This window comes from Heteronotia binoei, chromosome 2, assembly GCF_032191835.1.
Source record: "Heteronotia binoei isolate CCM8104 ecotype False Entrance Well chromosome 2, APGP_CSIRO_Hbin_v1, whole genome shotgun sequence".
Lineage (NCBI taxonomy): Eukaryota > Metazoa > Chordata > Lepidosauria > Squamata > Gekkonidae > Heteronotia > Heteronotia binoei.
Window position 1 is genome coordinate 198,813,386 of NC_083224.1, and position 72,089 is coordinate 198,885,474.

A 72,089-nucleotide genomic window follows, 5' to 3' on the forward strand; every position below is an offset into this window, starting at 1 on the left:
TGGAGGGAACATCTGTCATTGCCTCAGAAGGGGCTTGGGGAAGTGACAACAGAAAGAAGAAGATATTGGATTTATATCCCGCCCTCCACTCCGAAGAGTCTCAGAGCAGTCTCAGCCCCCACAGACACCCTGTGAGGCAGGTGGGCTGAGAGAGCTCTCCCAGAAGCTGCCCTTTCAAGGAAAGAGGCTCAGAGTGGCCTACAATCTCCTTTCCCTTCCTTCCCCACAACAGACACCCTGTGAGGTGGGTGGGGCTGAGAGAGCTCTCCCAGAAGCTGCCCTTTCAAGGACAACCTCCACCAGAGCTATAGCTGACCCAAGGCCATTCCAGCAGCTGCAAGGGGAGGAGTGGGGGAATCAAACCTGGTTCTCCCAGATAAGAGGCCGCACACTTAACCACTACACCAAACTGGCTCTCCAGGGGGAGAGAAACAGGGGGAAACCACCAAGAAAATAGTTAGGCTTTACCTGGTGAAGGAAAAGAACTCAGACATCTATAGTATAGGATCTGGAGCCAATAAAGAGACAGGGACAGAGGAGGTCTCTTGTGTTATCTGAGGGAATATCAGCTTGGGTTTTTTGGCCACCTTGTGACACAGAGTGTTGGACTGGATGGGCCATTGGCCTGATCTAACATGGCTTCTCTTATGTTTTTATGTGACTCAGAGTGTTGGACTGGATGGGCCAGTGGCCTGATCCAACAGGGCTTCTCTTATGTTCTTATGTGACACAGAGTGTTGGACTGGATGGGCCACTGGCCTGATCCAACATGGCTGCTCTGATGTTCTTATGTGACACAGAGTGTTGGACTGGATGGGCCACTGGCCTGATCCAACAGGGCTTCTCTGATGTTCTTATGTGACACAGAGTGTTGGACTGGATGGGCCACTGGCCTGATCCAACATGGCTGCTCTGATGTTCTTATGTGACACAGAGTGTTGGACTGGATGGTCCATTGGCCTGATCCAACATGGCTTCTCTTATGTTCTCATGCCTTGGACAGCCTGAGACACTGAAGGAGGAACCATCTTTTTTTAAATAATACTTTATTAATTTTTAGAAAGTCAGCAGTTACAAAGGAAAATGAGAAAATAATAAATAAAGGGATAACCAACATAAACAATATCGACATTAGCAAATGCAAAGACACCAGGTTGGTAAGTGCACAATACAAATCAGAAAATGGAGTTTATTCACGAAGTATTATACTAAAGTAAGTTAATTTCTTTAAAAAAAAAAGACAGGGTCTTCTGGGTATTGGTATTGAACGAAAGGAAAATTGATTCTTTGTGAATAAATTCCAAGAAGGGTTTCCGTACAGTATACAAGGTTCATAGGAGGAATTATACATACAGTATATGTGATCAATAAGTTTTCCTTGACAAAAAAGTCCCAAATTATCTTAAACCATTTCCAAACTGCAAGAGGCCCTTCATTTTTCCAGGTACATGCTATGGTAACTTTTGCAGCTGAAACCAGTAAAAAGATTAAATATTTCCTGCAGGAAGATATAGTGGCACCAGGCGAGTAACGCAACAATATGGTTTCCGATGCTAGTGGAACCATGTAACCTGACATTTTATGAACATACCATACAGCCTTTACCCCAAAATTGTAAATAACAGGACAACCCCACCAACAGTGGAAGAACATAAGAACATAAGAGAAGCCATGTTGAATCAGGCCAATGGCCCATCCAGTCCAACGCTCTGTGTCACACAGTGGCCAATATATACTGTGGCTAATAGCCACTGATGGACCTCTGCCCCATATTTTTATCCAATTCCCTCTTGAAGCTGGCTATGCTTGTAGCCGCCGCCACCTCCTGTGGCAGTGAATTCCACATGTTAATCACCCTTTGGGTGAAGAAGGACTTCCTTCTATCCGTTTTAACCCGACTGCTCAGCAATTTCATTGACTGCCCACGAGTTCTTGTATTGTGAGAAAGGGAGAAAAGTACTTCTTTCTCTACCTTCTCCATCCCATGCATAATCTTGTAAACCTCTATCATGTCATCCTACAGTCGACGTTTCTCCAAGCTAAAGAGCCCCAAGCGTTTTAACCTTTCTTCATAGGGAGAGTGTTCCAAACCTTTAATCATTCTAGTTACTCTTTTCTGCACTTTTTCCAATGCTATAATATCCTTTTTGAGGTGCGGTGAATTGTACACAGTATTCCAAATGAGACCGCACCATCGATTGATACAGGGGCATTATGATACTGGCTGATTTGTTTTCAATTCCCTTCCTAATAATTCCCAGCATGGTGTTGGCCTTTTTTATTGCAATCGCACACTGTCTTGACATTTTCAGTGGGTTATCTACCACGACCCCAAGATCTCTCTCTTGGTCAGTCTCTGCCAGTTCACACCCCATCAAGTTGTATTTGTAGCTGGGATTCTTGGCCCCAATGTGCATTACTTTGCACTTGGCCACATTGAACCTCATCTGCCACGTTGACACCCATTCACCCAGCTTTAACAGATCCCTTTGGAGTGCCTCACAATCTTCTTTTTGGTCTGGGCCCCTACCTTGTGGAATGAGCTTCCATTGGAGATCTTGTCGGAGCGGGAGTAGCAGAGTGAGGGAGATGACTTGCCCGACACAGGGCTTCAGGAAAGAAAATCAGGCTTACACGTGCAACTAGTGCCAAAAGGTGTATTAACATATATACACAACAAGTGCTCTCTTGTGCAGTCTATACAATATCACCTCCACGGACAAAGTGCTTCGCCTAACCACCATCTCACAGGGAGAGACCTGTGTGATGCACACACAGATCATATATAGTCCAAGCAGCCAATCCTGGCCGTGCTGACTCAGCAGATTGCATCACTTGGCTTCTGCCGGCTCAAGCCGGTCTGCTGATCAGGTCACTGTGACCTAGCCTGGCAGCTAGATCACCAGCTGTCATACTGTAGCTGTCGGACTGGGTTTATGTAGATTCTTGCTCCAACACACCTCCTAATCTATTTAAACCCAGTGCACCAAAACACTTTACACAGTTTACATACATGTCCACCAGCAACATTACAGTTCATATTTACGTAGCTCGGAACCCTTTCCGGAATTCGTTCAGGAACTCATCATGATTGTAAAACACATCATCGTGTTCCTGTTCAGCCAGCTCTTTCAGACGCTTGGCTTCAGCCTCCTTCTCCCTTGCCTCGCACTCTGCCACCCAGGCTTTCCATTTCTTAGCCTTTTCTTTTAACATTTCCTCAAATCCGGGTGGGTCTGGATTGACAGTCAGAGTGACATAGGGACACTTGTACCTAGCGGGACGTTGGCCTTTGGTGGACCTGGCAGACACCCGTGGCCCTGTGCTTGGACCAGCTTTGTCTTCTTCGGGTTGCTCTGTTCCCACCTCCTGGGCTGGTTGCTCTGCCCCTGTAATTGGGTGTTGAACCTCCTGACTCTCACACTTTACCTCCAGTTCCTGCATTTGAGGCTCTGCCTCCTGACTCTGCTCGTCGGGCTCTGTGCCAGCATTCGGCTCACCTTCTCCAGCCCCACTGGGTGCCACCTCCTGGGCTGGAGTTCTGGGCTGCGCTCCAACATCGTTATCGCTACTTGGCAGCAGGACAAATTGTTTCTGCAAGGAGTGCAACCTTGGCCAGCTGCTTTCTTCATTGAACTGGGCACTCTTACTAAGTGTTATCTTGCTTTTGCTATTGCAGAAACGATAACACCTGGCCCTTGGCTTGTAGCCCAGAAAAATTAGGCTCTCTGCCCGGACATCCCCCTCCCCGCTACTCGTGGAGTGGATGCCAACCCGAGCCCGTGACCCAAAGACTTTTAAAGAACTCAAATCTGGGGTCTTGTTCAACAGTAACCTGTAAGGCACATTTTTCACAGTATTACACCAAACCCTATTTTGCAAAAAAAACAGCTGCATGTATGGTTTCTGCCCAATAGGACATTGGCAGTTGTGCATCCTCTAACATGCAATACATCACATTCTGCAATACAGCCCCATGCCCATTTTCTCGGGGCGTTGCCGGGTTCGTCAGACGGTGGGCAATGCCCTTGTTCTCCAGCCAACGTTTCATCTGGTTAGATAAGAATTCCCCCCCTCTGTCGGTTTGTACAGCTAGGAGATTAACCCCTAATTGTCTCTCCACTGCTTTGACCCACTTGGTGAATGTCTTATACACCTCAGACTTATGCACCATGGTGAAAACCCACGCGTACCTCGTGTGGTCGTCGGTGGCCACCAAGCAGTATCTCCTCCCCGACAGACTCTTTGGCAATGGGCCAATAACGTCTAAATGGACTAGTTCCAGGGCTCGTGTGCTTTCCCTTGAGCTTTCTTTAGCAACAGCACACGCCTTGCTTTTGGTCTTCTTGCAGACCTGGCAATCCAAGTAACATTTGCAAGGATTTACTTTCAAACTAGGCACAAGCTCCAGGGTTTTCTTTAACGCCCTAAATCCGCAGTGCCCAAGTCTCCTATGGAGCAAATGTATACAATTATTGTGCACAGGCTCATTCGACACCTGAGCCACCTGGGCACAATCACTCTGGACCACATACAGTTTACCTTCCCTCTTTCCTGTCACAAGCAACTTTCCCCCACCTCCCAGGATTTTGCAGCAGGTTTTCTCAAATCTCACCTGGTATCCCTGGTCAAACAGTGTGCTAACACTCAACAGGTTAGACTGCAGTGAGGGTACATACAACACATTTTGCAACATACATTTCAGTGCAGGAAATTCCACATTGCCTGAGCAAACAGAATTGGCAGTGGTCCCATCAGCCAATCTCACATACTTATGCTCAGGACTGTCAATGTTTTTCAACAACTCCTTCTCGCAGCAGAGATGGCTCGTTGCCCCGGAGTCTAAAATCCAAGCAGACCCTGTGCTCTCTACTGCAGACGTGACCAGCCGGGTTGCTTCCTCACACGGGCTGGCGGTCCTCCGCTCTCGCCGCACACGCCCCCGCCTCTTCTCCCTCTCAGGGCAAGCTCGGAGCAGGTGCTGCGACGACCCGCATCCATAGCAGCGACGGACTGCAAACGCAGTCGGCTCCACTTCCTCCACCTTCGGACGCCTGCCAGCAGCAAAAGCTGGCTCATTCTTGGCTGTCTTCCCGGACACACCGATAACAGCACGCTGCCCGGCCGACACCCCCGGACAGCTCACGGCCGCAATTCTCTCTTGGAAGTCAAGCAGGTGGGCACAGACGTATTCCATGGTCAGGGTCGCTACGTCCACCGTCTCCAGAGAAGTTATCAGGGGAGTGTACTCAGGTGGCAACGACGACAGCAAAACGTACACTCTGTCGTCTGGAGCTACAGTCTTGCCTCTTCCCTCCAGCTCAACGAAACAGTCCGTTAGCCGTTTGATGTGATCTTTCACACACCCTCCAGCCGGCATAACGGTGCGGAACATCCTCCTTGTCAAGGCCATGAGGGAACCAGCAGTGGTGCTAACATGCACCGCACTCAACGCGTCCCAGGCAGCCTTGGGAGTGTCCTTCCCTCGCACATAAACCAGCTGGTCATCTCCTATAGATAGCACTATGTTGGCCAGTGCCTTATCCGACAACACAGTCTCGGCAGGAGATAAGTCAGCAGGGGGGTTACTCACGAACAGCCATTGCCCTTCACGCTTGAGGTAGTGTTGCATTCTCAGGCTCCACACCGCGTAGTTGGCTGAGGTGAGCTTCTCAACGGCTACTCCAAGCTGTTGCTGAGCCATCGTGCCGACTCCTCCTCACGGCCGGCTGCCGACGTCCCTCTGGCTCTCAAACAGAGAACGGTGGTGCTTCTGTGTCCTTCACCGGCGTTCCTCGCCTCCGGCTCTTTCCAAACTCACAGTCAGCTCAACTCTCAACTCTCTCCTCCGCGCAGCGGAAGCGTGCTGGGCCCATAACCCTGTCGGAGCGGGAGTAGCAGAGTGAGGGAGATGACTTGCCCGACACAGGGCTTCAGGAAAGAAAATCAGGCTTACACGTGCAACTAGTGCCAAAAGGTGTATTAACATATATACACAACAAGTGCTCTCTTGTGCAGTCTATACAATATCACCTCCACGGACAAAGTGCTTCGCCTAACCACCATCTCACAGGGAGAGACCTGTGTGATGCACACACAGATCATATATAGTCCAAGCAGCCAATCCTGGCCGTGCTGACTCAGCAGATTGCATCACTTGGCTTCTGCCGGCTCAAGCCGGTCTGCTGATCAGGTCACTGTGACCTAGCCTGGCAGCTAGATCACCAGCTGTCATACTGTAGCTGTCGGACTGGGTTTATGTAGATTCTTGCTCCAACAGATCTGGGCCCTGCGGGACTTACCTAAGTTTCCCAGGGCCTGTAAGATGAAGCTCTTCTGCCAGGCTTTTAATCTACCGGGCGTCCTCTGAAACCTTCTCCCAGCACTTCATTATCCATGAGCTTGAGTTGGGTCAAGGATCTGAGTTACAACCTTAAGTGGTGTCAATGACCTGAAGCTGTGCTATGTGGTGTTAACTAGCTGAAGTCGTACCAACTGCTGAACTGTGGCCTCTGGCTGTATTATTGTTGGATTTATGACCCTCTATTTATGGATTATGTTTATGAGATATTTTAAATTTGCTGTGTTTAATTGGATATGTTTTATTTATTGTAATGGCAATGTTTTAATGTTGTAAGCCGCCCTAAGCCCGTCTTGCTTAGTATAAATCGCAAATCAAATTAAATTAAAAATTAAGTCCAGCAACACCTCAAAGACTAAGAACATTTATCTTTTTACACAGAGACCGCAAGTGGAACGGAGGCATCAGCTTTCCCCAATGAGAGCACAATGGAACATTCAACAACAGTAGAGCCATCTACTTTGTCTACAGAGATCACAGTTCTGACATCAACAGAACAAGAGACTTCTGCTTCCCCCACAGAGACAGCACTGGGAGGATCCACAACAGCAGAAGTATCAGTTTTCTCCTCAGATACCACAGTAGGAAGCTCAGCAGCAATGGAGACACCAGCTTTTCCAACAGAGGACACTCCAGCAATCTCAGCTGAGGCAGGGACATCCACTCACCCAACAAAGTCCACAGTGCGAACCTCAGGAACACTAGAAACATCAAGTTTCCCAACAGAGAACTCAGTGGAATCCTCAACTTCAGTAACAGCATCAGCTTTCATAAGAGAGATGACAGTGGGAACAGCTGAAGCAGGGATATTCACCAACCAAATGGAGACCACAGTGGGGATGTCCACAGAAAGAGGGGCATCCATTTTCCCAAGAGAGACAATAACAAGAATCTCAACAACTGAGGCATCAACTTTCCCAACAAAGACTGCGCTGGTGATGTCAACGGACAAAGGGATATCTACTCACCACACAGAAACAATAGTGGATCTTTCTAGAACAACAGAGGCACCAACTTTCCCTACAGTCACCTCAGTGGGAACCTCAACAACATTACAGGCATCAACATTTCAAACAGAGGCCAGAATAACAACGGCCACGGAAGGAGGCACACCCACTTTCCCCAGAGAGATGACACCAAGAACCTCAACAACAGTAGAAGCATCCCTTTTCCCAAAAGAGTCCACACAGTCAATCTCAGCTGAAGTAGGGACATCCAGTTACCCCACAGAGGGAAAAGTGGTAATGTCAACAACAGAGACATCAACATTCCCCACAGATACCACAATGACATCCTTATCAACACTGAAGGTATCATCTTTCCTCACAGACACAAAAGTGGCAACATCACCAAAAGCAGAGGTATCAACTTTCACTACAGAACCTATCATGGGAGCCCAAACAACAGCAGATGCATCGACTTTCCCAACAAAGACCATGCTGGTGATGTCTACAGAAGGAGGGACACCTACTTATTCCTTGGAGACAGCAGTGGAAACCTCTACACCTACGAAGGCTTCAACTTTCCTTACAACCACAACGATTGGAACCTCAGAAACACTAAAGGCATCAACTTTTCAAACAGAGGTCACAGTGGCAGCATCTGCAGATGGAGAGGCATCCACGTCCCCTAAAGAAATTACAGTGAAAACCCCAACAACAGTAGAAGCATCAACTTTCCCAGAAGACACTGCATTGGGAATGTCACCTGAAGTTGGAACATCTGATTACCCCAAAGAGACAAATGTGGGCTCCTCAAAAACACTACAAGCACCAGCTTTCTCCACAGACACCACAGTCGCATCCACACCAACACTAAAGGCATCAACTTACCTCACAGATACAAAACTGGTAACATCACCAATATCAGAAACATCAACTTTCACTATGAAACCCACCATGGGAACCCAAACAGCAGTAGGGGCAACAACTTTCCCAACAGAGACCACAGTGTACACAGAAAGAGGGGCATCCACTATCCCCAGAGAGACCACAGTGGAAATTTCCACAAGAGTAGAGGCATCAGCTTTCTCAACACAGATCACACCAGCAATGTCAACAACAGTAGGGATATCAAGTCACCCCTCAGAGACAACCACGGAATCCACTGCAACACTAGAGGTATCAGCTTTCCCAAAAGAGACCACAATGTACAGTGAAAAACAGGCATCCACAATCCTCAGAGGGACAGTATTAGAAATGTCAACAACACCAGAGGCGTCAACTTTCCCCACAGAGATCCTCACAGATACCACAGTGGCATCCACACCAAAAATAAAGGCATCAACTTTCCTCACAGATACAAAAGCAGGAGCATCCCCAATAGAAGAGGCATCAACTTTCACTACAGAACCGACTGTGGGAACCAAAACAACAGAAGGGGCAACAGCTTTCCCAAGAGATACCACAATGGATACAGAAAGAGAGGCATTGACTATCCATAGAGAGACCACAATGGGAACCTCAACAAGAGCAGAGGCAGCAACTTTCCCCACAGACACCACAGTGGGAGACCCAACAACATTACAGACCGGAGGAGAAGCATCCAGGTTCCCCGAGGAAACAACAGGGAGAACCCCAATAACAGTAGAAGCATCAGCTTTCCCAAAAGGGACCACACTGGCAATGTCAGTGAAAGTTGAGACATCTGGTTACACAGAGACAAAAGCGGGCATCTCAGTAACAGCAGAGGCACCAGCTTTACCCACAGATACCACAGTGGCAACCTCCCCAACAGTAACAGCATCAGCTTTCCTCACAGACACAAAAGTGAGAACGTCACCAATAACAGAGGCATCAATATTCACTACAGAACCCAGTGTGAGAACCCAAACAACAGTAGGGGCACCAATCTTACCCACAGAACCCACAGTACTACTAACCCCAAGAACAGCAGAGGCATCAGCTTTTCTAGCAGAGACCACAGTATACGCAGAAAGAGGGACAACTTTCATCTCCAAAGAGACCTCTGTGGGGATGTCAACCATAGCAGAGGAACCAACATTTCCAACTGAGACCACATTGGCAATGTCATTCCCTCACACCATGGAGACAACACTAGGAACCTCTGCAACGGTAACAGCTCTCCCCACAGACACCTCAGTGGCAACCTCACCAATAGCGAAGGTATCAATATTCCCCACAGACGAAATAAAGGGAAAATCAAGGATAACAAAGGCATCAACGTTCCCAATAGAGACCACATTGGGCATGTCAACAGAAGCAGGGGTAACTTTCCCCACAGAGACCATAGTCAGAACCACAAGAACAACAGAGCCATCAAGTTTTCCAACAGAGAGTACAGTGGGATCTTCAACAACAGAGGCAGAATCTATTTTGACAACACTGGCGATGTCAACTGAAGTAGGGACATCCGCTTTCCCAACAGAGACCATAGTGGGAATGTCCACAGAGCAAAAGGCATCTTCTTTTCCCGGAGAGACAACAGTGAGAACCCCAACAACAGCAGAGGCATCAACTTCCACAACCAAGAGTGCCCTGGTAATGTCTGCAGAAGGAGGGAAGTCTGCTTACCCCACAGAAACCCCTAGAACAGCAGAAGAATCAACTTTCCAAACAGAGGCTACTGTGGCAGAGTCCACAGGAGGAGAGGCATCCACTTTCTCCAAAAAAACAACAGGGAGAACCCCAATAACAGTAGAAGCTTTCCCAAAAGGGACCACATTGGCAATGGCAGCGGAAGTTGAGACATCTGGTTACCATAGAGAGACAAAAGTGGGAACCTCAGTAACAGCAGAGGCATCAGCTTTACCCACAGATACCACAGTGGCAACCTCCACAACAGTAAGGGCATCAACTTTCCTCACAGACACAAAAGTGAGAACGTCACCAATAACAGAGGCATCAATATTCACTACAGAACACAGTGTGGGAACCCAAGCAACAACTTTCCCAAGAGAGATTGCAGTGTATACAGAAAGAGGAGAATCCACCATCCCTATGGAGACCACAATGGAAACCGCAACAAGAGTAGAGTCAACAACTTTCCCCACAGACACCACAGTGGGAAACCCAACAACATTAGAGGCATCACCTTTCAGAACAGAGGCTACAGGGGTGACATCTGCAGAAGAAGGGACATTTACCTTCAATAGAGAGACTACAATGGGACCCTCAACAACAGCAGAGGCAGCAATTTTACCCACAGAACCCACAGTACTAACCCCAAAAACATCAGAGGCATCAGCTTTCCCAACAGATAACAGAGTATACACAGAAAGAGGGGCAACTATTATCTCCAAAGAGACCTCTGTGGGAATGTCAACCATAGAAGAGACATCAGCATTCCCAACTAAGACCACATTGCCAATGTCATTCACTCACCCCTTGGAGACAACACTAGGAACCTCTACAACAGTATCAGCTATCCCCACAGACACCTCAGTGGCAACCTCACCAATAGTGAAGGTATCAATATTCCCCACAGACAAAATAGAGGGAGAATCAAGAACAGCATCAACTTTCCCAATAGAGACCACATTGGATGCCTCAATAGAAGGAGGGGTTACTTTCCCCACAGATACCATAGTTGGAACCTCAAGAACACCAGAGCCATCAACATTCCCAACACAGAGCACAGTGGGATCCTCAACAACAGTAGCAGAATCAACGTCGACAACAAAGACAACACTGGCAAAGTTGGCTGAAGTAGAAATATCAACTCTCCCAACAGAAACCATAGTGGGAATGTCCACAGAACAAAAGGTATCGACTTTTCCTGAAGATACAACAGTGAGAACCGCAACTTTCCCCACAGACACCACAGAGGGAAACCCAACAACATTAGAGGCATCACCTTTCAGAACAGAGGCTACAGGGGCGACATCTGCAGAAGAAGGGACATTTACCTTCCATAGAGGGACTACGCTGGGACCCTCAACAACAGCAGAGGCACCAACTTTTCCCTCAGAATCCACAGCACTAACCCCAAGAACAGCAGAGGGATCAGCTTTCCCAGCAGAGACCACATTGGCAATGCCATTCACTCACCCCATAGAGACAACACTAGGAACTTCTGCAACAGTCTCAGCTCTCCCCACAGACACCTCAGTGGCAATCTCAGCAATAGTAGAGGCATCAACATTTCCCTCAGGCACCTCAGCAGGAACTTCAACAACAGCAAAGGCATCATCTTTCCCAATAGAGACCACATTGGATGTGTCAACAGAAGGATGGGTATCTTTCCCCACAGAGACCATAGTGGGAAGCTCAACAAAAGGAGAGGCATCAGTTCTCCTCACAGATACGATAGTGGGAACCTCAACAATGGTAGCGGAATCAACTTTGACAACAAAGACAACACTGGCAATGTCTGCTGAACAAAAGGCATCCACTTTTCCCGGAGAGTCAACAATGAGAACCCCAACAACAGTAGAGGCATCAAAATTTACAACGATGACTGCGACATCTACATACCCCACAGAGGCAGCCGTGGAAACCTCTAGAACAACAGAGGCATCAGTTTTGCTTAACGCCACAACAATCGGAACCTCAGCAACACTAGAGCCATCGATATTCCAAACAAAGGCCACAGTGACAGTGTCCTCAGAAGGAAATATATTCACTTTCCCCAAAGAAACATCAGGGAGAACCCCAGCAACAGTAGAAGCATTGTCTTTTCCAACAGAGTCCACACTGGCAATGTCCAGTCACTCAACAGAGTCAAATCTGGGAACCCCTGCAACATCAGAGGCATCAACTTTCTCCACAGAGCCCACCATGGGAACCCCAATAGCAGGAAGAGGAGCCTCCTCTTTCCCCAGAGAGACCACAACAAAGACTGTAGTGGTGATCTCAGCAGAGGAAGGGACATCTGTTTACCCCACAGAGACAACAGCAGAACTCTCTAGAACAGCAGAAGCATTAGCTTTCCTTACAGCCACTACAATGGGAACCTCAGCAACTCTAAAGGGATCAGCTTTCCAAACAGAGGCCACAGTGGCAGCATCTGCAGAAGGAGAGACATCCACTTCCCCTAAAGAAATGACAGGGAGAATACCAACAACAGTAGAAGCATCGGCTTTCCCTAAAGATACCACACTCATAATGTCAACTGAAGTAGGGACATCTGGTTACCCCACCGAGAAAACAGTGGAAACCTCAGCCAAAGCAGAGGCATCAGGTTTCTCCACAAACACCAGACTGGCATTCTCACCACCACAAAAGGCATCAACTTTCCTCACAGAGACCACAATGTACACAGAAAGAGAGGCATCCGCTATCCCCAGACGGACCACAGTGGGGACCTCAACAAGACCAGAGGCACCAAGTTTCTCAGCACAGACCACCATGGGACCTGCAACAGGGGTAATGACAGCGGATGTAGAGATATCAGCTCACCCCACAGAGACAACAGTGGCAACCTCGGCAACACTTGAGGTATCAGCTTTCCCAACACAAACCACAACGTTTACTGAAAGAGGGGCATCTACGATCCCCAGAGAGACAACAGTGGGAACATCAATGACAGCAGGGGCATCAACATTCCCCACAGAGACCGGACTTGTGATACCTTTAGAAAGGTCAACATCTATTTACCCCACAGAGACAACAATGGGAACCGCTACAACAGCAGAGGAGTCAAAATTCCCCACAGACACCACAGTGGGTTCCTCAATAGAGGGCACAGTAGCAATAACCATAGAAGGAGGGGCATCCACTTTCCCCAGAGAGACCACAGTGGTAACCTCAACAACAGGAGAGGATGCCTACATTCACATAGAATCCACATTAGGAGACTCAACAATAATGGAGGAATCAGCTTTCTCAAAAGAGACCACAATATATACAGAAAAAGGGGTATCCACTATCCCTAGTGAGACCACAATGGGAACCACAATAAGAATAGAAGCAGCAACTTTTCCCACAGACACCTCAGTGGGAAACCAAAAAATATTAGAGGCATCAACCTTCGGAACAGAGGCGACAGGGACAACATCTGCAGAAGAAGGGGCACTCACCTTCCACAGAGGGAGTACGCTAGGAACCTCAACAGCTACTGAGGCATCAACTTTCCCCCCAGGGACCACAGCATACAAAGAAAGAGTGGCATCTACTATCCCCAAAGAGACCTCAGGAAGAATATCAGCTATAGCAGAGTCATTGACTTTTCCAACAGGGACCACAGAGGGATCCACAACAAGAGAGGCCTCAATTTTCCCAACAGAAACCACACTGGCTATGTCAACAGAAGGAGAGGTATCTTTCCCCACAGAGACCATAATGGGAAGCTTAACAACTGAAGAGGCATCAATTCTCCCCACAGACACCTTAGTTGAAACTTCAAGAACATTAGAGACATCAAGTTTCCCAACAGAAAACACAGTGGGAACCTCAACAACACTAGAGGTATCAGGTTTCCAAACAGAGGCCAGAGTGGTGACGTCCATAGAACGAGAGACATCCACTTCTCCCAGAGAGATGACAGCAAGAAGCTCAACATCAATAGAAGCTTCGGCTTTGACAAAAGAGACCACAGTGGCACTATCAGCTGAAGTACCGTCATCTAATTACACCACAGATACAAATCTGGGAACCTCAAGAACAGCCGAGGCATCAGCTTTCCCAACCGAGACCACACTGGCAATGTCCACAGACAGAGGATCACCCTCTTTCCCCAAAGAGACAACAGTGGGAACCTTAACAACCGCAGAGGCATCAACTTTCCCCACACACACAAAACTAGGAACATCACCAATAGTAAAGGCATCAACTTTCGCCACAGAACCCACTATGGAAACAACAGCTTTCCCAAAAGAGACCACAATGTACACAGAAAAAGGAGCATCCACTATCCCCAGAGAAACTCCAGGGAGACCCTCAATGACAGTAGAACCACCAGCTTTTCCAACAGAGACCACACAATCAATCTTAGCTGAAGTAGAGACATCCAGTTACCCCAGAGAGACAAAAGGGGGAACTTCTGCATCAGTTTCAACTTTCCCCACACCTACCTCAGTGGGAACCTCAACAACAGGAGAGGCATCCGCTTTCCGAACAGAGGGCAAAGTAGCAACGTCCACAGAAGGAGGGGCATCGACTTTCCTCAAAGAGATGATATCAAAAACCTCAGCAACACTAAAAGCATCAGTTTTTCCCAAAGAGACCATACCGACAATGTCAGCTCAGGTATGGAAACCCAGTTACCCCGAAGAGGCAACTCTGGGAACTTCTGCAACGTTAAAGGCATTAGTTTTCCAAAAACACACCACAGTGGCAGTATCTTCTTTCCCCAGAGAGACCCCAGTAGGAAGCTCAACAACAGTAGAGGCATCAACTTTCTCCACAGCACCCACCAAGGGAACCTCAAAAACAGCATGGGCAACAAATTTCCCAACAGAGACCACACTATACACAGAAAGAGTGGCATCCACTATCCCCAGAGAGACCACAGTAGGAACTTCAACAAAAGCTGAATCATCAGCTTACCCAACAGAGACTACACTGGGAATGTCATCAGAAGGAAGGACATCTACGTACTCCACAGAGACAACAGTGGAAACCTCTATAACAACAGAAGCATCAACTTTCCCTAAAGCAACCTCACTGGGAATCTCAAAAATACTAGAGGCATCACCTATCCCCACAGACACAAAAGTGGAACCATCAGCAATAGCAAAAACATCAACAGAACACTCTGTGGGAACCCAAACAACAGTTGGGGCAACAACTTTCCCAACAGAGACCACAGTGGCAACAATAGCAGAAGGAGGGACATCCACTTTCTCCAGAGAGACTGCAGAAAGAATCTCGGCAACAGTAGAGGCATCCGGTTTCACCAAAAAACCCACACTGTTTATGTCAACAGAAGGAAGGACATCAAATTACCCTATAGAGACCACAGTGGAAACCTCTAGAACTACAGAGGCATCAACTTTCCCTACACCCATCAAAGTGGGAACCTCAACAACACTAGAGGAATCAACTTTCCCAATGGAGGCCACAATGGCAACATCCTCAGAAAAAGAGGCATCCATTTTCCCTAGAGGGACGACAGCAAGAACCTCAACAGCAGCAGAGGAGAGTTTCCCGACAAAGATTGCTCTGGTGATGTCAACAGAAAAAGGGACATCTACTCACCTCACAGAAACAACAGTGGAAATTTCTAGAACAACAGAGGAATCAAAGTTCCCTACTGCCACCTCAGCGGGGACCTCAACAACACTAGAGACGTCAACTTTCCGAACAAAGGCCCCAGTAGCAACATCCACAGAAGTAGAGGCATCCACTGTCCCCAGAGTGATAACAGGAAGAACCTCAACAACAGGAGAAGCATCAGCTTTCCCAACAGAGATAACAAAGTCCATCTCAGCTAAAGTAGGGACATCCAGTTACCCCACAGAGATGAAAGTGGGAACCTCAGCAACAGTATTGACTTTCCCCAGAGACACCACAGTGGCGACCTTACCAACCGTCAAGGCATTAACATCCCCCACAGACACCTCAGTGGGAACTTCAACAACACTAGAGGCAACTTTCCAAACAGAGGCAAAAGTGGCAACGTCTGCAGAAGGTGAGGCAGTGGAAATTTCTAGAACAACAGAGGAATCAACGTTTCCTACAGCCACCTCAGTGGGAACCTCAACAACAGGAGAGGCATCCACTTTCCAAACAGAGGACAAAGTAGCAACATCCACAGAAGGAGGGGCATCCACTTTCCTCAAAGAGATGATATCAAAAACCTCAACAACACTAGAAGCATCACCTTTGCCAAAAGAGACCACTCTGACAATGTCAGCTGAAGAATGGGCATCCAGTGATCCCACAGAGGCAAATCTGAGAACATTTGCTACCTTAAAGGAATCAGTTTTCCCCACAGACACCACAGTGGCAATGTCCACAGTTAGACGGGCATCATCTTTTCCCAGAGAGACCACAGTGGGAAGCTCAAAAACAGCAGAGACATCAACTTTCCTCACAGTGGCAGCCTTACCAACAGTAGGGGCATCAACTTTCTCCACAGAATTCGCTTTGGGAACTGCAGTAACAGTAGGGGCGAGGACTTTCTCAACGGAGACTACAATGTACAGAGAAAGAGGGGCATCCACTCTCCCCAGGGAGACCACAGTGGGAACCTCAGCTTTCCCAACAGCAGTCACATTGGGAATGTCAACAGAAGGAGGGGCAGCTACTTACCCCACAGAGAAAACAGTAGAAACCTCTATGACAAAAGAAGCATCAACTTTTCCTACAACCACCCCCGTGGGAACTTCAGCAACACAAGAGGCATCAGCTTTCCCCACAGACACCACAGTGGTAACTTCACCTATAGGAAAGGCATCAACTTTCCTCACAGACACAAAAGTGGGAACAGCAACAACAGCAGAGGCATCAACTTTCACTACAGAACCCACTGAGGAAACCCAAACAACAGTAGGGGCAACAACTTTCCCAACAGAGACCACACTGTACACGGGAAGAGAGGCATCCAAGATCCCCAGAGAGACCACATTGGCAATGGCAACAACAGCAGATACATCAACTTTTCCCACAAAGGAAAAACTTGGGGTAGCAACAGGAAGTGGGACATCTACTTACCCCACAGAGACATCAACTTTCCCAAGACAGACCTCAATGTACATTAGAAGAGGGGCATCTACAATCCCCAGAGAGACCACAGTGGGAATATCAACAACAGCAGAGGCATCAACTTTCTCCACAGAGAACTCACTTCTGATATCAACAGAAAGCGGGACATCTACTTACCCCACAGAGAAAACAGTGGGAACCTCAACAACACTAGAGGCATCAAGTTTCTCAACCGAGGACACAGTATCAAAATCCACAGAAGAAGGGACACCTAGTTTCCCCAGAGAGACCACACCAGGAACCTCAACAACAGAAGAAGCATCAGCATTTCCCACAGAACCCGTAGTAGGAATCCCAGCAAGAGTAGAGGCATCACCTTCCACCACAGACACCACAGTGGGAAACTCAACAACATTTGAGGCATCAGCTTTTAGAACAGAGGGTATAGGGGCAACATCTGCTGAAGAAGGGACACCCACTTCCCCCAAAGTGACTACACTGGGAGCATCAACAACAGCAGAGGCACCAACCTTTTCGACAGAATCCACAGTATTAACTCCAAGAACAGAAGAGGCCTCTATTTTCCCAACAGTGACCACAATATACACAGAAAGAGAAGCAGTCACTATCCCCAGAGAGACTTCAGTGGGAACGTTAACCATACCAGAAGCATCAACAGTATCAGCTTTCCCCACAGACACTACAGTGGCAACCTCACCAAGAGTAGAGGCATCAGCATTCTCCACAGACAGCACAGCGGGAATATCAGCAACAGCAGAGACATCTATTTTCCCCACAGAGACCACAGTGGAAACCTCTAGAACAACAGAGGCATTAATTCTCCACACAGCTTCCACAGTGGGAACCTCAACAACTGTAGAGGCATCAAGTTTTCAAACAGAGGCCACAGTGGTGATGTCCACAGAAGGAGAGGCATCCATATTCCCCATAGAGATGACAGCAGGAACCTCAGCAAGAATAGAAGCATCCGTTTTTCCAGAAGATACCACATTGGCAATGTCACCAGATGTGACATCAACTTTCCTCACAGACACAAAAGTGGGAACATCATCAATAGCAGAGGTGTCAGATTCCACTGCAGAACCCACCAAGGGAACCCAAACTGAAGCAAGAGCTACAACTTTCCCAACAGAGACCTCAATGTACACCGAAAGTGAGACGTCCACTATCCCCAGAGAGACCACAGTGGGAATGCTAAGAACAGCAGAGGCATCAACTTTCCCAATGCAGTCCACAGTGGGATCCACAACAGCAAATGCATCTACATTCCTAACAGAGGCCACAAAGTCATTGTCAGCTGAAGTAGAGAGATCCGCTCACCCCACAGAAACAACAGTGGGAACCTCTGCAACTCTAGATACATCAACTTTCCCAGCAAAGACCACACTATACACTGAAAAAGGGGCATCCATGTTCCCCAGAGAGACCACAGTGGGAACGTCAACACAAACAGGCTCATCAGCTTTCCCCACAGAGGCTACACTTGTGATATCAACTGAAAGTGGGACACCTATTTACCTCATGGAAACAAAAGTGGGAACCTCTACGATACTACAGTCATCAGATTTCTCAACAGAGACCACGATGTACACTGAAAGAGAGGCACCCACTATTCCCAGAGAGACCACCTATACAACAGCAGAGGCATCAGCTTTTCCCACAGACACCGCAGTGCCAACCTCAATGACACTAGAGGCATCAGCTTCCCCCTCAGGCACCACAGTGGCCACCTCACCAGCACTAAACGCATCAACTTTCCTCACAGACACAAAAGTGGGAATAATACCAATAGCAGAGGCATCAACTTTCAGTACAGAACCCCAAATCAGAACACAAATAACAGTAGGGACAACAACTTTCCCTACACAGACCGAGACCACAATGTACACAGAAAGAGGGGCATCAACTATTCCTAGAGAGACCACAGTAGGAGTATTAACAAAAGCAGTGGAATCAACTTTTTCAACACAGACCACAGTGGGATCCATAATAGTAGAGGAATCAGTGGGAATGTCAACTATAGCAGAGGCAACACAGACCACACTGGGATCCACAACAGTAGAGGTATCAACTTTCCCAACAGAGACCACAGTGGCAAAGTCATTGGAAGGAGGGATATCAACTCACCCCACAGAGACTGAGACAACAATGCACACAGAAAGAGGATCATCCACTATCCCCAGAAAGACCACAGTGGGAACGTCAATACAAACAGGCTCATCAGCTTTCCCTACAGAGACTACACTTGTGATATCAACAGAAAGTGGGACATCTATTTACCCCATGGAATCAAAAGCGGGAACCTCTATGATACTACAGTCATCAGCTTTCTCAACAGAGACCACAATGTACACTGAAAGAAGGGCATCCACTATCCCCAGAGAGACCACCTATACAACAGCAGAGGCATCAGTTTTCCCCACAGACACCACAGTGGTAACCTCAGCTTTCCTCACAGACACAAAAGTGGGAACATCAACAATAGCAGGGGCCTCAACTTTCACTACAGAACCCACTGTGGGAACCCAAACAACAGTAGGGGCAACAACTTTCCCAACAGAGACGACAACGTACACTGAAAGAGGGGCATCCACTAACCCCAGAGAGACCAGAGTGGGAACTTCTACAACAGCAGAACAATCAACTTTTCCCACAGACACCACAGTGACAGTAGAGGCATCAATGTTCCCAACAGAGATCCCTGCAGCAATATCCACTGAAAGAGCGGGATCTACGTTCCTCAGGGAGACCACAATGGGAAGCTCAACAACAGCAGTGGAAAGAACTTTCCCAAAGGAGACCACAATATACACAGAAAAAGGGGCATCCACTATCCCTAGAGAAACCGCAATGGGAACCTCAACAAAAGCAGAGGCATCAACTTTCCCCATGGGCACCACAGCAGGAAACTCAACAACATTAGAGGCATCAACTTTTAGAACAGAGACTACAAGGGCAACAGCTGCAGAAGTAGGGACACCTACATTCCCCAGACGGACTACACTGGGAAACCCAACAAGCGCAGAGGCACCAACTTTCCCCATTGAATCCACAGTCCTAACCCCAAGAACCGTTGAGGCATCAGCTTTCCCCACAGAGACCACATTGGCAATGTCATCTGAAGTAGGGACATTCACTCACCCCATAGGGACAACACTAGGAACCTCTGCAAGAATATCAGCTTTTCCCACAGACACCTCAGTGGGAGCCTCAACAACAGCAGAGGCATCAACTTTCCCAACAGAAACCACACTGGCAGTGTTAACAGAAGAAATGGTATCTTTCCCAACAGAGACCATAGTGGGATCATCAACAGAGACAACACTGTTAATGTCAGCTGAAGGAGGGATATCTACTTACCCAACAGAGACCATGGTGGGAATGTCCACAGAACAAGGGGCATCCATTTTCCCTAGTGAGATGACAGCAAGAACCTCAACAATAGAAGCATCAACCTTCCCAACGGAGACCACACTGGTGATGTCTACAGATGGAGGGACATTAACTTACCCCACAAAGACAACAGTGGAAACCTCTAGAATAACAGAAGAATCAATTTTGGGAACCTCAACTTTAGAGGCATCAACATTTCGAACCAAGGCCTCTCTAGCAGTGTCCTCAGGAGGACAGGAATCCACTTTCCCCAAAGAAACAGCAGGGAGAACTTCAAGAACAGTAGAAGCATCTACTTTGCCAACAGCTGAATCATGGAAATCCAGTTACACCACAGAGACAAATCTGGGAACCTCGGCAGCATTAGAGGCATCAGTATTCCCCTCAGACACCACAGAAAGCAGAGCATCCTCTTTCCCCAGAGAGACGACAACAAGAACTTCAACAAAAACAGAAGTATCAGCTTTCCCAAAAGACACCACACTGGCAATGTCAGCTGAAGTTGGGACATCTGGTTACTCCATAGAGACAAAAGTGGGAACCTCAACAACAGAGGCATCAGCTTCCCCCTCAGACACCACAGTGGCCACCTCATCAGCACTAAAGGCTTCAACTTCCCTCACAGACACAAAAGTGGGAATAACACCAATAGCAGAGGCATCACCTTTCAGTACAGAACCCCAAATCAGAACACGAATAACAGTAGGGACAACAACTTTCCCTACAGAGACTGAGACCACAATGTACACAGAAAGAGGGACATTAACTGTTCCTAGAGAGACCACAGTAGGAGTGTTAACAAAAGCAGTGGAATCAACTTTTTCAACACAGACCACAGTGGGATCCATAATAGTAGAGGAATCAGTGGGAATGTCAACTATAGCAGAGGCAACACAGACCACACTGGGATCCACAACAGTAGAGGTATCAACTTTCCCAACAGAGACCACAGTGGCAAAGTCATTGGAAGGAGGGATATCAGCTCACCCCACAGAGACTGAGACAACAATGCACACAGAAAGGGGATCATCCACTATCCCCAGAGAGACCACTGTGGAAATGTCAGCAACAGTAGAGGCATCACCTTTCCCAGCAGAGACCACACTTGTAATATTGACAGAAAGTGGGACATCTACTCACCCCACAGAGACAACAGTGGGAACCTCTAGAACAGCAGAGGCACCAGCTCTCTCCATAAAGACCACAGAGGAAACCACACTAGAGGCACCGGCTTTCCCAACAGAGGCCACAGTAGCAAAATCCACAGAAGAAGGGGCATCTACTTTCCCCAAAGAGACCACACTGGGAACGTCAACAACAGGAGAAACATCAACTTTCCCCACAGAACACATTGATGGATCTCCAACAAGAGTAGAGACCTCAGGTTTCCCAGAAGAGACTATTACATACACAGAAAGAGGGGCATCCACTATCCCCAGAGAGACCCCTGTGGGAAAATCAACAAAAGTAGAGGGATCACCTCTCCCCACAGAAACCACAATAGGGAATGCAACAACGTTACAGGCATCGACTTCCCGAACAGAGGCTACAGAGGCGACATCTGAAGAAGAAGGGACATTTACCTTCCATAGAGGGACTACACTGGGAACCTCAACAAGAGCAGAGGCATCAACTTTCCCCACAGAACCCACAGTCCTAACCCCCAAAACAGCAGAGGCATCCATTTTGCCAAAAGGGGCCACAATATACACTGAAAGAGGGGCATCCACTATCCCCAGAGAGACTACAATGGGAATGTCAAACACAGGAGAGGCATCAGCTTTTCCAACAGAGTCCACAGTGGCAATGTCATCTGAAGTACTGACATCTACTCACCCCATAGAGACAACGCTAGGAACCTCTGTGGCAGTATCAGCTTTCCCCACTGACACCTCAGTGAGAGCCTCAACAACAGCAGAGGCATCAACTTTCCCAACAGAGACCACATTGGCAATATCAAGAGAAGGAGGGATATCTTTCTCCACAGACACCATAGTGGAAGCCTCAAGAACACTTCAGACATCAAGTTTCCCAACAGACACCATAGTGGGATCCTCAACACCAGTAGTGGAATCATCTTTCACAACAGAACCAGCCCTGGCGATGTCAGCTGAAGTAGGGATATCCTCTTACCCAACAGAGACCACAATGGGAATGTCCAGAAAGATGACAGCAAGAACCCAAACCGCAGTAGATGCATCAATGTTCCCAAGAAAGACCACACTGGTGATGTCTACAGAAGGAGGGACATCTACTTACCCCATGGAGACAGCAGTGGAAACTTCTAGAACAACAGAGGCATCAACTATCTCTACCTCAGTGGGAATCTCAACAACACTAGAAGCATCAAAATACAAAACAGAGGTTACAATGGCAGAGTCCTCAGAAGGAGTTGTATCCATTTCCCCCCAAAAAACAACAGGGGGAATCCCAAAAACAGAAGAACCACTCTTTCTGACAGAGTCCACAATGGCGATTTCATCTGAAGTAGGGACATCTACTCTTCCCACAGGGACAACACTAGTAACCTCTGCAACAGTATCAGGGTTCCCCACCAACACCTCAGTGGGAGCCTCAACAACAGCAGAGGCATCAGCTTTCCCAACAGAGACCACAGTGGGAAGTTCAACAACAGGAGAGGCATCAACTTTCCCAACAGAGGTCACAGTGGCAACATCTGTAGAAGGAGGGGCATTCACTTCCCCCCAAAAAATAGCACAAGGAACCCCAACACCACTAGAAGCATCAACATTCCCAAGAAAAACCACACTGTTAATATCAACAGAAGGGACATCTGTTTACCCTACAGAGACAACAGTGGAAAACTCTAGAATAACAGAGGCATCAACTTTCCCCACAACCACCAAAGAGGGGACCTCAACAAGACTAGAGGCATCAGCTTTCCTAACAGAGGCCACAGTAGCAATATCCACTGAAGGAGAGTCATCCACCTTCCCCAGAGAGACAACAGGAAGAACTTCAACAAGAGTAGAAATATCATCTTTCCCAACAGAGGCCACAGTAGCAACATCTGTAGAAGGAGGGGAATTCACTTTTCCCCAAAAGACAGTACTAGGAACCCCAACACCACTAGAAGCATCAACATTCCCAAGAAAAACCACATTGTTTATGTCAACAGGAGGGACATCTATTTCTCCCACAGAGACAACAGTGGAAAACTCTAGAACAACAGAGGCATCAACTTTCCCCACAACCACCACAGAGGGGACCTCAACAAGACTAGAGGCATCAACTTTCCTAACAGAGGCCACGGTAGCAACATCCACTGAAGGAGAGTCATCCACTTCCCCCAGAGATACAACAGGAAGAGCTTCAACAAGAGTAGAAATATCAACTTTCCGAAAAGAGACCGCACTGGCAAAGTCCCCTGAAGTAGGGACCTCTGGTTACCCCACAGAGACAAAAGTCAGAACCTCAGCCAAAGCAGAGGCATCAAGTTTCCCCACAGACACCACAGTGGCATCCTCACCAACGCTAAAGGCAGCAACTTTTCTCACAGACACAATGATGGGAACATCACAAATAACACAGGCATCAACTTTCACTACAGAACCCACCATGGGAATCCAAAAAACAGTAGGGGCAACGGCTTTCCCAGCAGAGACTAAAATGTTCACAGAAAGAGCAGCATCCACTACATCCAGAGAGATCACAATCACAGTGGGAATTTCAAGAACAGCAGAGACATTAGCTTTCTCAACACAAACCACAGTGGGATCCACAACAGTACAGGCATCAGCTTTCCCAACAGAGACCTCTGTGGCAATGTCTGCAGAAGTAGGGAAATCAGCTCACCCCACAGAGCCAACAGTGGGAACATCTGCAACACTAGAGGGATCAATTTTCCAGACACAGACAACAATGTACACAGAAAGAGGGGCATCCATAATCCCAAGAGAGACCACAGTTGGAATGTCAACAACAGCAGAGGCATCAACTTTCCCCACAGACACCACACTTGTGATATCAACAGAAAGTGGGACATCTACCTACCCCACAGAGACAACAGTAGGAACCTCAACAACAGCTGAGATGTCAGCTTTCTCCACAGAGAGCATAGTGGGAACCTCAACTACAGGGGAAGCATCAACTTTCCCCAAAGAGACCACAATATACACAGAAAGAGGGGCATCCACTATCCCCATTGAGACCACAACGGGAACCTCAACAAGAATAGAGGCATCAACATTTTCAATAGACACCACAGTCGAAAACCAAACAACATTAGAGGCATCAACTTTCAGAACAGAAAATACAGGGGAAACATCTACAGAAGAAGGAGCATTCACTTTCCCCAGAGGGACTACATTGGGAACCTCAATAAGAGCAGAAACATCAACCTTCCCCACAGAACCCACAGTACTAACTCCAACAACAATTGAGGCATCAGATTTCCCAACAGAGACCACAATATACACCAAAAAAGGGGTATCCACTGCCCCCAGAAAGACCTCAGTGGGAATGTCAACCACAGCAGAGGCATCAGTTTTCCAAACAGTGTCCACATTGGCAATGTCATCTGAACTAGGGACATCTACTCACTCCATAGAGACAACACAAGAAACCACTGCAACAGTATCTGTTTCCCCCAAGGACACCACAGTGGGAACCTCACCAACAATAGAAGCCCCAACATTCCCCACAGACACCACAGTGGGACCCTCAACAACAGCAGAAGCACCAACATTCCCCACAGACAGCACAGTGGGACCCTCAACAACAGTAGAAGCCCCAACATTCTCTGCAGACACCACAGTGGGAACATCAACAACAGTAGAAGCCCCAACATTCCCCACAGACACCACAGTGCGAACCTCACCAACAGTAGAAGCCCCAACATTCCCCACAGACACCACAGTGGGACCCTCAATAACAGCAGAAGCACCAACATTCCCCACAGACAGCACAGTGGGACCCTCAACAACAGTAGAAGCCCCAACATTCTCCGCAGACACCACAGTGGGAACATCAACAACAATAGAAGCCCCAGCATTCCCCACAGATACCACAATGGAAACCTCAACAACAATAGAAGCCCCAGCATTCCCCACAGACACCACAGTGGAAACTTCAACAATAGAAGCACCAACATTCCCCGCAGACACCATGGTGGGACCCTCAACAACAGTAGAAGCCCCAACATTCCCCACAGACACCACAGTGGGAACTTCAACAACAATAGAAGCCCCAACATTCCCCACAGACACCACAGTGGGACCCTCAACAACAACAGAAGCCCCAGCATTCCCCACAGACGCCACAGTGGGAGCTTCAACAACAACAGAAGCACCAACATTCCCCACAGACGCCACAATGGGAACCTCAACAACAATAGAAGCACCAGCATTCCCCACAGACACCACAGTGGGAACCTCAACAACAGGAGAGGCATCAATTCTCCCCACAGACATCATAGTGGGAACTTCAGGAACCCTAGAAACTTCAAGTTTCCCAGCAGTTGGATCCTCAACAACAGTAGCAGCATCAAATTTCACAACAGAGACAACATTGACAATGTCAGCTGAAGGAAGAATATCTACTTACCTAACAAAGACCACAGTAGGAATATCCACAGAACAAGGGGCATCCACTTTCCCCAGTGAGACGACAACAAGGACCTCAACAAGAGCAGTGGCGTCAACTTTCCCAACAAAGACTGCACTGTTGATGTCAACAGAAGGAGGGACATCTACTTACCCCATGGGGACAGCAGTGGAAACCTCTAGAACAACAGAAGCATCTGTGTTCCCTTCAGTCACCTCAGTGGGAACCTCAACAACACCAGAGGCATCAGCTTTCCAAACAGGGGACACAGTGACAACATCCACAGAAGGCGAGGCATCTACTTTTCCCAGAGAAATGACAGCAAGAACCTCAACAACAGTAGAAGCATCAGCTTTGCCAAAAGAGACCACACTTGCGTTGTCAACTGAAGTATTGTCATCCAATTACCCCACAGAAACAAATCTGGGAACCTCTGTAATAGTAGAGGCATCAACCTCTCCCCTACACACAAAAGTGGGAACATCACCAATAGCAGAGACATTGGTTTTCTCCATACAACCCACTGTGGGAACCCCAATAACAACAGAAGCAGCAACTTTCCCAACAGAGACCACAATGTACACAGAAAAAGGGGCATCCACTATCCCCAGAGAGACCATACTGGGAACATCAACAACATCAGAGGCATCAACTTCTCCAACAAAGACTGTACTGGTGATGTCAACAGACCAAGGGATATCTATTCACCCCTCAAGAACAACAGTGGAAATTTCTAGAACAACAGAGGCATTAAATATTCCTACAGCTACCTCAGTGGGATCCTCAACAACATTAGAGGTATCAGCTTTTCAAACAGAGGCCGCAGTAGCAAAATCCACAGAAGGAGAGCCATCCACTTTCACCAGAGAGATGACAGGAAGAACCTCAACCACAGTGGAACCACCAGCTTTCCCAACAGAGACCACGCAGTCAATCTTAGCTGAAGTAGAGACGTCCAGTTACCCAGAAGCAGAGACAAACGGGGGAACTTCTGCATCAATTTCCGCTTTCCCCATACCTACCACAGTAGGAACCTCAACAACAGGAGAGGCATCAGCTTTACGAACCGAGGCCTCAGAGGCAACGTCTGTAGAAGCAGAGGAATCCACTTTCCCCAAAGGGATGATATCAAAAACTTCAGCAACACTAGAAGCATCAGTTTTGCCCAAAGAGACCACACCGACAATGTCAGCCGAAGTATGGAAACCCAGTTACCCCAAAGAGGCAACTCTGGGAACATCTGCAACATTAGAGGCATCGGTTTTCCCCACAGACAGCACAGTGGCAATGTCCACAGAAAGAGGAGCATCCTCTTTTTCCAGAGAGACCACAGCTGGAAGCTCAACAACAGCAGAGGTGTCAGCTTTCTCCACAGACGGCACAGTGGCAACATTACCAACAGTAGAGGCACCAACTTTCTCCACAGCACCCGCCAAGGGAATCTCAAAAACAGAATGGGCAACAAGTTTCCCAACAGAGACCACGCTATACACAGAAAGAGCGGCATCCACTATCCCCAGAGGGACCACAGTGGGAACCTCCACAAGAGCAGAGGTATCAACTTTGCCAACAGAGACCACACTGGGAATGTCAACGGAAGGAGGGGCATCTATGTTACCCACAGAGACAACAGTGGAAACCTCTATAACATCAAAAATATCAACTTTCCCTACAGTGGGAACCTCAACAACACTAGAGGCATCATCATTCCCCACAGACACCACAGTGGAAACCGCACCTATAGGAAAGGCATCAACTTTCCTCACAGACACAAAAGTGGGGACATCACCAATAGCTTTCACTACAGAACCCACTGTGGGAACCCAAACAACAATAGAGGCAACAACTTTCCCAACAGCGACCACAACGTACATTGAAAGAGAGGCATCCACGATCCCCAGAGAGACCACAGTGAGTATGTCAAGGACAGCAAAAGCATCAGTTCTCCCCACAGAGACTGCGCTTGTGATATCAACAGAAAGTGGAACATCTACTTACCCCACAGAGACAGCAGTGGGAACCTCAACGACACTAGAAGCATCAACTTTCCCAACAGAGGCCATAGTAGCAATATCCACAGAAGGAGGGGCATCCATTTTGCCCAGAGAGACCACACTGGGAACCTCAACAGCAGAAGAAACATCTGCTTTCCCCACAGAACCAAGAGTAGGAACACCTGCAATGGTAGAGGCATCAACCTTCCCAAAAGAGACCACAATATACACTGAAAGAGGAGCATCCACTATCCCGAGAGAGACTATAGTGGGAACCTCAAGAAGAGTAGAGGCATCAGCATTCCCCACAGAACCCACAGTACGAACCCCAAGAACCGTAGAGGCATCACCCGTCCCAACAGGGGCCACAATATACATAGAAAGTGGGGCATCCACTATCCCCAGAGAGACTTCAGTGGGAACGTCAACCATAGCAGAGGCAACAACTTTTACAACAGAGACAACAGAGGAATCCACAAAAATAAAGGCACCAACTTTCCCAACAGAGACCATATTGCCAATGTCATCTGAAGTAAAGACATCTCCTCTCCCCATAGGGACAAGACTAGGAACCCCTGCACCAGTATCAGTTTTCCCCTCAGAAAGCACAGTGGCGACCTCACCAACGGTAGAGGCATCAACTTTCAGCACAGAACCCACAGTACTAACCCCAACAATAGCAGAGTCTTCAGCTTTCCCAGTAGAGTTCACAATCTACACCGAAAAAGGGGTATCCACTACCCCCAGAGAGACCTCAGTGGGAATGTCAACCATAGCAGAGGTATCAACTTTTCCAACAGAGACCACAGTGGGATCCACAACAACAGAGCTATCCACTTTCCCAACAGAGACCTCAGCGGCAATGTCAGCAGAAGCAGGGATATCAATTCACCCCACAGAGAGAACAGAGGGAGCTACTGCAACGCTGGAGGCATCGATTTTCCCAACAGAGGCTCCAGTGGGAACATCCGCAGAAAAAACAGTGAGAATCTCAGCAACAGCAGAGCTATCAACTTCCCCAACAAAGACTGAACTGGTGATGTCAACAGACCAAGGGATATCTATTCACCCCCAAAAAACAACAGTTGAAATTTCTAGCACAACAGAGGCATTAACATTTCCTACAGCTACTTCAGTGGGATCCTCAACAACATTAGTGAAATCAGCTTTTCAAACAGAGGCCACAGTGGCAACATCCACAGAAGGAGAGACATCCACGTTCCCCAGAGAGATGACAGGAAGAGCCTCAACCACAGTAGAACCACCAGCTTTCCCAACAGAGACCACACTGGGAATGCCAACGGAAGGAGGGGCATCTATGTTACCCACAGAGACAACAGTGGAAACCTCTATAACATCCAAAACATCAACTTTCCCTACAGTGGGAACCTCAACAACACTAGAGGCATCATCATTCCCCACAGACACCACAGTGGAAACCTCACCTATAGGAAAGGCATCGACATTCCTCACAGATACAAAAGTGGGGACGTCACCAATAGCAGAGGCAGCAGCTTTCACTACAGAACCCACTGTGGGAACCCAAACAACAATAGAGGCAACAACTTTCCCAACAGAGACCACAACGTACATTGAAAGAGAGGCATCCATGATTCCCAGAGAGACCACAGTGAGTATGTCAACGACAGCAAAAGCATCAATTCTCCCCACAGAGACTGCACTTGTGATATCAACAGAAAGTGGGACATCTACTTACCCCACAGAGACAGCAGTGGGAACCTCAACAACACTAGAGGCATCAACTTTCCCAACAGAGGCCAAAGTAGCAACATCCACAGAAGGAGGGGCATCCGCTTTCCCCAAAGAGACCACACTGGGAACCTCAGCAACAGGAGAAGCATCAGCTTTCCCCACAGAACGCAGAGTAGGAACACCTGAAAGGGTAGAGGCATCAACTTTACCAAAAGAGACCACAATATACACCGAAAGAGGAGCATCCACTATCTCCAGGGAGACTACAATGGGAACATCAACACAAGCAGAGGCATCAGCGTTCCCCACAGAATCCACAGTACTAACCCCAAGAACCGTAGAGGCATCAACTGTCCCAACCGGGACCACAATATACATAGAAAGTGGGACTTCCACTATCCCCAGAGAGACTTCAGTGGGAATGTCATTGTCAACCATAGCAGAGGCATCAGGTTTTGCGACAGAGACAACAGAGGGATCCACAAAAACAGAGGCGCCAACTTTCCCAACAGAGACCATATTGGTAATGTCATCGGTAAAGACATCTACTCTCCCCATAGGGACAACACTAGGAACCTCTGCAACAGCATCAGCTTTCCTCACAGACACCACAGCGACAACCTCACCAAAAGTAGAGGCATCAACATTCCCCTCAGGCACCACAATGGGAACTTCAACAGCAGAGGCATCGACTTTCCCAACAGAGGCCAAAGCGGGAACCTCTAGAACAGGAGAGACATCAACTTTCCTTACTGAGGCCACAACGGAAACTTCTAGAACAGCACAATTATCAGCTATCCCCACAGAAACCACAGTGAAAACTTCAACAATAGAAGCGGCATCAAGTTTCTCAACAGACACCAAAGTGGTAGTTTCAGCAGAAGGAGGGGCATCTACTTTTCGCACAGACACCACGAGTCCTACAAGTGGAGTTGCATCCAGTTTCCACAGAGTGATCACTGAGGTAACTTCAAATGGTACAAAGAGTTCCAGTTTCCCCTCAGGGTCCACAGTGGCAGTGTCTCCTAAAAGCATACTGTCCACTTCCCTGCAAAAGACTACAGTGAGGCCTTCACATGGAGCAGAGATATCTACTTTTCGCACAAACGCCATGGTGGTGACATCCAGTCGTACGGAACCATCTAGTTCTTCCTCTTCTCTCTCAGCAACCACAACAGCAAGGTCAGCTGGAGCTGACGGATTCACTTTCCCCAAGCAGACCACTCTCTTGATGATTCTAACAAAAAGAACAGGTGATTCAATAAAGCATCGGTGCTCCTCTGCCCCAGGGGTGGGGAATTGCATCATGGATGGGTGGGGGAAAGCAAAATTTAGAAATGTTGGTTCTATCAAGCTTATTGAATAGCATTATTCGCTTAAAATTGAGTAAGCCGTTTTTAGGTATGATAGCAAAGCCTCACTTTTTAATTTAGAAGAAATTGGGTTCAGTCATATTCAGGGTACAATGTGTCATCAGGCTGGTCATAGCCCAGGCGACGTAGAGCAGAGGTGTCGAACTCATTTGTTATGAGGGCTGGAGCTGACATAAATGAGACCTTGTTGGGTTGGGCCTGTCAAGCATGGAAGTCGCAAAAGAACCAAGCGATGCTTTGGAAACAAAGTCTCAGTTTATTGATAATCCACTGTGCCCTTGGATGGAACAACTTGAAAGCGATACATTACAGTGGGTGGCATCTGGCTTTAAGGGATACATCAAAGGGAATAATACAGATAACACGAAATTCTAGCATATGCGTGTGAATTGCTACAGCCAGGCATTTCACTATCTTTTGCGGTTAGAAAAATCCTGAGTCCCAGGCTAGGGCTTGGGGACTGTCTCGGGAGGCACTATCTTCAAAGCAGGCATTCCTGCATTTGTTACAGAAGGTGAGAACTAAGGAAGGGGTTACATAGCTTTGATATGGAGCAGTGAAAAAGTAGCAATCTAACTAATACAGCTTTATATTAAAAATAACTTGTATGCTTGACAGGGCCATGTGGGGCTGGGCCATGTGTGTACCTATTTTAGAATAGGTAGCAGAGATATAAATTTTATACCGCACACAGACAAACACAATTTTTTTAAACCCCCCCCACAAAAACCTTAAAACATGCTTAAAATGTTAGCCGTCGTTAGTCTTAAAGGTGCTTTTTTGGGTATTTTCCCCATGCGATCCAGGTAACTGGGCAAAAGAAGCCGTGGCTCTTTCCTTCCTTCTGCAGGGGAGGGAGGAGTCTCATCCAATAGAAGGAAGAGAGGTTTGGCTCAGTAGCTCTGCTGTGCAATTGAGAGAGCCTGGAAAAACCAGCTCCACCTTCCCCCCCTTCCTCCCCAAGGGAGGAACCTCAGCCAATGGAGAAAATAGAGGTTTTGCTCTATAGCTCTGCTGTGTGATTGAGCAAGCCTTGCAAAGCAAGCTGCGATGCAGAAGGAAGCAAGAGACAGGGAGAAGGAAGCAGATGACAGCCAGTTGCTCGGGGGCCTGAGAGGAGCCCTCCGGGGGCTGATTCAGCCCCCGGGCCACACGTTTGACTCCCCTGACCTAGAGTGTGGGATTGTGAAGCAGGTCAGGGAGTGTACTGGGTTCCATCCTTTTCAGCTTTGAAATAACCAGCACCTGTGCTGGGGCTTCTGGAGCCCCAAGCAAGAAGCATGCACTGCCCCACAGCTCCTGGGAGGGCTGGGTAGGGGAACTATGCCATGCACCCTGCTCAGCCCCCTCCAGACCTGGTAGGGGCTGGGCCAGGCACTCAGTACATTTGCACGACCGGGAGTCCTTTGGAACAGCTCTGAATTGCCTCCAAGCTGAGTGAACATGCTGCGCGCTGCACCCACTCAGGTCTGGGAGGGGACAATGCACAGCAGGGATGGCGCAAGCGTGGATGCCCCCTCCCTGACCCAGTGGCCAGGTGGCGCTCTAGGTGGCCCCCTACGTGGCTGCCTACCCAGCTTACTCCCACGTGCTGGCCCTGGAGATAACTACCCTCAGAGAGGCTACTGTGGCACATCCAGGGCTTTTCTTTGTAGCAGGAACTCCTTTGCATATTAGGCCACACCTCCTCGATGTAGCCAATCTTCCTAGAGCTTACAGCAGGCCCTGTACTAAAAGCCCTGTAAGCTTTAGAAGGATTGGCTACGTCAGGGGTGTGTGGCCTAATATGCAAAGGAGTTCCTGCTACAAAAAAAGCCCCGGGCACATCATTTCCTTTATTCTGTCACTTTTGGAGGTCAGCACTTGATTCTTTGTTATAGAATGTTCTGTTCACCCAGGTCTTCTCTATCAGCCACTCCCATATCAATGTTCCCTTTAAACTGCAGAGTCTTGTGAGCAAAAATTCTGCTTTGTGAGCTCCTGGCATTAAAGTTGTGAGTTGCTGCATAAATTATTGTGCTCTGGGCTAAGGCAAAAATGTGTGAGCTGGAGGCTAAAAATCTGTGAGCTAGCTCACGTTAACTCAGCTTAGAGGGAACACTGCCCCAGATGTGTCTCACCACTTGCCCAAGAGCTGGCCTCGCTCCACTGTCCATGGCCCGGCCTGCCCATGTTTCCAACTGGGCTGCTGACACTCTTTCGACACCCACTGACGTCAGCAGCCAACCCCCTCCAACACAATGGGTGCCCAGCAGTGTTTCCTCTAAGCTGAGTTCGTGTGAGCTAGCTTGCAGATTTTTAGCCCCCAGCTCACGTACTTTTGTCTTCGCACAGGAAGGACGACCCCAAAGCACACTAATTTAATGCAGTGGCTCACAACTTTAATGGCAGTCGCTTACAAAGTAGAATTTTTCTCACAAGACTCTGCAGCTTGCATGCTCATTCATTCATTCATTCATTCATTCATTCATTCATTCATTTCTATTTGTATCCCACCCTCCCTGTGAACAGGCTCAGGGTGGCTAACAGCATATTAACATCATAAAATACAATAATCCAGGGGTAGCCAACGGTAGCTCTCCAGATGTTTTTTGCCTACAACTCCCATGCTGGCTGGGGCTGATGGGAGTTGTAGGCAAAAAACCTCTGGAGAGCTACCGTTGGCCACCCCTGCATTATAAAACAATATTAGTATAAAGTGTTAAGCAATTATTAAAACTATAATATATAAAATTAACTTCTTTGGCGTTATATCTGCTGTATGTAATGTATAAGATAAATAGATAAGATAAATAGGTCGCTTAGAGGGAACATTGGTGCCCAGCCAAACCCTTCCTGCTGGAAGGTGGTACTGCATGTTCTGCCCATGTCAGCCCTTCAGTAGCTGCTCTGTTAGGCTCCGGCCACCCATGCCCACTAGTCTCCCATGCCACACAGTGGCATTGATTTTATTCACTGTGACTTAGCCCAGGCCCTGGGAGTAACACATCCTGTTGCCAATTTGTGAATGTGACCAGTGCTTGGACGGGGGCGGGGCTAGCCCGAGACTCACTTCCGGCACCCCCTCCCACTGATAACATCACCGAGTCACATGGGGGGACACCCAATTTGGTGCCCCCAGAAGGCCGGCGCCCTAGGCAATCACCTGGTTTGCCTAACGGCAGAGCCGGCCCTGGATGGGGGACCCTTACATGAAGCATTTCGGAACTGATGGATGACAAAATATTTGCAAATATGCAGGTTTGTAATTGTTCAGCTTCCATTAGAGAGCTGTGATCCGCAGACAGAACCTATTCTACCGTGCCAAGAACTGCACTGGAGTTAAGTTTTAGCAACTGCAATGAGAGTGTGGCAGGGGTGGAGTTCTAGCAGGAGCTCCTTTGCATATTAGGCCACACACCCCTGATGTAGCCAGTCCTCTAAAAGCTTACCAAAAAAAGAGCCTTGTAAGCTCTTGGGGGATTGGCTACATCAGGGGTGTGTGGCCTAATAGGCAAAGGAGCTCCTGCTAGAATTCCATCCCTGGAGTGTGGGAAGAGACAGTTTAGGGTTAATTTAGGATTAATTGCAGCAGGAGTATCACACTTTGCAATGGGCAATCACGTTGATATATTATTATTATCACGATCATTTATAATATTGGGAAAACTAATGCAGTTATCTCAGGCATTCTGGGAGAGTTAGCCAATGTGTTTCATATTACTGGTATCCGTTGTGTTTTCAAAAAGCGTCTAACTTCCTTTCCTTCTGCTTTTTTATCAGAAGAAGTTATTCATCCTCATACCGTCAGCCATCAGGGAGCCGGGCATGAAAACACTCCAGCACCCGTTCAACCTTCATCAGTGACCCCATTCTCTGTCGGTGCCCCAAGACCCATCGGTACAACCAGTAAGTTACCACAACGGTGCGCTATTGTGTGACTTAAGGGTCTGAGCTGTTCATGGCATTGAAGATTCTTTTATGTAGCAGCTATCTAGTTGAAGCTGCCTTCTACTGTGAGTCGGGCCACTGATCCATCAAGGTCAGTACTGTCTACTCTCAGGGCTTTTTCTGCGGGAATAAAGCCCAGCAGGAACTCATTTGCATATTAGGCCACACCTCTGATGCCAAGCTAGCTGGAACTGCATTCCTCTGCATTCAAAAAAAAAAAGAAAAGCCCTGTCTACTTTGATGGCTACCAGCTCTCCTGGGTCTCTGGCAGAGGTCTTTCATATTCCCACCACCTGACCCTTTTAGATGGAGATGCCAGGGATTGAACCTGGGACCTTCTGCATACAAAAATGGTTTACCAATGAGCCGTGGTTCCTCCCACATATCAGGGGGGGGTTTTTTGCAGAAAGTAATTCTTTATTCAGAATTCCAAAGCTACAATGAATATAACAATAAAAGTTAAATATTCACTTGAGATTCATACTTATAATACAACATATTATAAGTATAACATATTTAACATATGAAAGGTTAGTGGGATGCCTTTAATGAGACAGACTCCTCTTGTGTCACTGTCTTGAAACAAGATGAGTTCCATCGAAGGAAAGGTTCCCACTTTTGGCTTAGGTATGAACGAGTCCAAGTATTTACCTTAATTAGAGAGAGCCAGTTTGGGGTAGTGGTTAAGTGTGCGGACTCTTATCTGGGAAAACCGGGGTTGATTCCACACTCCTCCACTTGCAGCTGCTGGAATGGCCTTGGGTTAACTCTAGCTCTTGCAGGAGTTGTCCTTGAAACTGCAGCTTCTGGGAGAGCTCTCTCAGCCCCACCCACCTCACAGGGTGTCTGTTATGGGGGGAGAAGACTTAGGAGATTGTAAGCCACTCTGAGTCTCTGATTCAGAGAGAAGAGCGGGCTATAAATCTGCAATTCTTCTTCTTCTTTATTTCTTTATTTCTTTATTTGTTCGATTTATATCCCGCCCTACCCCACCAAGGCGGGCTCAGGGCGGCTTACAATACAAAAAGCTAACAAAGATCAGTTTAAAATACATTAATAATTATACAATAAAATACATAAAACTCACATCAATATGCACTATGCTACCTTTTCCTTAAATCAATTCTTCAAGTATTCCAGTGTACAATATTCTGATGTTCAAGTTTAAATATTCAGGCATCCCGATATCAATTAATTGTATGCCAACCGGAAGAGGGCTGTTTTACAGGCCCTGCGGAACTGTTCAAGGTTCCGCAGGGCCCTCACCTCCTCCGGGAGCTGGTTCCACCAACAGGGGGCTGCAATCGAAAAGGCCCTGTCTCTGGTCACTTTCAGACGGGCCTCCTTTGGCCCAGAGATTATAAGGAGGTTCTGAGACCCCGATCTCAGCACTCTCTGGGGAACATGTGGGGAGAAACGGTCCCTAAGGTAGGTAGGTCCCAGGCCATAAAGGGCTTTAAAGATCATAACCAGCACCTTGTACCGAACTCGGTATGTTATCGGCAGCCAATGCAGTCCCCGGAGCCCCGGCTGAATGTGTTCCCGTCTAGGGAGCCCTAACAGCAGCCGGGCAGCGGCATTCTGCACTAGCTGCAACTTCCGGGTTCGGCACAGGGGCAGCCCCATGTAGAGGGCATTGCAGTAGTCCAGCCTCTAGGTGACCGTTCTTAGTTTATATTCAGTAATCTTATCCAGTAGGAAATATTCCCACAATTTTAGCCCCCAGGCGTGAACGGAGGGCAGATAGGATGACCGTCACTGAACAGCAATGGTATATTTAGCTGCAGTGAACATTATGGAAATTAAATCTCGCCTGGGTTTAAAAACCACTAATTCTTCCCAAACATTTAGAAGAAGTATTAGTGGAGGAGAGCATGGAACTACTAAACCTGTCAATTGTGTAATTTTTGATATAATTCGTTTCCAAAACTGCTCAATGACCCACATGTCAGCGACGAGGGCAAGAGAGCATTTGCACATTACAAGACTGGCCTGGAGGTGGCCACATCCTTTTTCAACCTATGCCTAACTCAGATATGTGTGGTCACGTTAGCCAAAGAGTTTTCATTGGCTGCGTTTTGTAGTTTCTTGCTTCTGAAAACCCCTCTTGAGCAGAATCTATCTACTCTAGTGTTTTCAGTCCCATAGGGATGAGTAGATGTTCCCTGTTTTGCTTCTTTCCCCATACAATCATAGCTTTGCTGCCATTCTTGGTTCTTCAGATTTTGTGTGTATGGGCATGTGCGCCTGGAAGTTGTGGCTGACATCTGGCAACCCCTAGTGGGGCTTGGCCATTCAGAGAGGTGGCTTGCTATTGCCTTCCCTTCCTCCTGACTGCTGGTATTCCTTGTAGGTCTCCCACCCAAGTACTTTCAGGGTCAGCCCTGTTTAGGTTCTGAGATCTGACAAGATCGGGCTTGCCTGAGCTATCTAGGGCAGGGTGTTCTTCATTTTTTCTCCTGTTGGCCTTGTGGATTTGTTTTGATTGGCACCTGGGTTTTTTTGCCACTGCGTGACACAGAGTGTTGGACTGGATGGGCCATTGGCCTGATACAACACGGCTTCTCTTATGTTCTTCTGTCTGGGGCAGTGATGCTCTGTATTCTTGGTGCTTGGGGGGGGGGCACAGTGGGAGGGCTTCTAGTGTCCTGGCCCCACTGGTGGACCTCCTCATGGCACCTGGGTTTTTTTGGCCACTGTGTGACAGAGTGTTGGACTGGATGGGCCATTCGCCTGATCCAACATGGCTTCTCTTAGGTTCTTATGTGACACAGAGTGTTGGACTGGATGGGCCATTAGCCTGATCCAACATGGCTTATTTGATATTCTTATGTCTGGGGCAGTGATGCTCTGTATTCTTGGTGCTTGGTGGGGGCACAGTGGGAGGGCTTCTAGTGTCCTGGCCCCACTGTTGGAACTCCTGATGGCACCTGGTTTTTTTGGCCACTGTGTGACACAGTGTTGGACTGGATGGGCCATTGACCTGATCCAACATGGCTTCTCTTGTGTTCTTATGTGACACAGAGTGTTGGATTGGATGGGCCATTAGCCTGATCCAACATGGCTTCTCTTATGTGACACAGTGTGTTGGACTGGATGGGCCATTCACCTGATCCAGTATAGCTTCTCTTATGTTCTTATGTGACACAGAGTGTTGGACTGGATGGGCCATTGGCCTGATCCAACATGGCTTCTCTTATGTTCTTATGTGTGGAGCAGTGATGCTCTGTATTCTTGGTGCTTGGTGGGGGCACAGTGGGAGGGCTTCTAGTGTCCTGGCCCCATTGATGGACCTCCTGATGGCACCTGGTTTTTTTAGCCACTGTGTGACACAGTGTTGGACTGGATGGGCCATTGGCCTGATCCAACATGGCTTCTCTTATGTTCTTATGTGACACAAAGTGTTGGACTGGATGGGCCATTGGCCTGATCCAACATGGCTTCTCTTATGTTCTTATGTCTGGGGCAGTGATGCTCTGTATTCTTGGTGCTTGGTGGAGGCACAGTGGGAGGGCTTCTAGTGCCCTGGCCCCTCTGATGGACCTCCTGATGGCACCTGGGTTTCTTTGGCCACTGTGTGATACAGTGTTGGACTGGATGGGCCATTGGCCTGATCCAACATGGCTTCTCTTATATTCTTACGCTTTTTCTGTCATGTTCATTTTAATACATATAAATCATCTATAGTTATAAGTTAAGAATCATTATTGAAAATTGGCAGGGAGCCAGTGTGGTGTAAAGGTTAGGGTGCTGGACTTCTTTTTATCTATATTCTCCCCCCATATTCAGTAGGGTTGACAGAACCCCAGTCCAGCCAGGGGATCTACCAGTATTTGGGGCTCCAATCCACGCCCCTCCAAGCTGGCCAGCAGGGAAAATCCCACCCGAAACAGGGACGTCATACTGTGATGTCCCTGACACAATAATGTCACTTGGAAATGACAACATTGTGGGATGACACTCTGGGTTTTGAGCAAACTGCGGTTTTGTGGCAAAAAACCCCATAGAGATTTTGTCCAAAACCCAGAATGTTGTGTCGGCATAAGTAGTGTGATAATGTCACTTCTGGATGACATCATCACCTCACATGAATGGCAAAAGACTCCTGGACCAGGGCCAGGATCCCCCTGCCGGCAGCAAGGTAGGACCTGGCAATCCTAGTATTCAGCTATATCATTTAGTTATTTCATTTCTACCCCACTTTTCTCCTCAATGGAGACCCAGAGCAGCTTACATCATTCTCCTCTCCTCCATTTCATTCTCGTGGCAACCCTGTCAGATAAATTAGGCTGAAAGAAGATATTGAAGAAGAAGATATTGGATTTCTATCCCGCCCTCCACTCCGAAGAGTCTCAGAGGGGCTCACAATCTCCTTTCCCTTCCTCCCCTACAACAGGCACCCTGTGAGGTGGGTGGGGCTGGAGAGGGCTCTCACAGCAGCTGCCCTTTCAAGGACAACCTCTGCCAGAGCTATGACTGACCCAAGGCCATGCTAGCAGGTGCAAGTGGAGGAGTGGGGAATCAAACCCAGTTCTCCCAGATAAGAGTCCGTGCACTTCACCACTACACCAAACTGGCTCTGAATGAGAATGATTGGCCCAAGGTCTTGCTGCAAGTTTCCATGGTGCAGTCGGAGTTTGAACCTGGGTCTCCCACATCCTACTCTCATGGTAACCATTACACCAAACTGGCTCTTACTCTTTCTTCCGTCTTCCTGGCAGCCTCTTCCTGGGAAAAGTCTGGCCTAGTTGCCAAAATTTTGCAGTAGCAAGTTGCTCAGGTGAGATGTGTGGTGGCCACGGCCTAGCTTGGCTGAGTTGTGCAAGCTGTTTGAAGGTTGCTGCTGGGACCAGGCAAGTTGTGCGGCATCAAGTCATCTGGTAGCCACTGCTGCGCTTGGGGAATCTGCACAAATTGCATGGTAGCAAGTTTCCCTTTGGCTGCTGCTGGAGCCTGGCCCCATTGAGTCCTCTCTCCAGGGAAGGAGAGAGGGCAGCAGGGGTGGACCGGGAGGTCAAAATAGTAAAGAAAAAGGCCCTAACCCCTTTCAGTAGCATAAACTGATGTTTGAAGGCTGGCAATATTATTGTGGTTGCTTAGCAACCCTAACAGTGGCCACTGAGATCTTAGAAGGTATTTCTTAAAGTTATAGGTGCTGCTTCTGTTAACTTGAAATGTTTTAAGTTCCAAACACTAAAAAAGTTTTCCATTTTTTCTGCAAATCAGGAGCCTTGCTTAAATTTGTAAGAACGTCTGTGTATTGCTCCCGTTTCTGGATTTAAATATCCACAGGTGGGTCCATATTGAGAAAGATATATTGGCAGCTGGATCCTGTGGATTCCTTCTGCAAGTGGCATGTTTGTCTGGTGCAAGGTATTTCTTAGGGTTGCCATCCTCCAGGTGGGGCCTGGGGATCTCCCGCTTTTACAACTGATCTCCAGCTGGCAGAGATCAGCTCCCCTGGAGAAAATGGCTGCTTTGGAGGGTGGACTCTGTGCCATTGTACCCTGCTGAGGCCCCTCCCCTCCCCTCTCCAAACCCCGGCCTCTCCCAATTCCACCCCCAAAGTCACCATGTATTTTCTAACACAGACCAGGCAACCCTATATTTCCTTGATGCATAAATTTGTCTGTCTGTCTATCTTCAGGTGGGTAGCTGTGTTGATCTGAAGCAATGGAAGAAAGTTTGAGTCCCATGGCACCTGTAAGACCGACAAAGTTTAATTCAGCGTATAAGCATTCATGTGCATACATACTTCTTCAGTGGATGCATGCGAAAGTTTATACCCAGGATTAAACGTAGGTGGTCTTAAAGGAATCATCTATCTATCTATCTATCTATCTATCTATCTATCTATCTATCTATCTATCTATCTATCTATCTATCTATCTATCTATCTATCTATCTATCTATCTATCTATCTATCATCCATCCATCCATCCATCCATCCATCCATCCATCCATCCATCTATCTATCTATCTATCTATCTATCTATCTATCTATCTATCTATCTATCTATCTATCTATCTATCTATCTATCTATCTATCTATCTCTCTCTCTCTCTCTCTCTCTCTCTCTCTCTCGGCTTGGCTTCGCGAACGAAGATTTAAGAAGGGTGCAATAGTCCACGTTTGCTGCAGGCTCGCTGGTGGCTGACAAGACCAATGTGGGACAGGCAGGTCCGGCCACAGCGGCTGCAGGGAAAAGTCTGATTTAGGGTTGGTCCTGTAGCAGTGCGATTCTTCCTCAATCTCCTTTTGTCCTCAAGACCAGCTATGCGTGCGTTCTCAAAGGAAGAGACAGCCTGGTGGATGGTGTGCCTCCATGCTTTGCGATCTGAGGCTAGGTCAGACCACTGGTGATGGTTGATGTGACAGGTGCTAAGGGATTTCTTCAAGGAGTCCTTGTACCTCTTCTTTGGTGCCCCTCTATTTCGATGGCCGGTGGAGAGTTCGCCATACAGGGCAATCTTGGGAAGGCGGTGGTTTTCCATCCTAGAAATATGCCCTGCCCAGCGCAGCTGCGTCTTCAACAGCAGTGCCTCGATGCTGGTAACCTCTGCCCGCTTGAGGACTTCAGTGTTGGTCACAAAGTCACTCCAGTGGATCTATCTATCTATCTATCCATCATCTATCTATCTATCGTCTGGTCTATCTGTCTGCCTGCTTGCCTTTCTTAATGAGACTCAAGATGGATTACAGGATGTCAGCCATTGCAATCAGATGGCATAAGACATTGCTTGAACAGTGTAATAAGATTAATATTGTAGAATTAGAAAACAATTTGAACAGCAAGTCATATAAGGCAAGATATACCATAAACAGCGCAGAAAATGGGATTACAAAGGTAGAAGACTGTGTAGGAAAAAGCTGTTGCAGTCTTAACATAAGAAATAACAGAAGTTAAAAAGCACAAAAACCATACAGAATTTAAGAATGCAAAAAAACAAACAAGCAGACCCCCTAAACATAAAGTTTTTTTTTAAATTAAAGAATAATACAGTTTGAATTTCTTCCTCATATAACAAATTAAAAAGGTAAAAAGGTAAAGGTAGTCCCCTGTGCAAGCACCAGTCGTTTGTGACTCTGGGGTGACGTTGGCATCACCACGTTTTCACTGCAGACTTTTTATGGGGTGGTTTGCCATTGCCTTCCTCAGTCATCTACACTTTCCCCGCAGCAAGCTGGGGACTCCTATTACTGACCTCGGAAGGATGGCAGGCTGAGTCAACCTTGAACCAGCTACCTGAACCCAGCTTCTGCCGGGATTGAACTCAGGTCGTGAGCAGAGAGTTTGGAGTGCAGTACTGCAGTTGTACCACTCTGCGCAATTCAATACCAGGTCAGACAGCTTTGGCCAGAATGTTCTTAGCTGCCGATCCATCTGACTTACACAGGGAGCTGTATCAGATAATAAGTAAATGATTTTTCTCCACCTCTGAGCTCAAGTTTAAACAGGTTAAAATAGCAATGAGAAATTTACATTTGGGTTCCAAGTACAGAAGACAATACAAAGCGTAACATGGGAATTCTTCTGGATCTAGAGTTCCACAAATACATATGCACTGACCCCCAGGTATTCGGGTATATCAGCCATTTGGCATGGCCATTGGTGTGGTTTGCAAACAGATAGCCCTAAAAGGTAATGTAAGCTGATAAAATGTCACGCTGGAGAAATACAAAACAATATTCTGATCCTTTGTAAACAGCTTAAACCATCAAGAACATTTGAGACCAGATACATAACTGGCACCCATGATCAAATATCGGGTCTCAAAGTTTAATGCCAGCCTGGGAAGAAACCCTTGAAGATCTTTGGGAACAGAAGAGCACCGAAGAATTTGGCTTTTGCCTGCAGTCCAATTGTCAGGGCTTTTTTTGTAGCAGGAATTCCTTTGCATATTAGACCACGCCCCCACCCCGATGCAGCCTACCAAGAGCTTACAGGGCTCTTCGTAGAGGGCCTACTGTAAGCTCCAGGAGGACTGGCTACATCAGGGGTGTGTCGCCTAATATGCAAAGGAGTTCCTGCTACAAAAAAGCCCTGCCGATTGTTATCTTTCTGCACATAACATACAATGCCAATTTTAGTCACAAACATTATGGCACCAAGGAAATAGAACGTGGCATGAAAAGAAAGAACCCTGAGCTTGCAAGGGAGAAAGGAGCCCATTGTTCAGAGGCAATATGGAGGCTCCATTCAGTTAAAGGTAAAGGTAATCCCCTGTGCAAGCACCAGTCGTTTTTGACTCTGGGGTGACGTCACATCACGACGTTTTCACAGCAGACTTTTTACGGGGTGGTTTTGCCATTGCCTTCTCCAGTCTTTTACACTTCCCCCCCAGCAAGCTGGAAACTCCTTTTACCGACCTCGGAAGGATGGAAGGCAGAGTCAACCTTGAGCTGGCTACCTGAACCAGCTTCCGCTGGGATCGAACTCAGGTCATGAGCAGAGCCTAGGACTGCAGTGCTGCAGCTTTAACACTCTGCACCATGTATACAGGTTATCTGCTAGGACAGTCTTACTTTCCTAGGATCAAAATTCCCAGAATGGCCAGTGCACTGATAACAGTCTGACCAGTGGAATTCTAGGTTGGCAAGTCGATTACAATCCCTGGGTTTTTAAAAGACATTGGCTGTTCTTAATAGTCTCCGTAATGGGGCAACAGTGATCCAAGGATAGAGTGGTAGGCAATATTGCATACATCCACAGCGCCCTCTACTGTCAACTGAGAGTCTCCCCGATTGCTTGTTAATGCACTGTATTGTAAGATATACCAGCTAGCGAAGTTTGAGTCCAGTGGCAGTTTTATGACCAACATTTAATTCTGGCCATGAGCTTTTAGGCACACACACAAAAGTGAGAGCCAGTTTGGTGCAGTGGTTAAGTGTGTGGACTCTTATCTGGGAGAACTGGGTAGGAGTTGTCCTTGAAAGGCCAGCTTCTGGGAGAGCTCTCTCAGCCTCACCTACCTCACAGGGTGTCTGTTGTGGGGGAGGAAGGGAAAGGAGATTGTAGGCCGCTCTGAGCCTCTATCCTTGAAAGGGCAGCTTCTGGGAGAGCTCTCTCAGCTCCACCTGCCTCACAGGGTGTCTGCTGTGAGGGAGGAAAGGAAAGGAGATTGTAGGCCGCTCTGAGACTCTGTCCTTGAAAGGGCAGCTTCTGGGAAAGCTCTCTCAGCCTCAGCTGCCTCACAGGGTGTCTGTTGTGGGGGAGGAAGGGAAAGGAGATTGTAGGCTGCTCTGAGCCTCTGTCCTTGAAAGGGCGGCTTCTGGGAGAGCTCTCTCAGCCCCACCTGCCTCACAGGGTGTCTGCTGTGGGGGAGGAAGGGAAAGGAGATTGTAGGGCACTCTGAGCCTCTGTCCTTGAAAGGGCATCTTCTGGGAGAGCTCTCTCAGCTCCACCTGCCTCACAGGGCGTCTGCTATGGGGGAGGAAGGGAAAGGAGATTGTAGGCCGCTCTGAACCTCTGTCCTTGAAAGGGTGGCTTCTGGGAGAGCTCTCTCAGCCCCACCCACCTCACAGGGTGTCTGTTGTTGGGAGGGGAGGGAGGGAAAGGAGATTGTGACCACTCTGAGATTCAGAGTATAGGGCGGGATATAAATCCATTAGTTTCTTCTTATACCAGGGCCGGATTAACAATTAGGCCAAGTAGGCACTGGCCTATGGGCCCCCATGCCTTTAGGGGCCCCGGACCGGTTCCCCTCCAGCTTTCCCACCTGCTTGCAGCCCTCCCAGCCTGCATCTCAGCCGCTCTTTGCCGAATTTGCCTGGTGTGGCTGCTGGTGCCTCTGTCGCCAAGTTTGCCTCTCTCTGCCTCTCCCCCGCAGCTTTGTCAAAGGGGCTTTGGAGAAGGGGCCTGCAGGCTGCAGTGGGGGCCACAGGCAGTGGGGTGGCCGCTCCAATTCTGAGATAATTTGCATGGGGGCCCCTGAAATTTTAAGTGCCTAGGAGCCTCCATAGGGTTTAATCTGGCCCTGTCTTATACCTAGAATAACACTGGGTTGGTCTGAAAGGTGCACCAGACTCCAACTTTGTTCTGTTGCTTTGGACCAATCCACCTGAATCTTTCTTCATGTAAGATTATACAGGGTTGACAGGCAGTTCCAGTTTGGGTAGAAGCTGCAGCTCCTAAACAAGTCCAGCAGGAGGGAGTGTGCAGTCACAAGAGCCAGAGAAGTCACGACAACACACAAGGACACACTCGGAACTACCTTTATTCTTCATGAAGAAGAAGAAGATATTGGATTTATATCCCGCCCTCCACTCCGAAGAGTCTCAGAGCGGCTCACAATCTCCTTTCCCTTCCTCCCCCACAACAGACACCCTGTGAGGTAGATGAAGATATTGGATTTCTATCCCGCCCTCCACTCCGAAGAGTCTCAGAGCGGCTCACAATCTCCTTTCCCTTCCTCCCCCACAACAGACACCCTGTGAGGTAGATGAAGATATTGGATTTATATCCTGCCCTCCACTCCGAAGAGTCTCAGAGCGGCTCACAATCTCCTTTCCCTTCCTCCCCCACAACAGACACCCTGTGAGGTAGATGAAGATATTGGATTTATATCCCGCCCTCCACTCCGAAGAGTCTCAGAGCGGCTCACAATCTCCTTCCCCTTCCTCCCCCACAACAGACACCCTGTGAGGTAGATGAAGATATTGGATTTATATCCCGCCCTCCACTCCGAAGAGTCTCAGAGCAGCTCACAATCTCCTTTCCCTTCCCCCCCCCCCCCACAACAGACACCCTGTGAGGTAGATGAAGATATTGGATTTATATCCCGCCCTCCACTCCGAAGAGTCTGAGAGCGGCTCACAATCTCCTTTCCCTTCCCCCCCCCCCCCCACAACAGACACCCTGTGAGGTAGATGAAGATATTGGATTTATATCCCGCCCTCCACTCCGAAGAGTCTGAGAGCGGCTCACAATCTCCTTTCCCTTCCCCCCACAACAGACACCATGTGAGGTGGGTGGGGCTGAGAGGGCTCTCCCAGAAGCTGCCCTTCAAGGACAGAGGCTCAGAGCGGCCTACAATCTCCTTTCCCTTCCTCCCCCACAACAGACACCCTGTGAGGTGGGTGGGGCTGAGAGAGCTCTCCCAGAAGCTGCCCTTTCAAGGACAGAGGCTCAGAGCGGCCTACAATCTCCTCTCCCTGCCTCCCCCACAACAGACACCCTGTGAGGCGGGTGGGGCTGAGAGAGCTTTCCCAGAAGCTGCCCTTTCAAGGACAGAGGCTCAGAGCGGCCTACAATCTCCTTTCCCTTCCTCCCCCGGAACAGACACCCTGTGAGGCAGCTGAGGCTGAGAGAGCTCTCCCAGAAGCTGCCGTTTCAAGGCGCTGGGATCCGCCAAGTGGGAAATTCCTTTCTTGGGGTTTACAACCGTCCCTTTCTGTTTGAAATGCACATCTTTATTTCCAGGGTTAGTAGCAGCAAACAACATGGCATTAGTTAGGTCAAGTGAACTCATCTATGCAAGGCACATTTTAAAGGCAAGTTACAATGTCTGACAATAGCCCCTTCTTACAGGCCCTACAAAAAGGTAACAATTCAGTAAGGGCCCAGATCTCTGAGGGGAGCTGATTCCACCAGGCTGGGGCCAAGCCTGAAAAGTCCCTGGTCGTGGTTGAGGCTAGTCAGATGTCTTTCGGGCCAGGGACAGTCAACAGAAGTTGCGTGCCAGATGGTACTGTTCTCTGGGGCACATATTTTCTTGGTAAATGCCAGGATATTTGGGGGGGGGGCAATGCTTGGGGAGGACAGAGATGGGTGAGGATGTGATGTCACTTCTGAGCAACACTCTAGGCTGCCTCCCCGAGTATCTATCACCACAGAGGCTAGAGAAAATTCCTAGTCAGCAGATAGGAGTCTTTTTTCAAGGATTAGTTTCCCAGGACAGGTGAAGGATGCTTCTAAGGGGAGGGACGGTGGCTCAGTGGTAGAGCATCTGCTTGGGAAGCAGAAGGTCCCAGGTTCAATCCCTGGCATCTCCAAAAAAGGGTCCAGGCAAACAGGTGTGAAAAACCTCCGCTTGAGACCCTGGAGAGCCACTGCCAGTCTGAGAAGACAATACTGACTTTGATGGACCGTGGGTCTGATTCAGTATAAGGCAGCTTCATATGTTCATATGTTTAGTACCGGTCAAGATCCTTGTAACTGTAGGCAGACCCAGCTGGAAGGCGTCTGGGTGGGCAGGGATATGGGGGAGGTGCCATAGAGTTTCTAGTGATTCCTAGAGCAGAGTGACATCACTTCCAGGTCTCCTCAGAAGCAGGCCTGGAGTGTGGGAGTAGGCAAACTAGGCAGATGGCTAGGGCGCCAGCTCCCAGCAGGGCCAGGGGGCGGGCCCCCCCTCCCTGCTCACACCCTCTCCGAGTCTCAGACTCACTTTCCCTCTGCAGTGCCCAGCGCTGCGGTGGGAAGCTGACCAGTGTTTTTCTTGGCTTTAAGGGGTCGGAGGAGTACTGGGGTGGGGGGGTGGGGCGCACATTGGGGTTCTGCCTCAGGCGACAGAACCCCACACGCCGAATTTGCTCAGAAGTGACATAATGCTGTCGCACCAATGGCAATTTTAATTAGCTTTTCTCCTGCTGGAACAGTACAGGGTTGCCAGCCTCCAGGTGTGGCCTGGAGATCTCCCAGTACTACAATTGATCATAGCGACCAGTTTCCCTGGAGAAAATGGCTGCTTTGGAGGGGAGACTCTATGACAAGGGTGCCAAAAGAAAGAAGTACTTTTCTCCCTTTCTCACAATACAAGAACTCGTGGGCATTCGATGAAATTGCTGAGCAGACAGGTTAAAACGGATAAAAGGAAGTACTTCTTCACCCAAAGGGTGATTAACATGTGGAATTCACTGCCACAGGAGGTGGTGGCGTCCACAAGCATAGCCACCTTCAAGAAGGGGTTAGATAAAATATGGAGCAGAGGTCCATCAGTGGCTATTAGTCACAGTGTGTGTGTGTGTGAGTATATATATATATATATATATTTGGCCGCTGTGTGACACAGAATGTTGGACTGGATGGGCCATTGGCCTGATCTAACATGGCTTCTCTTATGTTCTTATGTTCTTATGTTCAAACGCATTTGTTCTGAGGGCTGGATCTAACATAAATGAGACCTTGTTGGGCCGGACGATGTATGTCATAAAATGTCACGCCAGGTAGCGGAGATATAAACTTTATAAAGGATGCAAACACAATTCAAGATCTTTAAAAAACTTAAAAGATGCTTAAAAGATTATCACTCTTGCAATATTTTGTTTATTTAACAGCCTCTGATCATTGATACTCTGAGCTATTGCTTCAAAATCTGGGGACAGTGTCTGTGCTGTAGCAATCTTGAGTATGCTGTTCAGGTGTGTTTGTGTAAGTTGCAAACCTACTTTTGATTTATTGGCATTCGTGACAGAAATCTCATAGTCAGTGCTTTGAGCCTAAGACCCAGGGGAAAACATGAAATAGCTGGGCATTGTGAGCTTTTGTACATAAGTTGCTTCATGTGCTGGTCAGCCAATGGAGAAAACAGAGGCTTTGCTCTGTAGCTCTTGTGCGATTGAGCAAGCCTGGCAAAGCAGGAGGAAACAAGAGAAAGAAGCAGATGACAATGAGTTGATCACAGGCTAATAAGAGCCCTTTGGGGGCCTGATCTGGCCCTCGGGCAATATGTTTGACACCTAGTTGCCAATCTCCAGGTGGGGACAGGGGATCCCCTGGTTTGGAGACCCTCCCTCTGCTTCAGGGTCATCAGAAAGTGGGGGGAGGGAAATGTCTGCTGGGAATTCCATTATTCCCTATGGAGATCAATTTCCATTGGGTATAATGGAGAATTGATCTGCGGATATCTGGGGCACTGGGGGGGGTGCTGTTTTTGAGTATAGCATCCAGTGCCTCTCTCCAAAATACCCTCCAAGTTTAAAAAAGATTGGACCAGGGAGTCCAATTCTACAAGCCCCAAAAGAAGGTGCCCCTATCCGTCATCATTTCCAATGGAAGGAAGGCATTTAAAAGGTGTGCGGTTCCTTTCAATGTGATGGCCAGAACTCCCTTTGGAGTTCAATGATGCTTGTCACACCTTTGCCCCTGGCTCCACCCCAAAGTCTCCTGGCTCCACCCACAAAGTCCCCAGATATTGGACCTGGCAACCCTATATGACACCGCTGCTCTATGGCATTGTACCCCGCTGAGGTTCCCCAAACACCACCCTCTCCCAGCCCATCAATAGCATCCCTACAACACAGACCTGCTGTCTGTGGGAGCTGCAGAGAGAAGAAGCAAGACTGCTGAAGGGGCCTGCAAGAAAGAGCTGGAAGGACCAGCTGCCTGGTGCAAAATGGAGAGTTAAGTCTTCTGCCAGAGTGCAATCCTTGTGACAGGCTGAGCAGAACAATAGGGCTGGAGAGGAAATCTGGACACGCTCCATTTAACGTGAGAGGGGAGACCAGGCCAGTCTGTGTTTGTTTTGGACTACGATGCTGTGGCTGTGTACCTGTGCATTTCTGGCTTGTCTCCAACCAGTCCACTTAGCAAAGTTCAAAGCGATCCCAAGGAGACGTCTTCTGACGGAAGAGGCTGGAGGAAGGCTTTGAATCTGCTGAGTGGAACGGAAGAAGGGAGACAACTATTGTAAGCAGAGTTCTCTACGAATCAATAAATGCTGATTAAACAATCGGTACCTTAATAAACATACAAGGTTACGAAGATTAAAAGGAAACGATATGCATCGTTTTTATTTTTATTTTGTTTGCATTTTAATCATCTATTTCTTGCAAAGAAATTCCATATGTACAACTGCACAAAAAAAAACCCCATTTAGTATACAAGAAAGAGGTGCCAGAGCTCCATAAAGAAAGCTGCTGGAGCTCCATAAAGAAAGAGGTGCCGGAGCTCCATAAAGAAAGAGGTGCCGGAGCTCCATAAAGAAAGAGGTGCCAGAGCTCCATAAAGAAAGGTGCTGGAGCTCCATAAAGAAAGAGGTGCCAGAGCTCCATAAAGAAAGGTGCTGGAGCTCCATAAAGAAAGAGGTGCCAGAGCTCCATAAAGAAAGAGGTGCCGGAGCTCCATAAAGAAAGAAGTGCTGGAGCTCCATAAAGAAAGAGGTGCTGGAGCTCCATAAAGAAAGGTGCTGGAGCTCCATAAAGAAAGAGGTGCCGGAGCTCCATAAAGAAAGAAGTGCTGGAGCTCCATAAAGAAAGAGGTGCTGGAGCTCCATAAAGAAAGGTGCTGGAGCTCCATAAAGAAAGAGGTGCTGGAGCTCCATAAAGAAAGAGGTGCCAGAGCTCCATAAAGAAAGGTGCTGGAGCTCCATAAAGAAAGAGGTGCCAGAGCTCCATAAAGAAAGGTGCTTGAGCTCCATAAAGAAAGAGGTGCTGGAGCGCATTAGCACAACTTATTTGCATATGCCATGCACCTCTGACATCACCGGTATCCGCTCAGCATCTACTTTCAAATGTTTCTTGAATTAGAATTGTCATAATAAAACCTTACTCCATCATACTTTTAAAATTACTTTCTCCTAGGTGGCCACAGTGGCATGAGGAAGATTTCCACCTGTCTGCTTTATATGTTTTGTTATTTTCCCTTTGTTTTGTGCATGGTGTGTAGGGCTGCCAAGCCCCTGGTTCAGGCGGGGAATCCGCCAGATTGGGTCGGCGGAGGGAACCTCCCCCTACATAGCTGGTGCGATGACATCACCCGGAAGTGACATCATCAAAATGGTGGTGCCCATGCAGGACCGCTCTAGGCGTTTCACTCTATGGTTTTCCCCATACACTCTAGCCATTTGAGAGGAGAAACTCTATGGTACAATAGGTACCATAGAAATTCCCCCGTTCCAGGAAGTGGGAACTTGTGAGGCACTCCAAAGGGATCTGTTGAGGCTGGGTGAATGGGTGTCAAAGTGGCAGATGCGGTTCAATGTGGCCAAGTGCAAAGTAATGCACATTGGGGCCAAGAATCCCAGGTACAAATACAAGTTGATGGGGTGTGAACTGGCAGAGACTGACCAAGAGAGAGATCTTGGGGTCGTGGTAGATAACTCATTGAAAACGTCAAGACAGTGTGCGATTGCAATAAAAAAGGCCAATGCCATGCTGGGAATTATTAGGAAGGGAACTGAAAACAAATCAGCCAGTATCATAATGCCCCTGTACAAATCGATGATGCGGTCTCATTTGGAATACTGTGTGCAATTCTGGTCACCGCACCTCAAAATGGATATCATAGAATTGGAAAAGGTGCAGAAAAAGGCTACTAGAACGATTAAAGGTTTGAAACACTTTTCCTATGAAGAAAAGTTAAAACGCTTGGGGCTCTTTAGCTTGGAGAAACATCGACTGCGGGGTGACATGATAGAGGTTTACAAGATTATGCATGGGATGGAGAAGGTAGAGAAAGAAGTACTTTTCTCCCTATCTCACAATACAAGAACTCATGGGCATTCAATGAAGTTGCTGAGCAGTCGGGTTAGAACAGATAAAAGGAAGTCCTTCTTCACCCAAAGGGTGATTAACATATGGAATTCACTGCCACAGGAGGCGGTGGCGGCTACAAGCATAGGCAGCTTCAAGAGAGGGTTAGATAAAAATATTGAGCAGAGGTCCATCAGTGGCTATATATATATATATATATATATATACATACATATAATTTTTTTGGCCACTGTGTGACACAGAGTGTTGGACTGGATGGGCCATTGGCCTGATCCAACTGGGCTTCTCTTATGTTCTTATGTGACACAGAGTGTTGGACTGGAGGGGCCATTGGCCTGATCCAACAGGGCTCCTCTTCTGTTCTTATGTGACACAGAGTGTTGGACTGGAGGGGCCATTGGCCTGATCCAACAGGGCTCCTCTTCTGTTCTTATGTGACACAGAGTGTTGGACTGGATGGGCCATTGGCCTGATCCAACATGGCTTCTCTTATGTTCTTATGTGACACAGAGTGTTGGACTGGGTGGGCCACTGGCCTGATCCAACATGGCTTCTCTTATGTTCTTATGTGACACAGAGTGTTGGACTGGAGGGGCCATTGGCCTGATCCAACAGGGCTCCTCTTCTGTTCTTATGTGACACAGAGTGTTGGACTGGATGGGCCATTGGCCTGATCCAACAGGGCTCCTCTTCTGTTCTTATGTGACACAGAGTGTTGGACTGGATGGGCCATTGGCCTGATCCAACAGGGCTCCTCTTCTGTTCTTATGTGACACAGAGTGTTGGACTGGATGGGCCATTGGCCTGATCCAACATGGCTTCTCTTATGTTCTTAATCTGAACAATTGACCACAGGGTGAGCTCACAGTGAAGCTGTTTTAGGGTTGAGATGTCTGATCCCTTTAGCCGACAGACTTTGCTCCTGTGGAGCAAATACCCCTGACTCAATCCAGCATATATTGCTTGATTGTTCTTTATACCATAACCTCCGTAAAGATTTATTTGGCAAGCTTTCTTTTTCTCCAGATTTGTCTATTCTGCCACCCTGTTATTATTTATTGAGTGATACTGAGGGGGTGGTTAGTGAGGCTGTGGCAAAATTTCTGGCTGACATCCTTAAATTTAATTCTGACCATGTTTGAATGCATCTGTAAGCTCGGTTTTATTTTGATTTTATCTCCAATGTTTACATTTTTATATTCTGTGTATTTTTATCTGAATCTATTATGCCATTAAAGGTTTGGTATGGAGATGTCTGATCAAAATTTCCCATTACACCCCCAAATCCCAAGAAGCCTTTGTGAAGCTATGGTTTCTGATTGTTACATACCTCTCTGACCTTGACATTTTGCTAAAAAACAAATTTTATCATATCATAAAAGCAGTGACACTCCTTTACTATTGCGTTTTGTCTTTATTGTGTATATTTTTGTTTGTATGTTTGTTTGTTTTCCCCCTTTCCCCTCCTTTTTGGGGAAGTTAGTTCACTCTGTGCATTCCATGCATTCTATAAGCTGAGCCTCTTTTGAACGTGTCAGAATGTATGCTCTGGCCCTGTTCAGACGCACAGTATAATCAGATGTTGCTGCTGTTTCCTTCTGGATTTAAAGTGGCTGCTCAGACAGCAACATCTGCCTCCTGGTATTAACTTGTGGTAGCCCCTCCCCGTATCCTTCTCAGAACCGGATTATTTTGTTACCTGCTCCTTTGCGGTGTATTTTGAGTTCTCTGGTTTCATCTTGTAGTTTTCTCCATCTGGATAGTTCTGCTGCAATATTAACCAACTTCCGGATGTCTGAAGGCTGTCCCAGAGCAAAAGGAGCCTCAGACATCCGGTTTACGGTAGCCATTAAAAAAAAATTTCTTAGTGATATGCACATAACCACATAATGTTTTAACCTATGCGCATAATGCTCACATGCACATAGTGCACTCATGCGCATAATGCATGCATATGCATAATAGTGGAGGAAAAAAGAACTGCATGGTGCTGTCGTGTGGACGGTAGAAGACAGTTTCACTGCGGAGTGATTCGAATTGCAGTATGCCAGTCTGATCGATAATATCCGGAACAAAGATATTCGGAACAAAACCGGCTCAGTTTAACACGGACTCAACACACTGTGTGAACAGAGCCTCTATGTAGGAAGTTTATTTTGCAGCTTTTTATGTTGATCTCGGAAACGACTGGTGCTTGCACAGGGGACTACCTTTACCTTTTTTTTTTTTTTAAGTTGATCCTATTGTCTCTACTTCTTGAACTTTGCCTGTCTGAATCTGATCCTAGGATAATGGTATAGATGTGTTGTTATAGGTTCTTGTCTGGGGGGAGGGGGGATTTAAAGGGTTAAGATTTTGTGAATATTTGACTGCTCTTGTAATTAAAAGTTGAATTTTAAAAAGAGGCTTAAAAAAAACCCCCTTTCTGTTACAAAATAAAACCAGTGTAATTAGAGGTATGGCCAGATCGCGCCAAGACTGTAGTGTGACCGCAGCCTTGATGGCATTTTTCATCACCACTAAAGAATACATAAGAACATAAGAGAAGCTATGTTAGATCAAACCAATAGGCCATCCAGTCCAACACTCTGTGTCACACAGTGGCCAAAAAACCAAGTGCCATCAAGAGGTCCACCAGTGGGGCTAGAAGCCCTTCCGCTGTGCCCCCCCCCAAGCACAAGAATGCAGAGCATCACTGCCCCAGGCAGAGAGTTCCAACAATAAGCTGTGGCTAATAGCCTCTGATGGACCTCTGCTCCATATACTTATCCAGTCCCCTCTTGAAGCTGTCTATGCTTGTAGACACCACCAGCTCCTGTGGCAGTGAATTCCACATGTTAGTCACCTTTGGGGTGAAGAAGTACCTCCTTTTATCAATTCTAACCCGACTGATCAGCAATTTAATTGAATGCCCACGAGTTCTTGTATTGTGAGAAAGGGAGAAAAGTACTTCTTTCTCTACTTTCTCCATCCCATGCATAATCTTGTAAACCTCTATCATGTCACCCCGCAGTCGACGTTTCTCCAAGCTAAAGAGCCCCAAGCGTTTTAACCTTTCTTCATAGGGAAAGTATTCCAAACCTTTAATCATTCTAGTTGCCCTTTTCTGCACTTTTTTCCAATGCTATAATATCTTTTTTTGCGGTGCAGTGACCAGAATTGTACCCAGTACTCCAAATGAGGTCGCACCATTGATTTATACAGGGGCATTATGATACTGGCTGATTTGTTTTCAATTCCCTTCCTTTTTCAGTTCCCTTTATAGTTGATAGTTGGTAGTGTTGCCGTTTGGAGACTTCCCCCACTACAAACTTTGCCTCTGTGAATGGTCAGTAACTTGGCAAACTATGTCAGTACATTGTGTCCTGCTGTATACAGAACATAAGCTTTGCTTGTTTTTGCTAATGAAAGCCTGGGTTCCCACGAAGAATTGTGGGAGTCAGGAGCAGTCTAGAAATCCCTACTCGTTTCTTATCTCCTCCTCTAGGATTCTACAATTTCTTCCTCTCCTTTTTCCTTTAACTGACTTTCAGCTCTCAGTAATCCATGCCTTCTAGAGCAGGCTTAGCCCTCATCAGTGTTCATTTTTCAGGGACCCTCCCCCTCCAATGTTCCCTCTAAGCTGCAGAGTCTTGTGAGCAAAAATTCTACTTTGTGAGCTACTGGCATTAAAGTTGTGAGCTACTGCATCAATTAGTGTTGATCGTTCTTCCTGAGCTAAGACAAAAATGTGTGATCTGGAGGCTAAAAATCTGTGAACTAGCTCACGCTAACTCAGCTTAGTGGGAATACTGGTCCCCCCCTCCCTGTTGGCTAATTTACACAACCGTTTTTTGAATTACCCCGCTGAGGACTTTGCATTTTTATTCCAAACCACAAATAAACACAAGCTGCTTCCTTGTCTGTTCATGGTCTGGTTTTGCAGCTTTTGTGACTGACACATGCCACCCACTTACCGTTGCTAACTCTGGGTTGGGAAATTCCTGGAGATTTGCACGTAGCGCCTGGGGAAGACCAGGTTTGGGGATTGGAGGGGACCTCAGTGGGCTATAATGCTGTTAGGGTTGCCAAGTCCAACTCAAGAAATACCTGGGGACTTGGGGGTGGAGCCAGGAGCAAGGGTGTGGCAAGCACGATTGAACTCCAAAGAGAGTTCTGGTCATCACATTTAAAGGGACAGCACACCTTTTCAATGCCTTCCCCCCATTTGGAATAATGAAGGATAGGGGCATCTTCTTTGGAGGCTTATAGAATTGGACCCCCTGGTCCAATCCTTTTGAAACTTGGGGAGTATTTTGAGGAGAGTCGCCAGATGCTATGCTGAGCATTTGGTGCCTCTACCTCTAAAAGCAAGTCCCCTAGAGCCCCACATACCCATGGATCAAGTCTCCATTATACCCTATGGAAATAATTCTCCATAGGGAATAACAGAGTTTCTGACAGACATTTCCCTCCCCCCCCCCACTGCTTTCTGATGACCCTGAAGTGGGGCGGGGGGCTCCAAAACAGGGAATCCCCTGCCTCCGCCTGGGGATCGGCAACCCTAAATGCCGTAAAGTCCATCCTTCAAAGCAGCCATTTTCTTCAAACTGGAGAGCCAGTTTGGTGTAGTGGTTAAGTGAGCGGACTCTTATCTGGGAGAACCGGGCTTGATTCCCCACTCCTCCACTTGCACCTGCTGGAATGGCCTTAGGTCAGCCAGAGCTCTCTTATCTGGGAGAACCAGGTTTGATTCCCCACTCCTCCACTTGCACCTGCTGGAATGGCCTTGGGTCAGCCAGAGCTCTCTTATCTGGGAGAACCGGGCTTGATTCCCCACTCCTCCACTTGCACCTTCTGGAATGGCCTTGGGTCAGCCAGAGCTCTCTTATCTGGGAGAACCGGGCTTGATTCCCCACTCCTCCACTTGCACCTGCTGGAATGGCCTTGGGTCAGCCAAAGCTCTCTTATCTGGGAGAACAGGGTTTGATTCCCCACTCCTTCACTTGCACCTGCTGGAATGGTCTTGGGTCAGCCGTAGCTCTGGCAGAGGTTGTCCTTGAAAGGGCAGCTGCTGTGAGAGCCCTCTCCAGCCCCACCCACCTCACAGGGTGTCTGTTGTGGGGGAGGAAGGGAAAGGAGATTGTGAGCCGCTCTGAGACTCTTCGGAGTGGAGGGCGAGATATAAATCCAATATCGTCTTCTTCTTCTTCTTCGGAATGGATCTCTGTAGTCTGGAGAGGCATTGTAATTTCTAGAGTACCCCAGGCCCCATCTGGAGACTGGCAATCCTATACCCACTTTACTGTTGCATATTAGTTAAAAAAAAACACACCAAGAAGTTCACACCTGGATCAGAGCAAATGTCCATCCGCTGCAGCATCTGGTTTCTAAAGGTGGCCGGTGGAATGTCTTTGTGAAACCGTGGACCGGACTCTATGAGAACTCGAAGGCCAAATCTCTTGACGATATTTACTTTAAAGGAGCTGTGTAGGGAGGGACTCTGTTACACTGATCTGATTTAGAGCCCTATACAGTTGCTTTAAGATATGTTTAAACGACAACAAGAACATGAGGAATGGTCCTCTCTTCTTCGTTTGCACCCAACTGTGGTTCTCCAAGATCAACCGCTGGGAGCTCCGTTTCGCTCTCCATGGCCTCTGTTATAACTCCTCCTTCAAGAAGTCATATACATATATGTAACACATGAAGCTGCCTTATACTGAATCATGCCCTCAGCCAATCAAAGTCAGTATTGTCTACTCAGACTGGCAGTGGCTCTACAGGGTCTCAAGCTGAGGTTTTTCATGCCTACTTGCCTGGACTCTTTTTAATCGGAGATGCCGAGGATTGAACCTGGGACCTTCTGCTTACCAAGCAGATGCTCTATCACTGAGCCATCATCCCTCCCCTACAACATATGAACATATGAAGCTGCCTTATACTGAATCAGACCCTCAGTCCATCAAAGTCAGTATTGTCTACTCAGACTGGCAGCGGCTCTCCAGGGTCTCAAGCTGAGGTTTTTCACACCTATTTGCCTGGACCCTTTTTAATTGGAGATGTTGGGGACTGAACCTGGGACCTTCTGCTTACCAAGCAAATGCTCTACAACTGTGCCACCATCCCTCCCACTCATCTAAGTTTGCATCTGGTCTCCCTACTCTGGGGCTATGAGTTCTACTAGTTATGGAGTGTACGAAGGATTTCCCTTGTCTGTCTTGAATCACCTGCTCAGCAGCTTCAATGGGTGTCCCCACATTCCAAAATTTTGAGAGAGGGAGGGAAAGTTCTCTCCCTCTCTCTCCGCTCATTGTGTAATTTTACAAACCTTTATCATGTCTTAGTCACTGTTTGCTTACAAGATTCCAAACTCTTCATTCTCCCCCGTCTAGAGAAGCTGCTCATAACCCCTGATCTTTGAGTCTTTTATTTCCTCCAACTCTTCCAATTCTAAAGCAGTGGTCTCCAACCTTTTTGGCCCCAGGGACTGATTTTGTGGAAGACAGTTTCCCATGGACTAGTGGGAGGGGATGGTTTTGGGATGATACAATTGTGCACTTTATTTCTATTATTACATTGTAATATATAATGAAATAATTATACAACTCACGGCCCGGTTGCTAAAAGGCCACAGACCAGGACCGGTCCACAACCCAGGGGTTGGGGACCCCTGTTCTAAAGTATCCCTTTTTGGAATTGGTATCCAGAACAGATTGGTATACAGAATTGGAATCCGTATACTCAAAGCGATGGTATTCCCAGTAGTAATGTATGGCTGTGAGAGCTGGACCATAAGGAAGGCCGAGCGCAGAAGAATAGATGCTTTTGAGCTGTGGTGCTGGAGAAGACTCTTGAGAGTCCCTTGGAAGGCAAGAAGATCCAATCAGTCAGTCCTAAGGGAAATCAACCCGGACTGTTCACTGGAAGATGCTGAAGCTGAAATACTTTGGCCACCCAATGGGAAGGGAGCACTCCCTGGAGAAGATCCTGATGCTGGGAAAGGCAGAAGGCAAAAGAAGAAGGGGATGGCAAAAGATGAGATGGCTGGACAGCATTATTAATGTAACAAACACAAATTTGAGCAGACTTCGGAGGATTGTGGAAGACAGAAGGGCCTGGCGTGACTTTGTCCATGGGGTCGCAAAGAGTCAGACTCGACTGTGCGACTGAACAACAACAACAAAAATTCAGAACTAAATGAGATAAAATACCAAAAGCACCAAAGTGAAGTAAAATAAATACCATAAAGAATAACCCTGAATGCTATCCAGAACAGGACAGAAGGTGTGTTCTAGTCCAGCATCCAATTTCCTACAAGATTTTTTTTTTAAAAAGGACAAGAAAAGTCCACTCAAATTCATGTTAGTTACATCAGTAACGCTGTCCAGCCATCTCAACTTTTGGCGTCCCCTTCTACCTTTGCCTTCTGCCTTTCCCAGCATCAGGGTCTTCTCCAGTGAGTGCTCCCTTCTCATTTGGTGGCCAAAGCATCTGAGCTTCATCTTTAGCATCTGACCTTCCGGGGAACAGTCAGGGTCAGTTTCCCTCAGGACTGACTGATTTGATCTTCTTGCAGTCCAAGGGCCTCTCAAGAGTCTTCTCCAACGCTGTGGTAGATCTGCCTAAGTCAGAAAATCAGAGGAGAAGCAGAAGAAGAAGCAGAAGCAGAAGCAGAAGAAGAAGAAGAAGAAGAAGAAGAAGAAGAAGAAAGAACCCAAAGTTAGGGAGAAACACTTGAGAAATTTCAAAACTCTCCAGTGGGCTGTCTGAAACTGCAATCAAATCGGGGACCTTAAAAACGTAAATATTTAGAGGATGAATGTGTGAGAGAAGAGAGCTCGCTGTCAGTGGGCGTTGGTTCAGTTCCGTTCTTCTCTCTGTTCACAATAAGGTATGCTGACCTTTTCAAGACAGAAAAGCTTTTTACCTTTTCTCTTATCAAGGAAGGGGAATCGTATTATTGTGATTCTAAAACACCTGTGTGATGATGCACGGGGGAGGCGTGGTCCCTTTCACCTAAGCCTGAACAAAGGGCCGGACCAACCTGGCAAGATATGGTAACCGGACAGGGCTCGATCCTGGCACTTCAGGTGTCATCTCCTCGCAAGTATCAAAACACAGAAGGCAGAGAGGAAGAGAAACTGTACCCGGCACAGTCAACAAAGCTGAATTGCAGGAAAACGTTTGATTTCGTGGCGTGCTTTAAGGTCAGGCTATTCCCACAAGATGGGAAGGTTGTGGGTCATCTGTTGCTTTTGGGGTAAGTTTTTGTTTTGTTTTGGAGGTTGTTTTTTTGGGGGGGGTTGTTTTTTTGCTTTTTTGTTGTTGTGTGTGCTTCAATCATGGTCTCCGTGGCAGAGTCAGCCTTTCCATAATTATTGCAAAGTCTTCTACTTCAAACACACTTTTTAATAACTGCGTTTGGAGGATGACCTTCCAGAGGAGGGCGGTGAAGATGGTGAGGGCTCTGGAGACCAAGTCCTGTGAAGAAAAGTCATATGAAGAAAGAAGCTGGGCATGTTTAGCCTGGAGAGGAGGTGGCTGAGAGGCGATAGGATCACCACCTTCAAATCCTTTGAGAGCTGTCATATAGAGGATAGTGCAGAATTGTTTTCTGTGATCCCAGAACCAACGGGTTGAAATTAAATCAAAAGAGTTTCTGGCTCAACATTAGGAAGAACTTCCTGACCATTAGAGCAGTTCCTCGGTGGAACAGGCTTCCTTGGGAGGCGGTGGGCTCTTCTTCCTTGGAGGTTTTTTAAACGGAGGCTGGATGGCCATCTGACAGCAATGCGGATCCTGTGAATTTAGGGGGAGGTATTTGTGAGTTTCCTGCATTGTGCAGGGGGTTGGACTAGATGACCCTGGAGGTCCCTTCCAACTATTATTCTATGATTCTGTGATTGATTCTATGAACAGCAATGGTATATTTAGCTGCAGTAAACATTATGGAAATTAAATCTTGCCTGGGTTTCCACCAGAAACCATGTAACAGAGTTCACACTTCATACACAAATGAATTTGTGGAACTTGCTGAAGAGTGATCAAGTGATTCCACCCTAGGGTTACCAAGTCCAATTCAAGAAATATCTGGGGACTCTGGAGCCAGGAGACTTTGGAAGTGGAGCCAGAAGCAAGGTTGTGACAAGCATAATGGAACTCTAAAGGGAGTTCTGCGCATCACATTTAAAGGGACCGCTCACCTTTTAAATGCCTTCCCTCCACTGGAAATAATGAAGGATAGGGGCACCTTCTTTTGGGGGGTCATAGAATTGGACCCCCTGGTCCAATCATTTGGAAACTTGGAAGATATTTTGGGGAGAGGCACTGAATGCTATGCTGAAAATCTGGTGCCTCTATCTCAAAAAACAGCCCCTCAGAGCCCCAGATACCCACAGATCAATTCACCAATATACCCTATGGAAATCGGTCTCCATAAGGAATAAATTGAGTGCCCAGCAGACATTTCCCTGCTCTCCCCTTCCCTTTCTGAAGCGGGGGAAGGGCCTCCAAACTGGGGGATCCCCTGCCCCCACCTGGGAATTAAGCAACCAAAAAAGTCACACAGAAAATGGGAGTAGAAAAAACCACAAGGCTCCATGTAGAACCGGCTTTAAGAACACCTTTAAGCAAATGTTTGTATGCCGTCAATAAAGTCTAGTTAAACACTCTTGTAATCCAACTTCAATTTATTTTTCACAGCAAGAAGCTTTAGAAAAGTGCGGATTGAACAATGCCTATATGCAATTCATCCACAAAAAAAGTTCCTCTTCAGCTGGGTGTGTGTTTATTTCTGAAGCAGATTAATCAATAGCGCGACAGGATTAATCGATTTAATTTTTCCTGTTTCACTCCGACAGCAAAAGTTTATTTCATTCAGAACATACCCGTCACCTTTTCCCCTTGCTTCCCTCTCAAACCTCTTTGCAATTGACCATTTGTAAAATGGTGAAGGGTATGTTGTGAATGAAATAAGCCTTTGCTGTGGGAGTGAAACGGGAAAATTAAATTGATTAATCCTGCCGCACTATTGATTAATCTGTTGCAGAAATAAACACACACCCAGCTGAAGAGGAAGAACGGTGTTTTTGTGGATGAATTGCATACAGGCATTGTTCAATCCGCACTTTTCTAAAGCTTATTGCTGTGAAAAATAAATTGAAGTTGGATTACAAGAGTGTTTAACTAGACTTTATTGATGGCATACAAACATTTGCTTAAAGGTGTTTTTGAAGCCGGTTCTACACCGAGCCTTGTGGTTTTTTTCCTACTCCTACCTGGGGATTGGCCATCCTATGCACCCTAACTTAGGGTAGCTTTAAAGAGGCAGCCGGTTCGCAGAGATCGTTGCTAGGGCAGGTTTCAGCCTCTTCATGTGGACCACCAGTCTGATCCAGCAGGGCTCCTTTTCTGTTTGCACGGTCCCTGGTTCTGTCCCCAGCATCTCCAGCTGCAAGGCTCTCAGGAAGGAGGCACTGGGAAAGCTCTTTCCTAGCTTGAGCCTTTAGATGGCTGCTGCCATTCCATGGAGCCAAGTAAATCTGTGGTTTGCTTCAGTATCAGTCAGTGCCACCTGTTTCTTCATGGCTTACAATTGCTACCGCATGTTCCCCCAGGGCTTCTGGCTTCATCCGTTGAAAGCCGTATTTATTGATTTAATGGCATTTTTTTCACCCCACCTTTCTACCATTTGCCAGGTGACCTCCAGTTTGGAAGCACACCGTCCATAGCCAGATTCTTTTTCTGTTTAAAACAATTCATTGTAATATATCGTAATAACGTGTCATCATTTGTCATTAAATGTTAGTACGCATATATGACATTTTCTCCACCCCACCCCTTTTGTGATCCCCAGCAAACGTCCCCGTATTACTATTTAATCTAATTTGTTATAAGGTAATAAACTCTATCTATTAAAAAATCTTTCTCCGAAAAACTCAGTTATAATTATATTTCCATCTTCATGGTATTTCTTCTTAATCATTGGGAAAGAGAAAAAGTTATAATCTAATAATCATATTTTTTAAACTGCAATCCATATATCGTTTCTTTAAAGATTAACCATTGTCAAAGATCAGCAAATGTCCTTTAATGTTCCATTGTTTTTCAATGTATTTTTTAAACTTTCCCCACTCATTTTTAAACTTCTCTAGATTTTGTTCTTTTAAGATTCTTGTAAGTTTGTCCATATCACTCCAATGCATAACTTTCAGAGTCCATTCCCATACTTCTGGTATTTCGTCTTGTTTCCACATTTGCGCATATAATGTCCGTGCAGCTGAAAGCATATACCAAATTATTGTTCTATCTTGCTTTTGAAATTTTTCCATTTGTAATCCCAACAGAAAAATATCTGGTGCCTTCGCTGTCCATAGCCAGATTCTGCAAGACGGCTGCCCTTAGACCATGCCCTCAGTCCTACTAGCCAAATCAGGGGTGTCAGACATCTGGCCCAGGGGCCAAATCTGGCCCCTGGAGTGCTCCTATCAGGCCTCCGAGCAACTAGTTGCCATCTGCTTCCTTCTCCGTCTCTCTTGCTTCCTTCTGTGTAATGGCTTGCTTTGTCAGGCTTGCTCAATCTCACAGGAGCTACAGAGCAAAACCTCTGTTTTCTCTATTAGCTGAGGCTTCTCCCTTGGGGAGGAAGGAAGAGCTTGCTTTGCCAGACTGTCACAATCACATAGCAGAGCTATTGAGCCAAGCCTTTCTTCCTTCTGTTGGCTGAGGCTCCTCTCCCTCCAGGAAGGCAGGAACGAGTCAGAGCTTCTTTTACCCAGTCCTCTGGATCCCATGGGAGAAATACAAAGGAAGAAGAAGAAGATATTGGATTTATATCTCGCCCTCCACTCCGAAGAGTCTCAGAGCGGCTCACAATGTCCTTTCCCTTCCTCCCCCACAACAGACACCCTGCGAGGTGGGTGGGGCTGGAGAGGGCTCTCCCAGCAGCTGCCCTTTCAAGGACAACCTCTGCCAGAGCTCTGGCTGACCCAAGGCCATGCTAGCAGGTGCAAATGGAGGAGTGGGGAATCAAACCCGGTTCTCCCAGATAAGAGTCCGCACACTTAACCACTACACCAAACTGGCACCTTTAAGACCAATGAGTGCTAATGTTTTAAGCATTTTTTTAAAAAAAATCTTTAATTGTGTTTGTCTGTGTCCTTTATGAAGTTTCTCTGCTACCTGATCTTAAATAGGAACACATACAGCCTGGCCCAACATGGCCCGGCCCAACAAGGTCTCATTTATGTCAGATCTGGCCCTCATAACAAAGGAGTTTGACATCCCTGAACTAAATAGAATTTCCATGCCAGTTTGGTGCAGTGGTTAAGTGCCTGGACTCTTATCTGGGAGAACCGGGTTTGATTCCCCACTCCTCCACTTGCAGCTGCTGGAATGGCCTTGGGTCAGCCATAGCTCTCATAGAGTTGTCCTTGAAAGGGCAGCTTCTTGGAGAGCTCTCTCAGCCCCACCCAAATCACAGGGTGTCTGTTGTGGGAGGAGAAGATATGGGAGATTGTAAGCTGCTCTGAGTCTGTGATTCAGAGAGAAGGGCGGGGTATAAATGTGCAATTCTTCTTCTTCTTCTTCTTCTTGCTGTCAGTCCACCTCTGTTTGGTTCTTTGAACAGACAGTGGCTTACTGATGTTGCATGCTGCTAAACAATGCAGTCCTCCAATTTGCCAAAGACATTTCCAATGAGTGACGCTTAAAACTGGAAGTCACAAGACCAGGCTATTGCACATTGACAAATTTGGAGCAATGTGTACAAAGTCCCAAGTTTAAAGGGGTTTTCTTGTTAAAAAGGTAAAGCAAGCACCAGTCATTTCCAACTGAAAAATACATCATTAATTTGTGCTGCAGTAACGTAGGTGTTCCCCTGACCATGGATGGCCCAGGTTAGCTTGATCTCATCAGCTCTCAGAAGCTAAGCAGGGTTAGCATTCGGATGGGAGACTAACCAAGGAAGTTCAGGGTTGCTATGCCACGGGAGGTAACAGCAAACCACCTCTGAATATCTCTTGCCTTGAAAACCCTGTGGGTCACGGCAACTCTGCAGAGCCAGTTTGGTGTAGTGGTTAAGTGGTTAAGTGGTTATTAAATCAGAAGAATTTCTGGCTCAACATTAGGAAGAACTTCCTGACCGTTAGAGCGGTTCCTCAGTGGAACAGGCCTCCTCAGGAGGTGGTGGGCTCTCCTTCCTTGGAGGTTTTTCATCAGAGGCTAGATGGCCATCGGACAGCAATGAAGATCCTGTGAATTTGGGGGGGAGGTGTTTGTGAGTTTCCTGCATTGTGCAGGGGGAGAGGATTGGACTAGATGACCGTCGAGGTCCCTTCCAACTATGATTCTACGATTCTAAGTGAGACTTACAAAGAACCACTACTAGGGGCTGGGCTCCTTGGACTTCCTAGTTTTGAACCATGGCTTACATTTTAATTTGTGTGTGTGTGGGGACAGTGTGGCCAAACTTCTGGAAGTTTGGAAAACCATGGGATAAATATGGGGGGGGGGGGGAGGCTCCTCATTATCAAGGCAGCCTTCAAGATGCACTATTGCAGGGGTGGCCAACGGTAGCTCTCCAGATGTTTTTTTTGCCTACAACTCCCATCAGTCCCAGCCGTCAGCCATGCTGGCTGGGGCTGATGGGAGTTGTAGGCAAAAAACACCTGGAGAGCTACCGTTGGCCACCCCTGCACTACGGCAAACCTTGAGATTTAGAAAACGAGTTGGAGCATATTCCTAGAAGGAGAGGCTAAACCATCAAGTTAACAAAAGGGAGAGGCACAGCAGAGCTTTATAAATTATTTGTGGCATGGAGGAAGTAGCTAGAGAGAACTTTTCTCAGAATCCCGTATTACTTGAACTCACAAAGCACAGGGTAAAACAGATTCTTCTTCAGGCAGTGTATAGTTAGCTGGTGGAATTTGGGCTGTGGGATATAGGGATAGGGTTGCCAATCCCCAGGTAGGGGCAGGGGATCCCCCGGTTTGGAGGCCCTCCCCCCGCTTCAGTGTCATCAGAAAGTGGGGGGTGGGAGGGAAATGTCTGCTGGGCACTCTATTATTCCCTATGGAGAGCGATTCCTATAGGGTATACTGGAGAATTGATCTGCAAGTACCTGGGGGGGGGGGTGTCTGGTTTTTAAGATAGAGGCACCAAATTTTCAGCATAGCATCCAGTGCCTCTCTCCAAAATACTCGCCAAGTTTCAAAAAGATTGGACCAGGGAGTCAAGTTCTATGAGCCCCCAAATGAGGTGTCCCTATCCTTCATTATTTCCGATGGAGGGAAGGCATTTAAAAGTTGTGTGTTCCTTTTAAATGCGATGGCCAGAACTCCCTTTGGAGTTCAGTTATGCTTGACATACCTTGTTCCTCGCTCCACCCTCAATGTCTCCTGGCTCCACCCGCAACGGTCTCCAGATGTTTTTTGAACTGGATTTGGCAACCCTACTGACCAGTGACTTAGACAGTTGGTTTTGAAATCTAATTCATGGAGGAGGAGAGGCCTACCTGAAGCTATAGATTATGATGGCTAAACGCCGCTACTGTGTTTGGAGGCACTCTGCCTATGAAGTACCATTTGGTGGAGGGGGAACAGCAAAGGAGGTAGTGTTCTTAACCGTAGTGGTTTTAGTTAATTGATTAATTAATTTAATGCATTTTATTGTATTTTATCGTATAATGTATTTACTGTAATCATGGTACTTCCATGTCTGTGAGCCGCCCTGAGCCTGCCTCGGCAGGGAGGGCGGGGTACAAATAAAAATTATTATTATTATTCTTTGTGTCAACCTCAGGGCTTCTTTTGTAGCAGGAACTCCTTTGCATATTAGGCCACACCTCCTGATGTAGCCAATCCTCCAAGAGTTTACAGGGTTCTTTTTACAGGGCCTGCTGTAAGTTTCAGGAGGATTGGCTACCAGAGGCGTCACTAGGGTGGGTTGCACCCTGGGGTATAACTGATTCAAGTCACACACACCCCCCTACATTGGGCATCACCCCTTTTGGAGGGCTGCGTCACCCCCTCCGCACACAACCCCGCCCACTTCACATGGCCCCTCCCTCATCCACCCTCTGGTCACATGACCAGCCCCCGTAATCCAAGATACCAGTTTTGCAGCATTTAAGTTTCCCTCACTCACCCACACGCTTTTAGCTGAGCCGGCGGCAGCGCGGCCCCGGTTTCAGAATCCCGGCCAGCCCACACACAGCAGCAGCGTTCTAGTCCCAGGGCCAGCCCCTTCCTGTTGGGGGAGGGTCATGGGTCAGTGCCTGCGGCCAATGAGAATGCTCTGGGGGAGGGCCAATGGCCCCCTTGGCTCCGCCCTAGTGACGCCGCTGTTGGCTACATCAGGGGTGTACAAAAAAAAAGCCCTGGTTATCCTCCATAGTTGTTCTGGGAGCATCCAACTGGCCAGAGTGGGAAACAGGACACCGGACTAGGTGGACCTTGGTCTAAGCCAGCAGTGTTTTCAGAAGCTCATGGAGGGTCCATCCTTAGAAGGTCATGTAAGCATTCCTGAAAGAAGTGCCCACCATCACTACTGACCCTGCCCTTGCACATAAAGGACACCAGAAGATGCTGGATCTGACTAGAGGTTCATCTAGGTCAGCGTCCTGATTCCACAGAGAACAACCAGAGAAGAGCATAGGACTATCAGAAGAGCCCTGCTGGATCAGACCAGTGGTCCATCTAGTCCAGCATCCTGCCTCACACAGTGGCCAACCAGTTCCTCTGGAAGGCCAACAACAGGGTAGAGAGGCTGAGGCCTTCCCCTGAGAAGAACATCAGAACAGCCCTGCTGGATCAGACCAGTGGTCCATCTAGTCCAGCACCTCACACAGTGGCCAACCCGTTCCTCTGGAGGGCCAACAACAAGGCAGAGAGGCTGAGGTCTTCATAAGAACAGAGGAAGAGCCCTGCTGGATCAGGCCAATAGTCCATCTAGTCCAGCATCCTGTCTCACACCGGGGCCAACCAGTTCCCCTGGTGGGCCAACAGCAGGGGATAGAGGCTGATTCCTTCATTTGAACATCAGAAGAGCCCAGTTGGATCAAACCAGTGAGGGTCCATCTAGTCCAGCATCCTGTCTCACACAGTGGCCAACCAGTTCCTCTGGAGGGCCAACAACAGGGCACAGAGGCTGAGGTTTTCATTAGAATATCAGAAAAGCCCAGCTGGATCAAACCAGTGAGGGTCCACCTAGTCCAGCATCCTGTTTCATACAGAGGCCAACCAGTTCCTCTGAAGAACCAACAACAGGGCAGAGAGGCTGAGGCCTTCATAAGAACCTCAGAAGAGCCCTGCTGGATCAGACCAGTGAGGGTCCATCTAATCCAGCCTCCTGTCTCACACAGTGGCTAACCAGTTCCTCTGGAGGGTCAACAACATGGCAGAGAGGTTGAGGCCTTCATAAAAACATAAGAAGAGCCCTGCTGGATCAGACCAGTGGTCCATCTAGTCCAGCATCCTGTCTCACACAGTAACCAGCCAGTTCCTCTGGAGGGCCAACAACAGGGTGAAAGTCTGAAGCCTTCATAAGAACATCAGAAGAGCCCTGCTGGATCAGACCTAGTGGATCATCTCACACAGTGGCCAACCAGTTCTTCTGGATGGCTAACAACTGTGCACAGAAGCCTAGGCCTTTCCTTAATGTTGCCTCCTGTTGCTGGTTTTTGCAGATTTAGTGCCTCTGAAAGTGGAAGTTCCCTTTAGCCACCAGGGCTCATAGCCACTGATAGAAACGCATTTAAAGCCATCTGTGCCTGTAGTCATCACAACATCCTCTGGCAACAAATTCCACATTTCACCTTGAGAAAGCTCACATTTCGCCTTGAGAAAGTATCTGTATCAAAGTATCTGTATCAAAGTATCTCCATTTGTCTAGGGATGACTTCAAAAATCCAGATTTCTATGTGGCATTACCAGGTCTCAGGGCTTTTTATGTCGAAAAGACCTAGCGGGAACTCATTTGCATATTAGGTCACACCCCTGACCTCACCATTGTTCTACACAGGGCTTTTTTGGTAGAAAAAGCCTAGTAGGAGCTCATTTGCTTATTAGGCCACACCCCTTGGCACTAAGCCAGCCGGAACTGCGTTCCTGTGTGTGTCCTGAGGAAGTCTATGAGATACCTCACTTGCTGTGGTGCGTCCTTCAAACGGTGGAGTCAGGCATCTCTTCTGTTCTTGCTAGAACTCCTTAAAGAAAGAATGACTGGCATTTCATAACCCAGCGAATAAACAGCGCGGCCCTGCCCAAAGGGTTTCTAAACAGAAAGAAATGAAAGTGAGAAGGTGGTACCGTGTTTCGAGGCCTTTGTTTTGATATCATTCTAAGCCAGGGGTGGCTAAACTTGCTTAGTGTAAGAAGAGCCACCTAGAATAAATGTCAGATGTTTGAAAGCTGCAAGACGTGAACGTCAGGCATTTGAGAGCCACAAGACAGAAGGCAGGTAGGCAGGCAGACAAATAAATTAGGGGGGGAGGGGAGGTAGAAAGAAAGCGACTTTAAATGCATTCTCCAAGCCACCTGCTGCCTTGGCTTGGAGAAGTGATTTAAAGAGACAAATCATAGAATCATAGAGTTGGAAGGGACCTCCAGGGTCATCTAGTCCAACCCCCTGCACAATGCAGGACACTCACAAGTGCCTCCCCCAAAATTCACAGGATCTTCATTGCTGTCAGATGGCTCTCTGGTCAAAAACCTCCAAGGAAGCAGAGCCGACCACCTCCCATAGAGGAAGCCTGTTCCACTGAGGAACCGCTCTAACGGTCAGGATGCCGCCTCCAAGACAGCCGATGGGGCAGTGGGGGCTTTGAGAGCCACACAACATGTATGAAAGAGTCACATGTGGCTCCTGAGCCCCACCCGCCTCACAGAGCATCTTTTGTGGGGGAGAAAGGGAAAGGAGATTGTAGGCCACTCTGAGACTCTGTCCTTGAAAGGGCAGCTTCTGGGAGAGCTCTCTCAGCCCCACCCACCTCACAGGGTGTCTGTTGTGGGGGAAGAAGATATAGGAGATTGTAAGCTGCTCTGAGTCTCTGTCCTTGAAAGGGCAGCTTCTGGGAGAGCCCTCTCAGCTCCACCTGCCTCACAGAGTGTCTGTTGTGGGGGAGGAAGGGAAAGGAGATTGTAGGCCGCTCTGAGACTCTGTCCTGGAAAGGGCAGCTTCTGGGAGAGCTCTCTCAGCCCCATCTGCCACCTGTTGTGGGGGAAAAAGGTAAAGGAGATTGTGAGCCGCTCTGAGACTCTGAAATTCTGAGTGGAGGCAGGATATAAATCCAATGTCGTCGTCGTCGTCATTCTTCTTCTTCTTCTTCTTCTTCTTCTTCTTCTTCTTCTTCTTCTTCTTCTTCTTCTTCTTCTTCTTCTTCTTCTTCTTCTTTCTTCTTCCTTCTGCAAGCATGAAAGGATTCGCCTCTCGTTCTGCTCTTTGTCACTTAGTCAGAGTCAGTGCGAAGGCCTTCTAAAATCTGTTGTTCTCGGGGAGGTTCCCGTGAAGCCAATAATCCCTCGAGACACCGGTCTGTCATTTCCTGCTGTGCCTCAGTCAATTGACATCAGAGTTGGGATTAAGTGATCCACTTAATAGCTTACTCGTGCCCTCCGTAGACTGTGTATTTTTATATAACAGTTCCAACTCCCCCCGGAGGTGATGATGACTCCTTGTTGATAGTGCAGTTACTCGAGCACAGGGGAAGGAAGGAAGGAAGGAAGGAAGGAAGGAAGGAAGGAAGGAAGGAAGGAAGGAAGGAAGGAAGGAAGGAAGGAAGGAAGGAAGGAAGGAAGGGAGGGAGGGAGGGAGGGAGGGAGGGAGGAAGGGAGGGAGGGAGGGAGGAAGGGAGGGCAATTTCGGGAGAAATTCCAGAGGGGCAGTGGTTGTCGCTTCACTGAAACCAAATCAGCAGGTTTTTGTGACGTCTTCGTGACTAATACATTTTTTGGTGGCATAGGTTTGCGTGGAATTCAGTGCCACAGGAGGCGGTGGCAGCTACAAGCACAGACAGCTTCAAGAGGGGACTGGAGAAACATCTGGAGCAGAGGTCCATCAGTGGCTATTAGCCACAGGGTATAGATCAGGGGTGGCCAAACTTCCTTAACGTCAGAGGCACATAGAATAAGCGTCAAAAGTTTGAGAGCCGCAAGATATGAATTTAGGATGTTTGAGAGCTGCAAGTTATGGGCATTAGCTGTGGGAGAGCTGCAAGACAGGAAGGCAGGAAGGCAAATAAATGGAGGAGAGGTGCAAAGAAATCAACTTTAAATGCATTCTCCAAGCCATTAACTGGCTTGGCTTTGAGAAGTTTCTAAAGAGAGAAATGCCTTCTCCAAACAGGTCAACAGGACAGTGGGGGTTTCAAGAGCCACACAATATATGTCAAAAAGCCATATGTGGCTCCCGAGCCACAGTTTGGCCACCCTGGTATAGATGGAACTCTCTGTCTGGGGTGCTGGGGGGGGGGCAACAGTGAGAGGGCTTCTAGTGTCCTGGCCCCACTAATGGACCTCTCGATAGCACCTGGTTGTAGGGTTTTTTGCCACTGTGTGACACAGAGTGTTGGATTGGATGGGCTACTGGCCTGATCCAACAGGGCTTCTCTTATGTTCTTATGTGACACAGAGTGTTGGACTGGATGGGCCATTGGCCTGATCCAACAGGGCTTCTCTCATGTTCTTATGTGACACAGAGTGTTGAACTGGATGGGCCATTGGCCTGATCCAACAGGGCTTCTCTTATGTTCTTATGGGACACAGAGTGTTGGACTGGATGGGCCATTGGCCTGATCCAACAGGGCTTCTCTTATGTTCTTATGTGACACAGAGTGTTGGACTGGAGGGGCCATTGGCCTGATCCAACAGGGCTTCTCTTATGTTCTTATGTGACACAGAGTGTTGAAATGGATGGGCCATTGGCCTGATCCAACAGGGCTTCTCTTATGTTCTTATGGGACACAGAGTGTTGGACTGGATGGGCCATTGGCCTGATCCAACAGGGCTTCTCTTATGTTCTTATGTGACACAGAGTGTTGAACTGGATGGGCCATTGGCCTGATCCAACATGGCTTCTCTTATGTTCTTATGTGACTCAGAGTGTTGGATTGGATGGGCCATTGGCCTGATCCAACATGGCTTCTCTTATGTTCTTATGTGACACAGAGTGTTGGACTGGATGGGCCATTGGCCTGATCCAACATGGCTTCTCTTATGTTCTTATGTGACACAGAGTGTTGGACTGGATGGGTCATTGGCCTGATCCGACATGGCTTCTCTTATGTTCTTCTGTGACACAGAGTGTTGGACTGGAGGGGCCACTGGCCTGACCCAACAGGGCTTCTCTTATGTTCTTATGTGACACAGAGTGTTGGACTGGAGGGGCCACTGGCCTGACCCAACAGGGCTTCTCTTATGTTCTTATGTGACTCAGAGTGTTGGATTGGATGGGCCATTGGCCTGATCCAACATGGCTTCTCTTATGTTCTTATGTGACACAGAGTGTTGGACTGGATGGGCCATTGGCCTGATCCAACATGGCTTCTCTTATGTGTTGGACTGGATGGGCCATTGGCCTGATCCAACATGGCTTCTCTTATGTTCTTATGTGACACAGAGTGTTGGACTGGATGGGTCATTGGCCTGATCCGACATGGCTTCTCTTATGTTCTTATGTGACACAGAGTGTTGGACTGGAGGGGCCACTGGCCTGACCCAACAGGGCTTCTCTTATGTTCTTATGTGACACAGAGTGTTGGACTGGAGGGGCCACTGGCCT